We start from the raw sequence: 72,089 nt of genomic DNA on the forward strand, positions 1-72,089 counted from the left end.
GGTGTCAGATCCTTCGCAGTTGAGACAGCTCGTAATTATAAAGGCTGTGCTATCAAACCATCTTTGCCAGGTGATGCTGATTTCAAGAGCTCCTGTTTCCTGATCCTCACTCTTCACTTCCAGCCTTTAGGTGGGCCACTGCCCCCTTAATTGTTTCTCAAAACTCACTGACTTGGGGGGGGCGAAGCAAAGAATGTTTGAAACTCCAAAGTTTTTGATCCAGGTCAGGTGGAAGTCCCACAAATGACTTGTGGCAACAGAAAGAGCAGGCAACTAGCGCATAGAGGGGAAAAGGCAGCCACCAGTATCATAGCTGACTGAACGTAGAATTACATGTCACAGCCCAACAGAAAACACGTATCCCTAAGGAGTGGGGTCAGGGAGGGGCTGGGAAGAGGCAACTTGGAGGGGGAGAAAAATAGTCCAGACCAAATACCAGTTTGAGTGAACAGAGATTCCTATTTAGACTTTAGCATCAGTTACCTGACAGACTTCCTTGTTGGTTCCTAGAAATTCACAGTTAATTTTGTTTATGGCTACATGTGGCACGATGAAATTTATCTTTTGAAGCAGCACAAAAATTCAGACCAACAACTCCTAGTATTTCAGACTTAGTAAAGATAAGGAAGCAAATTTTCTCCTGGCAAGAACAAGATATTTGCAAACATCTAAAGTGGTTTTGTAATTTTATTATTATTTACAAAATACTGTAAAATTCATATCTGTCCAGCTTGCACATATCAATGGTACAAAAGCCACCAGTTACATCAGTACTGAATTATAAAAGTTTGTTTCAAAATTACTGAAAAGCACACCTTATCCAGTATTTTTTCCATCCAAGTAAATATACAAATCAAATTAAAAAATATAAGTATTGTATCTTCTTTGTGTTTCAAGACACAAGGGATCACAAAACCATTCAACTTTTTTAGATCCAGGGTAGAATTCTCATAGTGAGCATTTTAATGCAACTACCAACTATTGTTACTCTCAAATTAAGCATTCTCTAGAGTGATTAAAAAGATTTAAAAATATGGGGAAACAGAAACAACTTCTACAGGTTATTAGGGTTAGGAGATGGGAAACATAACGATCACAATTCATGCAGTTGGGTCACTGCTGAAATAAAATATTCCTCGTTGAAGGCGTTCAAGTTAAGACCTGAACAGGACTGGTAGATAATTCTACTAGAAACACTTAATGACTGCTGCCATGATACTGGGAAGGTTATCACTTTTTAATTTTTATAAAATACAAATTTTTTTAGCACATTATTTGTTGTTTTTAAGTCAAGATTCACACACCAGTAGACAATGATCTCCCTCAACAAACAAATCAAAAGCAGGTTTTGGTACATTGCTAACAACATGATGTACTAAATAGTTTTTTGTTGTTGTTGTTGCTTAATCCAGCATATTTGATAATACTATACAGGAATCCTCACAGAAAAAGAGGACAAAATTGAGGTTTTTGCCATAGACAAAAACTTTATAAAAACATAATACAATTAAAATACAAAATATATATAGTACATGTCAGATCAGTTAGTAGTGGCATTTGAGGTTTCTGGAGACTGAAGAAATTCATAGGGATCATGAACCATGTCTTGCTGTTCTCCAACACTCAGATGAGAGGGGCTTCCTGTAGAATACAGGAAAAAAAAAATTCAAAACCTTTAAAAGTACAGAAAAATAATGGAGAGATATTTATATATAGAAACAGCATGATTATTTCACATGTTCCTTTCAGACTTTTAAAGCAAAAGAGACATTTAAATGATATTTAAACAGGAGATTTTGGAAAAGAAGTTACGAGGTTCTTCAGTAATTTAGATACTTTTTAAAAAAGCAGTCATTATTCTATTACTCTGAGTTGAAAAATTATACAAAATGTAATTGAGTATCATCCAGCCAACATCTCCTACCCTCTCAGAAATAGCACCAAATTGTTAAGGGGTATGTTACCCTATCATCCTGTCTTAGCACTGAATTTTACAGCTGGAAGACTATTGTAGACTCCCACCTGTTAGGTGCTGCATATGCCAAAGTAAAATAAACGTTACCTACTCATCAGTATTTCTAACAGCATAAAATTCAAGTGCACATAGGGATTTGCCACTCAGTATCAATTTACTTCGCAATTACTTCAATCATGCCTCGTCAAAAAATAAGTAACTACAATTAGTGTTCTTAATTCCGCAGGTCAAAAGTATGCCTTCTTAGTTGCCTTTGCCATGCATATTTAAAAATTAAAACATGATCCTGTAGTCAGCACACTGTTTTATCAGAGTAGTTTCATACAAAGATTTACATAAATCAAAATGTAAGTTTTAACCAGTTTCAATTAGAGCAGAAGTATTGCAACTTCTGCGACACAAGTAACTTTACCAAGATGATGTTGGTCTCTTTCAGAGGTATTGGAAAGGGAACTCAAATTGGATGATGGCCGGGATCCCACTCTGTCAGCCTGAGCTTCATGAAGGTCCTGCAGCAACTTCGTTGTTTCATCCAGATGTAAATGGTTATCATCATGATCAAGCTCCTTCTTCACTTTCCCTAAGGGCCACCAGTTACCAACCAAACCCCATAATTAGCACATGCAGATTGACTCATGAATTACAAAGTCACTATAAAAAAATTCTAAAATAAGTTAACACAAGTGTTGTCTATTACACAAATGATGTCAGCTTTGCACTGTCCTTTGCACTTCCAAAAGGCAACAGCTGCAGAGCTGTTTTCAGTTTCAAGAAATACATGTTGAAATGTATTTGGCGATACTGGACAGTGAAGGAGAGTGCCACAAGAAATGGCTGAAACTGAACTGACTCCCAGTATTTAAACAGCTATAAGAGCTTAATTTGTCTTCCTCATCTGTTAAACTTCAGACATGAAATAATGCATTTAGTTTGCAGCAAAGGAGAGTAAGTCAGTAGAAAGATTACTTAAATATCTAACTTAAAATACAGTTAAAATAGAAGATGTAATTTATGGAGGTGAAGAAATCCCCATCACAGAAAGTTTTTAGAACAGTATCTTCTCCAGCAACACTGATTTTATAGTAAGCCAAATAAAATTGGAAAGAACTGCCAGTATCTGCCAACATACGCTGTTCTTTCATCTGAAGACTTAAAAAAATTTCCCTCAACTTCAAGCTGGAAAATAAACTCTTTCCCTTCTCTTTGGGCTGTCTTCAATGCAGACCTTGCTAACTTTGCAAGAATTATAAGAAATAATGCCATAAACTCTCTCCAGAAGCTACATTATCTAGAATTAGAATTATCTATGATTATTTACAGAAAGATCAAAGAAGAAAAATATAAGCAGCTTTCAGTGGAGCAAGAAATTCGTAGTAAGATTGATATGGCTAAACATTATCTATAAAAATGGATATTTACTAATTTTTTACTGAACTGCAATAAAATTAGTGTGTAACAGCATAATCAGAGCTTACAACTGCTTTTCAAAGAATACTGCACCTATGGGAGAAATCTATAGAAATGTTTTTTTTCTTTAAGCTTTCAATAACCTTGGTTATGTTTTATAATAGACAGTTTGGCATCTTTCACATTTTGAATTACAAGTATCTTAAACCATAAGCACTATTTTTTTTTTTTGTGATGACATTTTTTAAGACATTTGACCAGCTCAGCAGCTGGCAGAAATGGGAACATTACTTTCTGTACTATTTAAAGGAGGATACCTATCAAAGATGTGTATTTGAAAGTATCCTAATACTTCTATGCATCTGCTTTATTTGAAGGTAAAGTCTTTCCAACACCTATAGTTTCTTCTGCTTTTTGTTTTGGGACATTCCAAGTGGTGATATGATTGAGCCTCACATACTTAACTACTTCCCAAGTTATTTCAAAAGACAGCATATGAAGCAGTAACATTTCTGAGACAAAGCTCCACAATGAATCTTAAAATTTGCATTACTATGAACACATAAAAAACAAGCAAAGCTATCAAAATTGTGAAGTACAAATACTTTGGTTTCTTCAGTGGTACAGGAAAAGTTAGCTTGGCTAGCACATGGATGTCTCAAAGGAAAAACAGACCAAGGTTTCATTTATCTTGTACCAGCCCTAGACTTTAACCCATGTCAAATGTAGACTTATTACTACTTTTTGAACACGTTTTTATTCTTAGCAAATCCAGCTGTTACTTTGCCTAAATGGTACAACTAAACCATAATTGATGTCTTGTATATTTAATTACTTACCTAATGAACTTAACATAGAAATATCAAGAGATACATCAGAATATGGTTTCATAGACAGAAAGTCCAAGTCAGAAGTGTTACTGTCTCCAGCAGATTCTCCAACCTATTAAAATACAAGAAACAAAGACTAGCAATAGTGACAAGCTGTCATAATAACTTTTTAATGTTTAAGGTAAACGCATGAATCCACACTCTCAGAAGTGTGTATCACAACACTTGAGACTGGAGCATCCATAACCATCTCGGCTAACCTGCGGCTCACAGGCAGCTCAAACATGGTTCCAGGACAGACCGGTCACATGAATAGCAAGGGATCTGCACAGCAGTCTAAGTATCTTTCATCTCATCATCCGGGACTGTTGAAACCAACATTACTGAATCCTCTGGGACTCAATTACATGCTCAACTCATCCCTGTCCCATGGCAGAACCCTGGTGGGGGGAAGCATTATCAGTATTCCCCATCATGAACCACTCCCAGATCCTCTTTTCCCTCACCTTCTTAATGCAACACTGGATTTATTGGAATTTTTAGTATGTGACTAATAAAACCAGTTAGGTAGGCCTCCCCCTACACAGCATCAGCTGGAGCTGGTCTCTCCAGTATTTTTTCTGTAAATTTGGATAATGAAATACAGCCTGCACTACAACAATTTCATTTCTTCCATACCTGTTGCAATGCTGCTATGTAATGGCAAAAAATAAGAGATCAAAGTAAAAGTCATTAAGCTTCAAAACGCATTCTAACAGAATTCTCTAAGGTTGCCTATTCCAGCAGGAAAAATAAGACATGCAGGTAAATACACAACCAGGTATTATCTTTTAGAAATATGAAAATGAAATTTAGCACTTTCATGAATTAACTTAACCAGTCACCTTCTAGAGAGATACAAACCTTTCCACAAAATATAAGGAATATTTATAAAACTATAAATTTTATTAGTTGCTATAATGTAATCTATATAATTTTTATGTGAATTGCCATGGAATACAGTGCATATCTTCTGTTGTCACATATAATTTGCAAGATAAAACCTGTACCACTTAAAGAAAGATTTGATTACTAACCGTGAAAGCGTAACATGTGCATTATTTACCCCTACTTTCTAAAAGACATTTTCAATGGATGTGGTAAAACTGATAAATAGCACTGGTTTTTTTCCACTTTTACAGCAGACTGAACCTCAAATATTCATCAGCAGATCAAGTATCTTTCAGATTCCTAAGTGGTCTTCCTGTCTCTGAGATTTTAGTTATGCATGCTGAATTAGAAATACAGAACAACAGGACAAACAAAGCCACTAACTAAAATAGACTGAGTGTCAGAGAATCCGTTTTAAGTACTGAAAGCTTATTCTAGATACTTGAATCTTAATAATTTTAATCTTCTACCTCAGAACCTCAGAGCATGCAGCATGCACATCCTTGCACTGAAACAAAATGAATGTCTCAAGGCATTTTTTTTTTTTAAACACAAATCACCTTACCATAATCTGTTTGGAAGAATCTGGACAGGTATTACGCAACTTGTGTTCTTCTTTTATGAGAACTGGCAGAACCTAAAGAACAAAATCATATTTTAGATCTTAGCATTTCATAGCTTATACTTGTTTCCTAAGAATACTCTTAAGTCTGTGTAATTTACTGGTTTACCGTGATCAGATCCTAGGCCACCACAGAACACTATCATGTTTTATGATGCTTGCATAGAACCTTTACACAAAAAATAAAGACTAGCTCTTCCCTAAAGGGTGACCATATACATTTCTATAAACAATTTAGAACTAACCAGGACAGCCTCTTAGGACAGCGTCTTTAGGACTAACTAACAGTCTCTTCTTTATCATATACTCCACTTACCAATCTTTTCTGTAGTATTATATAGAACAGATGCACATTAAATAAAATTAGGGATTTGAATGTTGGAAGCCCAGAGGACATAACTTTCTCTACTTTAAATGACAAGACACTTTTTCCCATGGAAAAAACCCAGACAGACTGAGTATCAGCATAACTTACTTTAACTTCATCCAGGGGTTTTACTGGGATGTTTCGCCTCTAGAAAGAAAGAATACTAACAATTAGTTTTATTCAACATAAGGGAGAGACCTCTCTCTTCTATAATTTCAAGTATATTCAAACACAAAATGAGAGACAGCTAACCTTTTCACATATCTGTAATGCAATTACAATGTAACAGTTGCTGTTTTGAAATATTTCAGTATTATGCATTTTAACTAATCTCTGAATCCCCTTACACTATTTCTTCTGCCTATGAATTTTATATTCAAGTGTGGTACCTTAGTCATTACTTCAGTAACTTCTGATTCCAAGTCATTTAAGTTGCACTTTTAGAGCTATTCATTCTTACTCAAATGTAGCAGCCCAAAATACTCAAGCATAAAACACCATGGCACATCATCACTGAAACACATTTAACTGTACAAAATCTGTACATATCCACATATGTCACAACTGAACAGCATTTCTAAGTGCAAATAGCCATTAACCATTTGAAAGGTATTCAGAAATTCTCATTTGGAACAGTATCCATAGAACAGGGTGGCAAAAAGGGAAAGGCACGTTTTATTTTAAAGCTAAGTTCAATATGTTGTATACACACATTTCTAAATGTAGAAGAATATTCAAAATACTGTTTTTGAACTTTTTGAACTTTCCAATTTTTTTTAACTAACCTTTACATTTCTTCCTGCTTCAATCTTTTTCCAGTAGGGACTGGAAAAAAATACCCAGAAAATTCTGAAGGGTCCTCTGTATTTTTCATTCTATTGTCTCCTTTTCCCCAAACATCACTTAGCCTTTTCTACTTCTAAGTCTGCAGAGATTATGCTAAATCTCATTCTTCCATGTCAGGAAGTCCGAGTACTTTCCATCCTCCCCCCCGCATCCCTTTCTTTATTCTTGAATCATTCAGAATGTCATGATTTTAAACAGCAGACAATTATTTCAAACTAAGAGAGGTTTTCAGAGTGAAGATAATATGAAACAAGATTTTGCAGTTTCTGGTAGTCTATTTTGTCTTGGGAATACAAAGATTCCTACTGGAATTATACACACTTCTGAGAAAAATCTCTTCTCCAGTCTTAGTATGAATCTCCTCGGTAAAGTGCTTTTGGAAATAAGTTAAAAGTTTTTCCTTCAGACATACTACATGAATTTAGAAGTTAGCACTGTTGGGTAACAGATACCTGTACAGTGGTATTAATCTATTCTCCAACATTATTTCAATGTTCCAAATAATTAAACCTTCCACAAGGAATATATTTTGCACTTAAATTGAAAGCATTGCAATATAACTCAGAAGCAGATACATATCATGACATTGAGTGACAGGGCTCCCCAAACACCATTCAGTTGGTTGGCCTTTTCTCCCCACTGCTGTCTTGCACCCCCCTGCCTCTTCCTTTCTGCAGTCACATAGTGAACCACATTGGAGAATTGATCTTGCTGAAGAAAAGAAAAAGATTACTTGTCTGCTGATTAATTCAGTTTCTAATTTGGCTCACCGCATGGCTGCATGAACAGCTAAGCCTGCACTGCTTAAACTGACAGTGAAACAAAGCATCTCATACTACATTAAAAAACAGAAACAGGCCCGTTCTTGTTTTGATGAACTTGTGACATTTCTGTGCATCAAGGACACACCTGCTTTAGCTGATAAATAGTTTTGGAATGATCTCCACTAGTGATCTGGTCCAGAAGATCATCTACTATTTTCTTGCTGTAATTTCCAGCGTCCTTCACAAATTCTTGTAAGCTAATAGGAATGGAGATATAAGCATTACAGAAAATGTTTACTTTCGTAAAAAATATTTCAACTTGTAATATGGTTTTCCCCAACTATGCTGCATTACACCTACATTTTCCTTGTTCTTTTACTTTTTTATGCTTCTTCAGAAAAGTAATAAAGGCCTTCAAGAAGGGTTGGTTGTTGTTTTGTTTTTTAAATGGAAGTAAGTGTATGTGCAAACCTGTTTTTCACAACTACCAGCAAATTTTCACTTGAACTATCATTGGTACTGGGTTTAAAAAAAAAAAGCACAGAGAAGCAAAAAGCTTGTGATTAATTCTTTCCCTCCAAAATTAACAATTTAATGAAAAGTGGCATTTTCCTTTTCAAGTACTTCTGTTTTGAACCTCCTTGAAAAATATCACTGTGTTAAAGTCACTGAAATCTATTACTTGCATATCTAAACCTACTTACTGCTGGGTTTAAAGCAAAATGCTAAATCTTTAGCAGCCTACAATATCCTGTGGTCAAAGGCCCTAATAGCAAGATCCATAACAGCCTTGCAATAAAACAGGGTAACTTAAAAGTGCAAATGGGAAAAAACCAAAACCAATAAACCAACCCCCCAAAAAACCCAACCAACCAGGATGAAAGCTAGCTTCAAGTTTTATAGTGAGTTATTTTAAATTTAAGTTTTAGAAAAAAATATCAGGATTTGGAGGCTCCTAGTTGACATTTGGTCCAAACTGCTTTTCATAAAATTGCGATGAGAAGTTAGGCCTCCTAATAAGGAAGCGCTTACCTTAAGGCACACTGTATCCCAGTTTCATCACCATATGCTGAGTACAAGAGTTCCACTTCATCTGATTTCAAATCATGAAATATAGAATTGTTTTGCATGGAAGGTGCTGTACTAGCACTTGTAAGAAAGGTTACTAGACAGGTAGAAGAAAGACATGGCAAATGATTAACACAAGTGTAGAAGATGACTTGGGGGGAAAAAGAAAAACAAAAAAGATTTTGTTTTCTGAAACAGATACAGAAAGTGCAGTGTATTTTTTCCTCCAACTGAAATCAAGAGCAATTATCTCAAGGACACTTCCAGACTCTAGAATCAGTGCAACTATTTTAACCATATAAATAAGCGTACTTACACTACTGGAAAATAAAGAACTAGTTAACCACCCCACTCCCACAAAAAAAAGATTCATCCCCCCACCTGCTTTTATATTTCTGCTTTTTGCAGATGTCTACTTCACTGTTGTTTGCCAGTCAGTTTCTGGCGAGCAGATTAAAAACAATGAAAAATGTAAATAATACTAGAAAAAAAAATCCACAGTTTGTGAAATCCTTGTCATATGATACAAAAATGCAAATGACCAAAAGGGTCTTTTCTCAACTTTTAAGCGCAGTTGCTCAGGAAAAATTATTTCCTCCAGAGAAAGGGGAGTACCACTATTGGAAAGCTTCTAGTGTGGCTATAGCACTAAGGCCAAACATTAATCCATAAACTCCTAAATAAGTTATGTTTAATAAGCAAAAAAATCAATTTAATTAAAACTGCATTCTGCTGTAAATGGAATAATTGTATATTACAGAAATAACCAAGTGAACTTTCTTTTGGAGACAGGTATAATCTGAAATTATTTTATATCAAGAAATGGCTCAAACATCTAATAACACAAAGTTAAAACATATTCTTTGGCATTTACCTTTATTTCTTCGTTCATCTTTAAAGCCCAGTGTAGTGAAGCCAGGTAATAATTTGCTTGACAGTGAACTCAGATCCACTGGGTGAGTTTCTTCCTCTAATAATTTGATTTAAAAGAAGGTAATAATTTTTAGAAAAACTTTTAATGTTTAAAATTTATTTATGGTGAATATTTAGATTTTGCCATTTTAAAACATTGCAGTTACCATAAAGGCTAAATGTCTTTTAATCTGTACTTTAAGGATAGGTAGTGTAATTCAGGTTCTCCATTTAAATTTCAAATAGATGCTGTAAATATGTTTCCATCTCTTATTCACAAGATCTATGGCTTGCTTAGTTATTTCACTTTTAAAGTGTACAGCAGCATCTGAAATTCTTCTACTAGCTGATTCACAAACATTCAAGATCCAGATATTATGAAGTGATAAAAGCAATTTCTTCTGTTGACTAAGTGGTAGTTTGTCTATAGAAACCCAGATACCATGTAAAGAACCTTGTTAAGATAATTACCATTATGGCTATAGCAATATTTTTTTCTTCTAAAGTTCTGAGAATTGCTTAATTAAAATGGCTCAAATAATTTGGAATATGCTTTTAAACTAAAAAAAAAAAAAAATAATAAAAAAAAAATCCCAACAACATGTGGGACACTTCCAGTTATTTGAAATCTCTCTGGCTGTTCTGGATCCTAATAGTAATTATGCTCAATTACTGAACAACAGAAAGCAAGTTTATCCCTAGAACCTTACTAGGATTAAAAATCCCAAAACAACAAAAAACAAACTACAACAAAAATTCAGATTATACTATTAGCTGTAAATTCAGTGTAACTAGTATTAACTACACAATCAAAAAATGATTCTGGAGCACAGAAACGTCAGGAAGCAGTACAGTACTTTATAGCACGCAGCAGAAGCTTGTTCTGCTCCCATTATCATCACTGTCTAAATTTTCAGTGGCATGATTTCAGATGTATTAAATCACATTAATTTTACTACTTTTTTCAGAAATAGGTAAGGGCATGATGGCAGCTGAGCTGCTCAATTTAATTCCAGAAAAATTCCAAATGAAAATTTAGACAGTAATAGAGTTACAGGCTTGTATCTCCGAATCAAAAAAATCAACAGAAATGTGACTAGTCAAAAGGGTTCATGCATTCATCAGAGCAACAATAGGTAAGCTGTGAATGAATTCCAATCTCAAAAGGTGCAGAGAAGGAAGTGCTAAATCAATGTGACATACAGCAGCATAAAGACTATGACATTTCATTCATTACAAACTTTCCAAACTTCTGCATTTTGAGCTCAAAACTAAAACAAGTGGAAAGCATAAGACAATATAAATATTGTATAGGACTAACACAAACAAAAACCCACAGAAAAGATCAAGGAACTAAAGAAAAACAATTAAGCAAAATCTAATTAACTTACAACTGAAATTGTAGCTAATAATTTAAATTAGGAAATTAAGACAGACAATTCTGAATTTACATCTGTGCACTGCACATTTACATAGGATTAAAGCACTTTCCTTCACCTTTTGTTTATTAGATTTTAACACTACAGGGTACTTGGAGCAAAAGCCTGTCTTCCAAGTTCTCTATAAAGTTGCAGCAATGTATAAGTGCCTATAAACAGATACTGTTTTACCTTCTTACTGTTAGCATCAGTAGAAGAAGAGTGAAAATTTGAAAGGCAAAGAGAAACATCTTATACTGGAGATACTAAATATAGCTGTTGGGGAAAATGGTTTGGGGAATAATTAAACAAAAAACAAACAAAAAAACCCTCATCTATACTACCCAGCATCTGTATGTACTTCTGTACATACTGTACATATCTGTACATATCTGTACATACTACTGTATGTAAGACTTCAAAATCTGCTAGAACATTGAACATTACAAACGTTTTCTTGAAAGATTATGGCATTTACCTTCTGCTTCTGGATCAGATGAATTTACTACACTAAATAATAAAGTTCCATCTCCATTTTTTTTCAGATAACCAATCTGTAAATAGAACCACAAAGATACAGAAGCAATCACTCAAAACAGTCCAAATTCAAGGAGTTGCTCACTTACACAGAAAACTATAAAAAGCATTTTTAGCTGTATTCAGATCCCACACTCTGGTATTCCCTTTTTAATACAGGAATCTTGGGTCACAGCTATTTATCACCACCTAGCAAATGCTTCAGAACAGAAGACTTAGGAGTAGAAGTTCGTATGTCATATATACAACACCTTATTCATCTTCCTAAATCAGATCCAAAGTATTCATCCAAAACAAAAACAATTCCATTATAATTAGTATGGAGCCAGGGATTCTGACTGCCAAGCCTAGAACACACTTTCTTTTTAGAAAAGAAGCAGAACTGCAACTCCTACCCACAATCTACCTCACTGTGTATTTTCAAATCTAGACTGAACTGCTTGTTTTCATATCTCACCCACAACTTTATCTAATTACTTTTATGAACATGCTATCAAAATCTTAAAGAGGAGGAAGTGCTGTTACAGACCTAGCAGAGCACACAAACACAATGCTAAAAAGACAGCCAGAGATGTGAAAGACAATAGAACACACTAAGGTCTGTAAAGATAGAGCCAGAACTGATGCAACAAACTAAGCTGATGTCAGAAACTGACTACACATGAATCGTGCAAAAAAGACTGTAACTTCTCAGGAAAGATGGAAAATGAAAACTATGTTCTCCCTAAAGAAATACTAGTAAATACTTTCAAGTAAATTGAACAATAAACCTCTCCCCTATTTTGTTTTCTTTCCCTCCCTCTTAAAAAGTTTAAAACTCTCAATACATAAGGCCAAAGCTAATGTTGGCATATAATAAAAATAGAGGTGACAAATGCTGGAAAAGGAATAAACAGGATCGATACATTCAACTGATGGCAAAAGCTAACAACGGCTGAACTCTTAAGAACGTGTCAGTGTTACCTAGATTCAGTGGGATCTGCAGCGGGTTGTCTAGCTGATTAACAGCCTAGACAATTAAGAACTGCATACCTAGAACAACTGTTTCTTGAACACTGCAAAACTGACTGCATCAGCACGAAAGGCCTTTTCAGTAAAGCTAGCACATAGCAAAAGATTGGTATTGCTTTAAAGGGTTTTTAAAAAGCCACCCTTACTTTGGAGGTCTCAAATAGCCTTCAATCCTAGCAAGTCTTCTAATTATCTAAAGAAACAGAAATATACTGAAGAAGCCAAACCTTCTCCCACTGGTCTTTGAGGCTCTACTTCCTAACCCAGTTGAGCCTAAGGTGACTGCATAACAAGGGCCATTGTCCAAGAAATAGATATAGAAGTTTGAAGACACAACTGCTACCACTAATGCTTCAAAGAAAGAGTTTCTTCTGCAACAGTTGTTAAAAAATAGGTGGAAAATGCAGGATGTAGCAACATCCTCATTTTTTTTTTTTGATTGCAGTGGTCACTAGAGTATGTGACAATGAGGAATGATGACAAAGGTGGTCATAAGACTCTACATGATGCAAGCAAAACAGAATAAACGTATGTCAACACAGGCCTGTAGCAAATGCCTGTAGCATTCAGTCCAACCCTAGCATGAAGTAATGAAGGAATCCAGTATTATCTCATACCTAAGAAAAACACAGCCCATAAACAGATCATGCTGAGGAAACTGCACTAACAGTATCACTGAGCTTTTCCTTCCAACTCTTGGAACAGCACAAAACCCAAACACATGGAACAGCATCAGAATCACGATCAAGATGATCAAACCTGTGGTTAGCACTGTCCAAAATTCCAACATGGACAAACTACTGCTATCTTCTCCTAGTCACTGAAAGACGTCTGTATTTTGTACACAAGCAACAACGTACTATAGCGGAACAGCTCCTACTTGTAGGCACAAGACTACAAGAGGTTCTGGACTTCTCATTGAAAACAGTAATTTAACACTTAAAAAATTCCTGAATTCCTTAGGTTGGGGGCAGAAATCCTAATAACCCTTCAACCTATGCCAAAGTTTGCTTTTTCTGAGGTTGCAACAATAAAAATAGCATGATGCTATTTTAATCACTTTCAATGCTAAGCGTTGCAATTAAGGAAGCCAGATTCAAGACTGAGCAACATTTCACTGTTTTCTGCAAGTGAATTTCTAAAGAAGTTCAACACACCATACAACTTGAGATCCATTTAGGACACCCTACAATGGGCTTCAGTGGGAACTAAATGATAGACAACTGTCACATTGGTATTCCACACAAAACATACATCCTAAATGTTAGTCTCAGAAAATATTAATACTGAAGCCTATTTCCTAAGATGAGACAAAGCATTCAATAGTCAGACACAAAATGGAATTGTGAACTTTGTTGTGCAGTAGACCTTGCTGTTGGGTAGATATCGATTGATCCTATCCCGAGCTTCATCTGCTGCATGTTCCACTAGTGCCAGGACATGTTCTTCAGCGGTGCTATCTGTCAGGCTGCACGCATTTCCCTCAGGTTCAAATATGCAACTAAGAAAGAGAAGAGGAGTAGCTGTAGAAATTAAAAGCTAAAACAAAACAAAGGGCTGATTCTGGGTTTGCTAAATAAAACCACCAGTCCCGCTCCTCTCCCAGTGTCAGTCTACTTTAGCATTTAAGTGGAATTATAATCATATTATGAAACTGAAGTTTTGCAGCAGAAGCTGAAAACTACCAAACTTCAAAAATTTAATTGTTTCTGTACCTTGATGAAAATAAAGGAAGTATTACAAAACGGAGATTGGGAGTAAAATTGCATTAATACAAGGTGAATGCTGTATGTGTCCTTAGTCTCCCACATGCGTGAATATGCTATTTTCACAAATTCCAAATAGAAAAATGCAGAAAATAAATTACATGATGAAGGAATGGAGACTGTGTAACTGTGATCTGAGAAAAAAAAACCCAACAGGCTGCATTTATGAGTATTATGTCATTTAGTTGCTTGTAGAAGTAGGACACTGCTCCCAGTCTAACAGGGAGTCCTTTAATTCCTATGTTTGTTAATATTGGCAATTAGTATTTGTAATCAGTATCAATCAGGCCATTCCTCCTTATTTAAATTACAGAATTTAACATTTATCTTTCAATACATCCCTTTTCATTAAAGCACCAAAACAGTAAAAACATAACAAACAAGCATACCTAAGATGGAACAGGACATATCTTAGCTATTACAGAAAATCAGAGAAAGGTAGTATTATAAGGGGAAGTGCGAAGATATCATAGGACATGGCAGTCTTCATTATATTATATATTTAAAATAAACTTTGTACATCGAAATCTTTCAGGGCATTATATGGACATTAGACACTAGGGCCAAACACCTTAGGTACTGGGTAGAGCATCTCCTCACACCAAATCCATTTCTCTCTCGTGGGTTATCTTCTTCCATTTGCTTAGCTAAGAATTTCTCTCTGTATAGAGATTCAGATCCGATACACAAGAAAGTTTTGCTATTAAAGACAATAAAAAGATCACAGGATCATACTATTATGAGACAAATGTGTTATACGATTTTTGTTTCATTGAAACTTTAAGAAAGGGTGTACACAGCAGGAAACTCCTCAACAACTGACACTTTCTATCACACTCTACAGAATACTTCATGGACAAGAATTTTGCAAGAATGTTCAGAAGGTTGCGACATCCTGGACAAAATTTTCAAAAACTACTTAGATATTAGGATGTCCAACTGATCAAGTCACTTTTTAAACTACAGTATAGAGGTCTAAACTGCTTTAATACTTTGCAAACATTGACTTCAGCTCCTTCTCTGTTTTTAACTGTGAAATACAAAGGCAAAAGTATCTGCTGTTAGGTTTGATTCTCCCCCCAAAGCTCTTACTGTACATCAAAAAGAATAATATCTATCCTACTGACGCCAAAATACAAGTGTTTAAAAGGTCAAGTTAATTAGAAAAAACAAATTCCAACTACTACAGTTACATGAACACTGAAAAGAACAGGAAAGTAAATTTATACCACAACTGATTATAAGGAAACTGGTATCAGGATAAAATTAAAGGTCAGTTATTTTTAACTATCTGAATTGTATGTTAAGGTAGATATTAAAGACAGAGCAGTACTATATTGCTTGGCAGTCTCAATTTCTTGCCCTGTTAGCTATCTGTATTTGAAGATGAGCACAGAAAAAGTGGCCAAGTACAAAGTTACTCCTGTAATGGAGTTTATGTAAAAATTAATTAGAAGAGAAAATCTATTATTCTGGGCACCATACAAACCAAATCATCATCTTTTAAAAAAACCAACCAAACAAAACCCAAACCACCTCCCCCCCAATCAAGTCTTGTTTACAGAAAGGTACCTTCAGTTAATTCCTATACACAATCCATTAAACAAAGAACAAATTGCACCTTGATAACTCTCCATGATACAGCAACAGATATGTTTCTGCATGCTGACATTAGAATAGTTCCAGCCAAAAAAATTACTCAGTTTAAAATTGCTTTTGAAGATACATGTTGCAGTCTCCTATTTCCATAAAACAACTACATTAAAATACTACTACTTCCATCAGACATTAAGCAGGATCATAAAAATGCTTAAAGTGTAACAAAAAAAAAAATGTGGCTGATTATAACTCTAAAGTTCACTTTTAACAAAAATGAGAGAGCATGAACTTGGAATAACAAGTTACATTTCACTTTTTTACTTTGGATGTTTAAGAAAGAAGCCTGCGGAACATATCTACATGATCAGATTATTTAAGACTTGCCTAGTAATGCTCTTAGTTTTATTTTCATAAAATTCCACTTGATATAATGCCTTAGAATTTAAATTCACCATCTATCCTAGGATGTCTATGTAAGTACACTGAACAACACACTTTGCTTGTAAATCACAGTATCCGCTAAAATCTCCTCATAAAATAGAAAATAAAACCCTTTAGTTAGACTAAAATTAGATTTTAACTATAAAAACATGACTTTGCGACACAGGGGTGCCTATTAGCTGGAAGACAGCTATTGCACTAGCAGTGTATTTTATGAAGAAGCTTAGTAAGATTTCATTGGGAAGATGTTATCATCTGCTCCAGAAATAATCTCCTGCATCTCTACAACCTGCCAGATAAGACTAAAGTTAAATAAAATAATTTACTGATCTGGGGCCACTTTGCCTCCCAGAAAGATCCTGTTAGGTTTTGATATAGTCAATCACTTTACAAAAAAGGACAAGATGCAGAAGGTATTTGTGGCTATGTTAAAAATGAAAGTACATTTCAAAGCATCATGAGAAGAAACTCTCATTATTTAACATAGATATAAATAAGGATAAAAATAGCTATATATACTTTAACTGTAAGTGTTTAAAAGAATATGCAGTGATTCTTTGAACTGTTTGTTTCAAGTTGGGAATCACTGGGTTATTAAACTAGTTCTATAAATAAACAAACAAATAAAATACAATAAAATTGCCCATTTACCCTATTGACCACAAGGAGAAAGGCTGAAAGGAGATTTTTTGCTCAATTCTTTGCTGCTGTCTAATATTACAAAAGCTGCAACAAACCAGTAAGCATGCCCATTAAAACCTTTACCTAATAACTTCTTTATTTTGCTTTTTGGATTTCTTGGTAGTCTCTGCTTGTACAGGAACAACTTCAGGGACAGGTTCCTCAACTGCTGTGTCTTCATCACCCAAAAGAGCTGCCTGCTGAGAAAAATCCATGTCCTGCATAAACGACATGCTGCGCTTCAAAGCTAACAGCCGTTCCTAGAATCAGAAAGGACAGAGCGGCAGGGACTTAACCTTTCCCTCATAGCCAAGATGCTATGATAATGGGATGGGATGGGAATGGCCATGGCCTTATTTTGTTCTTAATGCCTCGTTTCCAATGGCGATGCAACATGATTTGGTCATGGTAGCATGGCATCAGAATTTCTGCAGCCCAACTATCAAGAGAGAAACAAACAAACAAACAAAACTGCATATGCAAAGACAACTGCCTATTTTACACAAAACTTACCATAACTGCAACACATGCATACGCGCACACACACGCATGCACACACACAGAGCAGCTCACCAAAATAACTTCATTTTACAAGCCAACAACTGTATGAGTAAAAAGTGTTTGCATGCACGCATCTGTGAAACCCCTGAAACCTCCCCTACACCCACCAACTTAAAAAAAAAAAAAAAAAAAAAATTCTTGTTTATGCAGAAATAAAACTTAAAAGAGATCTTGTTTTCAAAGTTTCAACCAGAAGCAGTATTTTACAGTTGGGTTTTATAAACACAGATCTTAGTTGCTTCCACTGAGGCCGGTGGAAAAAGTTCCTACAGACTTCAGTGGTGCAGATAAAGCTGAGAAATAAGGGTATGGTTAAAACAAGAATGCTATCAAGCCCTTAAATACAGCAGCACTAACAGGCACTGCTATAATTAATCACAGATGGATGAAATAACACTTATCATTGTTATTAATTATGTTCCTTTTAAGTATGACAACACACCACCCCACACCACCCCCAACCCCCCTGAAGAGTTTCTGCTTTTTGTTTTTAATAGTTCTCTTACTTTGCTCATCATCTTAAAGCCCGTGTGCAGTATCTTCTTGGCTAGCTTGTAGTAAACAGTATCTGGTCTGTTGTAAGTCATTGCATTATCACACATCAGTTTAAAATCTGCCTGTAAAATACAAAACAAAAGAACTGTTAAAATTTTCATTTCCTTTGTTAAATGACTGGAAGATACCAATCCATCACAGCAGCTCTGTGAAGAACACAGCAATATTTTAGCAGTAGGTTCATGGAGTAAATGCAAGCCAAAAGGTCACACAGAATTGCAAAGGTTTGAGCCCTTTTTGCTTCAAGATGCTCACTTTTGTTTGGAATTGGCTTTTTGGTTACAAAAAAACCCAAACCGCACAACTTTTCCCTGAATGCCAGATGTAACATTTCCTCCTTATGCAAATGGACCAAAGAGAAGAAATGGAGAAATTAATAGGACTGAGGTACCAAGGTAAGTACTTTTTAGTGTTTTTCCCACCTTCTAAATCAGAACGGACTCGAGAAATACAATGACATCAGAAAGATACAAAGTGTCTTACATATAATTTTAATTCTAGTAATTTGACCGCTTCCTCAGTCGCTTGCATTAAAACAAAAACAAAAAAAGAAAACTGCAAAGCATAAGAAACAGTCTTCTGGATGCTCATTGCATGCAACAAAAAACAGAACAGCCAAGCCTGATTTTGTCTTCTCCTTTGAATGGTTATGTGTCACACATAATTTCAAGTAATTTTTACTGATGCAAGTTGTATTGGGTTTGTGTGGCAAGGTTCTAGTAGCCAGGGGGTTACAGGGGTGGCTTCTGTGAGAAACTGCTAGAAGATTCCCCTATGCCTGACAGAGCCAATACCAGCTGGCTCTGAGACAGACCCGCTGCTGGCCATGGCTGAGCCCATCAGTGACAGTGGTAGCGCCTCTGGGAGAACATATTTAAGAAGGAAAAAAAAGTTGCTGGGGCACAGAAACGGCAGCCGGAGAGAGGAATGAGGACATGTAAGAGAGACAACCCTGCAGACCCCCAGGTCAGTGCAGAAGGAGGGGAGGAGATGCTCCAGATGCCAGAGCAGAGATTCCCCTGCAGCCTATGGGGAAGACCACGGTGAGGCAGGCTGTCCCCCTGCAGCCCAGGGAGGTCCATGGGGGAGCAGATCTCCACCTGCAGCCCGGGGAGGACCCCACGCCGGAGCAGGTGGGTGCCTGAAGGAGGCTGTGACCCCACGGGAAGCCCACGCTGGAGCAGGCTCCTGGCAGGACCTGCGGATCTGTGGAGAGAGGAGCCCACGCTGGAGCAGGTTTTCTGGCAGGACTTGTGACCCCGTTGGGGGCCCACAGCAGAGCAGGGTGCTCCTGAAGGACTGCAGCCCGTGGAAGGGACCCATGCTGGAGCAGTTAATGAAGAACTGCAGCTTGTAGGAAGGACCCATGCTGGAGAAGTTTGTGGAGGACTGTCTCCCGTGGGAGGACCCCACGCTGGAGCAGGGGAAAAGAGTGATGAGTCCTGCCCCTGAAGAGGATGAAGCGGCAGAGACGTGTGATGAACTGACCATAACCCCCATTCCCCGTCCCCCTGCAACACTGTGTGGGGTAGGTAGAGAATCCAGGAGTGAAGTTGTGCCCAGGAAGAAGGGAGGGGTGGAGGGAAGGTGGTTTGAGCTTTGTTTTTATTTCTCATTATCCTACTCTGGTTGATTGGCAATAAATTGAGTTAATTTTCCCCAAGTTGAGTCTGTTTTGCCTGTGACAGTAATTGGTTGAGTGATCTCTCCCTGTCCTTATCTCAACCCACAAGCCCTCTGTTATATTTTCTCTCCCCTGTCCAGCTGAGGCAGAGGAGTCATAGAATGGCTTTGGTGGGCAGCTGGTGTCCCAAAACAAAGGTGCAACAGAGTCCACTGTAAACAGAACCAAAAAAATTTTGTTGCAGATTGTAAAAGCTTTTTCTAGGGTGCCTTTTTTCTAGTCACGTGCTACTGATCTGTAGAGTAAAGCATTATTAGAAGCTCTACAAAACACTGAATTAAGATGACATTATTGTATGCCTCTGAAAATTTCTGAAGTTAGCAAATCAATAATCAAGATTCATGCAGTAGTCTTTCCGGGCACTTCAGAAATTCGACCCTAACAAATTAAAGTGGCACCTGGTTTAAGAATGTATTTTTATCTCTTAGTAACTTTTCAATATTTAAACAACGATTGTTCAAGCAATTAGGTTTCACTTATTCTGTAGACACAAATGCAGATTTTTTTGTGCATGAGTCCACTATATTTGATGACAACTTGACCATGTGCAAAAGTGTATGCAAACAGAATGGTATGCTTTTTGAAAAGTTAACCCATTGAGTTTACAGACCAGTGAACAGATTTCCTGAGACAAAGATTTTTGAAGGTTACTATTGTGGATGGACATAAAAGTCTTTCTAAAACTTTCTCTGGCACCCAACAATTACAAAAAATAACCTTGCCCTACTGCAATCCTGATCAGATTCTGTAACAACAAAAAATTGTTTTATTTCCTGTTTCCATATAGGGGTGTCAGAGCAGTGCTCTCCTAATCATTTAGTAGTTGTCATCAAGCCCATATAAGCAAGTAGGTGAATAGAGTCTGTGACTTTCTACAGCATTTAAGCCATCTGACTTCACTTAACGACACCATCACAAAAATAGAAATTGAGAAGGTGACATGGAGGAGCAAACTATGAGCCAAAAAGCAGATGAAGACCATGTGAGCTATACATCTAGCGATGACCTTTGAAGTGCTGCAGAAAAGGACAGAGAAGAGTCTTTTGCTTGCCCAACTTTGAAGTAGACCCTTTTTTCAGCAGCAAAACTGATGAGTCTCCTGCAGCAATTTCCCCTCTTATAAATGCAGAAAATGGTTCTTGTGGATTCTAGTCTTAGATTATTTATTGGCTTGTGACTAGCCTCAGCTGATTATAATAGGTATATCAGAAATGAAGGATAATTGTTTGAGCAGGCCTTGTTTCAGAGGTCAAAAACCTATAGACTTCATTTCTGTATTACATAGAATTACAAAGGCATAAGCATAACTAGGTACACTCATATATCTAGAAAGTGAGTCCAACCTCTATGTCACTGTAAGCTGGAGACTTCTAGCAACTATTTATTGCTCCTCAGAGTATCAGCAGAAACTAAGTCCTTCATAAAAAAAAGAATCTGTCAGCCTAAACAGTACTGCAATTTTCTTTCCTTTTTTTTTTTAGGTTGCTATTCCACCAGCTTCAATATTGCAACCTTGCCTGTAACTAGAGGCACAGAGCTCCCATTCAAACTTCCTTTTTAAGTTGCTGAATAAGACAATCCAGCAAGCCAACAGAATTTAGAGACCTGAAGGCATTGCTGATGGCAATGCTATTATGAATCCTGCTTTACTATTTCCTGTAAATCTCTATACCTTTTTCAAAAAATAAAGCATACATAACAAAACAGTAATCTTTGCCAGAGCACCTATAAAAAATAAAAGCCATTCTTTCTCACCTTGCTGGACCTTTCAAAAGAAGAAATTAACCCTGAGAAGCAAGCCAATCCTCTCTGCCAAGTCTGTTGTTATATCAACACCACTCTAGAAAACAATAACACTGAAGGCAGCTAATAGAACTTCATGAATCAGTTAAAGAAAACTCCTTTCCTTCCAGGAGCTGGCAATACCATGAAAAGATTTCTTACTGCACTGTCTGTAAAACGACAATGCATCCAGTAAAGTATTACAGCAGTAGCAATACACAAAATAGCCAAGTCAAGTTGCCAATAAACTTGCCAAGTAAGTTTCTGCCAAAAGACCATTCCAAATGAAGTTATATGGAAAACAGGATAATTAAAGATAAAAAAATAAGTGGTTGAAGAACCTGGAATTCTACCTAAGCCTTTGTGATAGTCTTACTCCTGTTTATGTCTAGCAGCATGAATTCCATAGAACTTTAGAGCATGTTCTTGGTTTCCACAGTAATTTGTAGTAGATCGTAGTAGAATCTGACAAATACAGAGCTTCCACAGTGAAAAACAAAGCAAGATACCCATTCTACCACACAGAACATACAAAAGTGCTCAGTTCTGAAAAAATGCACATTAAAATAATTAATGTAAGAAAGGCTTCTATAGTTAAAAGGAATCTTCAGTTTCTTACTAAACAGTTTTGAAATAACTAAATATCTATTAATTCACCTTGAATTCAGTGACTGATTTGTATTCATTTGCTGCAATTTTTTCCTTCATCGTACCAAAATCCATAGGGTGCTTTATTATCATGGAATATCCTGGAGCAATGGCATCCGTGACTGGAAAAGCAAAAAACCCATGAGGATCTTTCCTAAAAATAAAAACAATACATTTAGATTTATATCAGCAAACAAAATTATCATTGTTTATATACCACATTCATAGTATAAAAAGAATAGCACTACTTAAAAAGAAAAAACACTAAGCGCACTCTCATAAAACAGAAGCATATTTGAAAAATTTCCTCATATAGGAGAGAATTTTGATTATGCATATGTAGACTTTCTGAAAGAGACTCAGCTAGTTCTTGAATTACTTAATTATTTCTTGTATGCTTTCTGTGTCTCTATCTACATTTCAAATGGGTCTTTTGGCTTCACTGAGTAATAACCTCTTCAATTCTTCTTGTTCATGAGGTCCTCTAGCAATAACTACAGTGTTTAATATTTTCAAATTAGTTCCAAATTCAGCTTATTGCCATGTAATAAAAAAGGAAAATTACTTTTTTTTTTAAAAAACATGAGGTACAGCATTAACAATCTTATGGAAAACAATAAAATAAAAAGCCTCTCCAAATTAAGAGGATTATCAAGTAAGCAGGTATAAACTTGCTTTGGTATCTGACAGATGACACAGAATAAAACAAAATTTCATGAGAACAGTCCAATCTTTTAAACTATTAAAATTCAGAACTGTTTTTTAATTCACAAATTAAGTCATTAGTATTTAATAAATTTATAATGGCAACGTACCCCTTGCCCAAAACACTTCCCCACCAAAAGCTAGAACTGCATAGTTGGTAATAACTTTCCTCAACTAATCTTTAAAAACCACCAGGTCTGACAAGGTTACGAAGATTACCAAACATACTACAGCCAGTCTTTAGGCACTATTTTCAAACAGAAAACCAGAATAAGAAGTTGTAAAGTAACACATACAAATACACATTAGAATCTGTTGACACAGCTGTAGACACAAGATGCTCAATACCTCTGAAGCTGGCGAAGGAAGTGTTCTAGTAATTGCTGGATCGGTGTGCTCTCATTTTCAGCTGCAGTTTGAGATGGAAACACAGGTAAGTGCAATGAAACAGAATATAGGTATATTTATTCATTTTAACGATAAATACCAGACAGAAAAAGCTTAACTACAAGTACAGCTTGTACTGACCTGAAGGTCAGTGAGACATGGATTTCAAAGCAGAAGCACATCAGATTTCTAAGCATACAGTAACTATTTCTTCTCCTTTACTACTTACTGAGTTTTAATCACATTAGAAACTAGTAGGTGTTAAGTCAGATGTAATGCTAAGTCTAGTAGTTGTAAGAAAATGTATTAACAAGGTGCAAGTAAGGTGTTATGTATTTTTATAGGAAAAGAAAAGTGCAACTTGGTTCCTCATATACTGCAGTTGGGAAATCCATGTTCTTGCAACATGTTATCCATTCAATTCTAATGGTTTCTTTACCATAACACCCATGCAATTAGCTTCTCTGAATCTTTTCCATCAAAAAGAAGAGTGACAAATAGATGCAGATTTGTACCAAGAGAGGTACTGATTACGATTTCACTTCCTGTACAGATTAAGCAATAAACACTACATATTTATTACCTGTTCCATGCACATATGTCAGAGAGACTAGCTTTAATGCGAAGTTTGGAAAACTAAAGCAGCAGCATGCTGAAATCTAGAATTAAAACTCCAACTCTTCAACATGATAATGCAGAGACATTTCCTTTCTTAACCAGAAGAGGTAAGGTAATTTGTATGCTTTTGAACGACATTTCCCAAGCAGATGACAATATAAGCCTTGTCAATATAGAGAGCAGGTTTTAGCTTGTCAGTTTTTCAAGGCTCCGGAGACATGTAGCTTTGACCAGAAAATTTCAGTTACCCCTATCAGGTCACCTTGACAGTTGATGGACACCATTCCTCAATTTAATGTGCAGTCATAATTAGAAAATTCCTCAATACATTACTTGACCAGTCAATGGGCAGTGTTCCAAAGACCCAACTTTTTGCTACTAAGTTCCTTTTCCAGGCATATGTGTAGCAAGATCATGATGTATTTGAAAATTCTTGTAAGTAAAAGTTTCCACTGGATAATGTTGAGATTTAACTATCAAGCAATGGCTACAGGCAGAGAAAGCATGACAAAATCTGAAGGGATTAAACATGCAGAAGTTACCACACGCAACTGATAAGTATTTTGGCTAGTGATGAGAATTAAAGATTGGTAAATGAAAACTGGGGGGACTATGGTCTTTAGAATCATCCTATCACAACTTACTGCCATACTTTTGATGAAAATAGAGATACTAAAATTAAAATTCCACATAGGTTATAAAAAAAGACCATAACAACAGCTAAGCAGTCTCTGCAAGATTCTTTTCTCTTGAACCGAGCAAAACTTTGTTTCAGACATTCTGACCATTGTTCTGTAAATGCTAAGGAAAAGGAATTAGGTCAACACTACGCACAGTAATACTTTTATACTAGCTTTATTCTGCCAATTAACAGAAGCCAGAGACAGATGTCCTTGGCAAGTTCAGTCACATGAAAACAAACATACTAAAACCCAAAAGCACCAAGAGGAATATTGACTTTTCAGATAGCAGAAAGTTCTGAATGTTGGAAAAAATAAGGTCTCTAGATTTCAGCAAATCCTCATGGAAATTGTACATTTTGGTACCTTTGACAAAAGCTTTGTTGTGTGTGCTTTTAGAAACACCCAAGGTGATTTAATTTTTCATATTGCTCACCTGGCTGAGTTCTGCATGCTCTGACAGGACGATCTGGAGGAGGTTCAACCTCCACTTTTTTCCCAGGATCAAAGTCATCAGTTTCTCCTTCAGTGTCACACTGTTCCTTCTCCCTTTTCCTCTTTTTCTCTTCCTAGCACAGCAGGAAGAAGACAGATTTCTGAAGAACGTACTTGAAATATGCAATCCCACATACCAAAAGGTAAGAGACAGTGATTTTTTGTTTGGAATACTCTGAGCCGTAATATGGTTTAAGCAATAGTGCATCCATTTGCACTGTCACATTTTCAATTTTCTTCTCCAATTAAAGCTAATACAGTTCAGCTTTTGCTTCTTTGTATTCAATATACTATCGTTCTATCATTAGTTACTGTACTTTTACTGAAAAGAATGTTAAACACTGAAGCTATTTATATACATATATATATTTATATTGCATGATAATAAGCTACACCAGAGACCGAAGAAAGTTAATTTACTATTCAGTAAAAATCAATCTGTAGCTCTGCTTTGATCAATGTGTTTTTGTTGTTTGGTGCATTAAATAGGAGTCAATAAAGTAAGCCATCTACAAAAGAACCGTAAGAAATGCTTTGTAACAGTGGTGGCAATTAATGATCTCTTCCTGAGCTTCAAAGCAAAGGCATGCCTGAGTCACTCCTATAATCTCACAGTCATTATTCATGTTTGCACAGAAAAGCATACTTTCATTAACTTTGTTCAGACTACAGTTTTGTTACTTATCTTTTCGTTAGCTTCTCTTGCAGGCACTAATAATGAAGTTCTGGGGGAAAAAAAAAATCCACCCCACCCCCAATTTAGCAAAGGCAAAACAAATAATTTGATTTGATGCTGCAAGATCTTCTATTAAAGACAGTTGTTTTGCTACATTTCAAGTCACAGCCATACTCTTAACTGAAACATTTAAAATGTTTGTACAAAGAAAATTTTCCTTGTATTCAAGAGCTTCTGAAAAATCCTACAAGATATATCACTTTCATGTAGTACAAGCCTAACAAATAAATCAATTCAAAATGACAGATGTTAGCCATACACACATATAAAGTAGTACCAAAAAACTGTCATAGGAGAATAGTAAACCTACATGACAGAAGAGAATTAAAAAGCAGAGAGGTCAGAGAATCATTAGTACATAAAAGAAATACCATTAAAATGAAACTATACAGGTAACTGTACCGTCTTCTTCTTGCTGATTTCAATCTAACTCCTAAAGGTTCAGCACAGACAACTAAGGTGATCATACCATTTGCTACTAACAGAGCTGCAAAGCCTAGCCTGCAGGTTATTCTAAACAAGAGACAGCAAGACTATTGTACCACAGTACTCAACAGATCAGATTTCAGAAAGCTGTTTTGAGTAAACATATCAATTTCAATGTCCAATAACTTGGCATATCTCAGGAAAAGAAATGCAATCTAGATTTATTTGAAAAGCTGAAAATACCCTCCTCAAAAGGGTAGAAAAACATGTTTCTAACCCCGCTGAAATACAAAACATCCAACTTAAAACCAGAACTATTCATACTTACAGACAAAGCAAATGAATATGACAAACAAGCAGTTACAAGAAACGAGCTTTTACTTTGTTAAAAAAAAATAATCACAGGGATATCTCTTTTAAATGGGAGAAATACACCAAAACACACAGAGGGGTTTTCCACATTTGGTGAAGGGCTGTCTCCAAACAATACGCTTCTTGCGACAGTGATTACAAAAAAAAAAAAAAAAAAAAGGTTCTGATACTCCACACCAGATTTTATATCTGATAAGCAAGCATGAAGAAGACCGGTATGTTTGAATTCTAAAAATCACAGTTTACCTTTCTCTTTCTTCTTTCCTCATCATCTAGATGCTTTTCTTTTTCCTTCTCAGACTTTTTTTTCTTTTTTTTCTTCTTTTCTTTATGTCGTTCTCGCTCATGATCTGATCTGTCATCATAGTAACTAGAATCATGCCCTGACCCAGAAAGTTCAGTCACTTCACTTCCTCCGACTTTAAGCACCAGCTTTAGAGGTTTTTCCAAAGGCTTATCCACATAATCTAAAATAAAAAAGTAAAACATCTCACGAACGCACATGGAAGCGATAACAAACAGCAATTATTGCTGCGCCTTCTAGAAGTACTAGAACTTGCTGCGGGTTGAAAATATGCGCAATACGTTTGGAGAGAAAAATAGCAGCCAGGGCTAACAAATCCCTGTTAAGAAACAGTCGTTCAGCACATTCTGCATCATGCTTTTCCACAGACCCGCAGGTCTGGAGTAAGGTACTGCAGTATGGAACTAACTCCTCGGCTCTCCCAGAAAACGCTCCCGAAATCCTTGTCAGAGGAAGGTGAAACCCAAGCGCCGCCCGACCAAGGGCACAGACCGGCATCCCTCGCCGACAGCCGCAGGAACCACCAAGACCGCTCGGTCTCAAGGCCCACCAACACCACCGCCCGCCCCAGGCCCCTCCGGAGCCGCCTTCGCCCGGCCCCGGCCGCCGCCCGCCTCCCGCCTCCCTCAGGCCGCCGCCCGCTTCGCCTCCCCCGCTGACAGGAGCTTCGCTTCCCTCCGCGCCGCCTCCGTCCGCCTCTATCGTCTCCCCCCGCCCCCGAGGTCTTACCGCTGTAGGCGGTGGCGGAGGCCGAGCGCCATTCCGCCTTCTCCGCTTTGTGTTTCTTGTGCTTCTTCCCCATGGCGGAGCCGGCCCCCACCGGCCGCCGCCTCCTTCCCCTCGGCGGAAGCGCTCGGGGCGGACGCGGCTCCTTCCGCCCCGCCGCGGAGGAAGATCCAGGTCAAGGCGGGAGGGCGGCGCGGCGCGGCCCTCCCCTCCGCCGGCCCTCCCTCCGCCAGCCCGCCTTTTACGAAAAGGCTGCAGCCGCGTCCCGCTGCCTCCCGTCTCTGCGCCCTCCGTGGCGGGCGCCTTTTCCCCGCTCTGTGCCGGCGGAGGGGCAGCCCCCGCAGCAGCCTGAGGTGGACGGAGGAGCTCCCCGGGCGGACCTGCGTGTGTGTGTGTCCCGAGCGCAGCGCGCCGTTCTGGGGGCCCTGTCTGGCCTGAGGTGATTTTCCCGTCCCCACCGTGGAGGCCCGCGGAGCGCGGGGTGCGTGAGGGAAGGAGCGGGCCGCCCCGTCGCGCCGTGTCCCGTGGGTGCCGTCGCTGTCTCCCGGGGGAGCGGGAAGGGGGGACACGGCGTGTCGCGTTGTGCCGTTGGCGTGTAACGGTCGCTGGGAGCTGCTTCTCCTCAGGATCGCTTTTCTCCCCGCTTAGGAACGAGAGAGGATGGACGAAGCCGCTGGGGATTTGAAGCAAGCGCTCCCCAACGTGTGTGACAGCGTCCAAGTACACGTGGAAGTTCACCAGAAACCAAGCAGGTCTCTCCGATCGGAACGTTGCTCGCTGCAGCTTGTGTCTTGCTGCCGTGGGTCCTCGTGCCCTGCGCCTACAAGGGGGCACAGCGCTCTGCTCTGCCTTCGCTGTGCTCTCCCATGAGTTCCCATGCAGGTGTCTTTTCCTAAGCTTGAACAAACCCGTTCCTCTCAGCTTCTCCTTGTGCTCCTTCTCCATTATGTGATCCGCTCTCATAATCAAGCTAGTGGCCATATTCTGGACTTGCCCTGGTGTGTCATTGTCTCTTCTACAGCAGACCCCAAAACTGCACGCAGTACTCCAGATGCGGTCTCACAAACAGCCAGTAGATGGAAAGAACCGCTTTCCCTAACGTTTACGCTCTTGCTAGCACAGCCTAAAATAAGGTTGGCCTTATTCGTAGCAGCAGCACGCTGCTGACTCGTTGCCAACTTGTATCCCCGGGTCCTTTTCTGCAAAGCTGCTTTTCATCCAGTTAGCCTCTGGTCTGCACTGTTGTCCGGGCAGTAGATGGAGAGAGGATTTCATGTTTACTTTTGTTGACCTTTGAGAGGTTCCTGTCAAACCATATCTCCAACCTGTGGAGGTCCCTGAGTGGCAGCCCTGCTCTCTAGTATACTGGCAGCTCTCCCTGCTTTGGTGTTATCCACAAACTTGCTGCAGTTGCTCTCCATCCCATAGTCCGGGGTGTAGATGCGAGTGTAAAAACAGTGTTGGTCCCAATATTGATAGCACCACCCCGCCTTTCTCCGCCCGACATACTGGCAGCTCTGCTTAGTCTTTGTACTGCTAATCACAACCCTTTGAGCTGGACAGTCTAGCCACTTCATTGTCCATTTATCTAGTCCTTAGCTTACCAATATGACTATCTGGATACTATGGGAAAGTGTGTCCAAGGTGTTGTTAAAATCAAGGTGTAAAATATCCACTGCTCTCTTTTTGTCAGGAACTGGGAATGCATCACTGAAATTGCAAAATTATGTTAAAGCCTTTCTGAAATCTTAAAATGGTATTCCTTTTCCTGTAGTTTTGTCTCTTCTACTGGAATTCTCCTTATAGCATGTCCCCATCCTGAGGTATCAGCTGTCCTCAGACACAAAAGCATAATAGAGCTTCCAAGCTAAGTGTACCAAATTCAATCTAGTAGCTTGGCTATGAGTTTTTCTGGTTTTCCTAGTGAAACGCAGTCAGATAACATAACTGATTTCCATTCTTGAAATCTTCTAGCTGTGTCATTCCATGTCCCCTGATATGACTGTGAACAGAGCAAATAGTATTCTTTGGCTCGTGTCTTTTAAAGCACAAATTAAAAACAAGTATCAAACTTGTTGCTTTTGCAAGCAAACTGAATTTGATAGGGGTTTTTTTCTGCAGAATGTTATGGGGAGGGTTGAGTGGTGTTTGTTTTTTTGTTTTTTTTGTGTGGGTTGGTTTTTTGGGGGTGGTTTGTTTTGGGGATTTTGAGGGGGTTTCTTGGGGTTTTTCCTGGGGTTTTTTTTTGAGTTCTTTATTTTTGTGAGATGGAAGCTGTTTTCCATGTAGGCTTAGTGTACGAAATAAAGCACTCAGATAGTAGTTCATACTTCCTTATAAATGTCAATGCCATAAATAATGCTGTTTCTTTCTTGTTAGTGTGGCCAGGAAAGAAGATATCAGGATGAGTGTCTTAAAGCTGTTGAACAGACATAACATCGTGTTTGGTGATTACAAGTGGACAGAGTTTGATGATGGTTTCCTTAACAGCAACGTGCAGTCTGTGTCGATTGTGGATACGGAGCTGAAACTGAAAGACAGACAGGTATTCAGAGTCAAGAATGTACAGCTCTGTTCATGTGCCAGTGAACTAGTTGAAGGTGAACAAGTGATAGCCTAAAGACATAAGCAAGACAAGGTCTGTAGGACTATGTAGTATCTTTTATTAGGCTGACTGGTATAACCAGGAAAAGGTGGCTAAGTTTTTGGGCCTACACCCCTTAGTAAGGTCTGAAACAGAAATAGTAGGCTTTGAAGCTGAATGCCAGCTGAGGACTGTAACTTTCTTATGTTATAATTAGCTTTGAATGAGAAATACGATGCATTAGAAGTCTTTTTATGTCCATTCTAGCCTATCGACTTGAGCAAAAGCAGTCTTTCTCTTCATATTTTTCATCTGAATGAAGAAGGACCAAGCTCTGAAAACCTGGAGCAAGAGAATGAGGATATCATTGCAGCTAACCACTGGGTGCTACCAGCAGGTACCCATGTGATATTTCTGGAAAGTGTAGAGCAATAACAATGAAAGAAAATCTTGGAAAGGCTAGAAGTTTTTATAGGGTTACTTTTTAAAGGTATTGTTTGTATATATATTGTTTAACTTTGTCCTGTGTCAATGGAACCAATATATCTGGACTTTCTTCTTTATGGTTTTGACTGAACTACTATAGGTGATTCCACAACACGTCATTTATTTCTGTAATACTTGTGGGTGGGTGGAAGTAACTGGTCTTCTGGAATAAAAAGTATAGTCATAACTGGAAGCATGCAAATTTTTAACCCTACAAGCTGCATTCCAAATTTTTATTTGGAGACCCGCTAGAAACTCATCAGTTTAAACATTCATTTTCCAGAGCCCACTGCTGGTTTCCAGCCCCCAAGACAGTGCTGCTCTTATATTTGGAACAAACAAACAAACTAAAGAGATTTAGAGTCCTCAGAGTGTCTTCTGAAAAGAAGAATAAAGCTTTGCTCTGTAGTAGAGCGTGGCCTGCCTGTTACTATCTTGTGCTTGGGGAAGTTGGATTCTGTGCCTGGAAGGAGAAGTAGAGGTGTGAGCTTAAGCTCAAAGAGACAGTGATTCTGAGATGTTTCTTGCTCTTTCCATGTTGTGAAAAGCCCAACTATCCATTACACTTCTCTTTGGGAAGAATTCAATCTGATACTTTGATGTTATTCCCATATTATTGTGGTTTATAATTGTTTAGTCGTCTTTGGTTTTCGTTGCTGAAAGCTAGAAACTAACTGCTAGGAATGATTGATACACAAATCACAACTTTATTTTTTTGTGCATTATTCAGCTACATGCTTTTTATTGTCCTCTACATGTTGATGTTAAAAAAAAAAAAAAAAAAGCTGAATGATAAAATTGGGCTTAGAACCCTCCTCCCACTCCAACTTTTCATAGCTCTCTATCTTGAGGAAATGTAGGTCCATCCTCTATTGAGGGTGGAAAGAATGATATTTTTCCTTTCATGTTAAGAAATTAGGAAGATTAATTTCTCCTCAGAATTATTTGAGGAAACAGAAGTTGTGAAACTGCTGAATTTGTCTGTTAGAAAGTAGTGTTTGCATTTTGAGAAAATTAACGCATAATTTTTTTCCATATATTTTAATTGCTCTCGTATATCTGTTCTTAATCCTTAATTTTAGTTGAGAATAATTTGAAAACTGCTTTGTGCTACAGTGGTAGATTACAAGTTCCGAGACTGATTTTTCCTAAACAGGTATATAATATGTTGCTTTTACAGCTGAATTCCATGGCCTTTGGGAAAGTCTTATATATGACACTGAAGTAAAATCACACGTAAGTTGAAAATGAATAACAATTGAAATTGCTCGAGGAGAAGTAAGAGTTGAAATGTAGCCTGTTTGATGTTTGCTGCATCCCATGGAGAAGTTATTTGGAAATCAGCTCAAAAAACCTCTAGATAATTTTTGATAGTTACATACTTCTCTGATGTACACTTCACAAAAGAAGGCAGAACTGACATTTTGAGATTAAAATCATATCTCAGATGTATATCAATATGTACTACTGTGAAGTCAGCTTTGCAAAATATCTCAGTTTCCCTGTGAAACAGGATTCAGTGATGCTCATGCCACAAATTATAAAGAATTTCTTCATATGCAGTGGCTTATTTTACAGAAATCAGAAGTTTAACAGCTGGAGTTGTTTTGGTAGCAACTTAAAACTTCTCAGAAGATATTCACTGTTGCTTTAGACATACTCATCAGCCTGCATGAAGAAAACAATGGGTGTTCTGTAGAAGAGGGTACAAATTCACTTTTTTAAAATACTTTATTAAAATTTAGGGCTCATTAGTTGCTTGTTTTTCTAGAAGGGAAGAAGAAAATTGGTGGAAAAAAATAACTTCAGAGATGCATGTTGCTCTCAGCTGTACTTGCAGTGCTTCCCTTCTATTGGCACTCTTGTTAACCTTGCAGTAAACTAACTGAGGAAACTACATTAATGAAAGTCTTCAACTTATTGTGTGATAGGCTAATTTCCACCTGGTTTTGTGCCATTAATTGGTCCACTGTGACCATAGCTAATGGTCATGTAACAGAAGTGGTGGGTGGAGGCTAGGTGGAAGGGAGTGGGAGTTTAACTGTATGTTTCAGGCAGCAGCTAGACAACTCATTGGTTTAGCAGTAATGTCAGCCAGCACTGTTACTGTTCATACAAGTGCACATTGAATGATTTGACTAGAGTGAGTGCGCTCCCACTTGGAAGCTGGTTAGACATTTGGAAGACACAAAACAGTTCCATGGGGTCATTTTCTATGAAGATTCTGTGCGTTCATCGAAGGTTGCGATGATAACTGCCAGAGCTTGTAGAACTGTAATACTGTAATCTGAAATTTAGTAATTGTGACGCGAGTAAAAACCACAAGTGATTCAATTCAGTTGCTCTTATGACAGCACTCATTAAGATGTTTATTGTGCTTGTTAAAAAAAAATATGCTTCTATCTGAAGTTTTTGGACACAAATAACTAATTCATTAGTTTGTTTATAATACCATAGATAGAGTATTCCCACTTAAGTCTTTATAACGATCTATAGTAAAGCAAAACATTCCAGTGATTGTACTTCTTCATTTATAAGGTAAACATCAATTAACACATCAACATTTTTCTAATTTATGGAACTGCTTTCCAAATCATCTGTGAAATGACAAGACTATTTAATTAGACTTACTGATGTACTAAATAACAGCAAGTTGATCACTGTTGACTGTAAGTGTGTGTTGGTAGAAAGAAGTGGTGGCTTTTAATGACTAAAACTAGAACTACTGTAAAAGTAACTGTGATGAATGTTCATTCTTTAAACCATGGAACTAGCAGGGTACAGTTGAGTTCTACAGACTCTGAATTGGCTGCTGTGAATTTTCAAAATAATACAGACAGTGTCGATATAATATTGAAAGACATGCTGGACGAAGTTCAGGTGTTTTGCTGTTGTGTAATTGCTCCATCTTGGGCATGAGATATTGCAGGAATACTATTGTATTGTCCTATTAACACATGGATCAAAAGCACATTACAGGTAACAGCAACAGAAAGTAATATGGTATCAGGTGTTATTATAGGTAAAAATCAGTATTGATTCACACCTGAGGTTCATATTCATTTTGTTGAAAGCGTTATCTACTTCCTAATTCTAGATAATTCTAAAATGAAGCATTATTTTTAGAAGCAAGCATTCAGGGAAGTACGTGCGACTTCCCTTATTTGGAAGGATAACCAATCTACAAATTCCCTACAGTAGCTGATACAAATGCTTCAGTAGAAAGGAGGTAAAATATGACAGAAAATACTTTGTTTAGTGGGTTGACTACAACAAACTGAACAAATGTATAGTTGTACAACATCTAAACAGGACCTGGAGTTTGAGTCTTTGACTCTCTGTGCTTGGTCAGCTTGTGTTTTAAAGACACGCTGTAAGTGGGATGATGGAAAATGAAAATAATTTCACTTCCTTAAAGCATTTCATTTATTCATGTAAAGTTCTGGAACTGCATTTGTGCCCAGTACATGCTATTCTTTCTCCTGAGGGCAGGAAGGAAATGAATTTCCAACATTTGCAGAAAGAAAATTTGCCTATGACTAAAAGATGAGCCCATTTTTTTTTATTTTGTTAAGAGTACATAATACACATAATTAGGAGATTGCTTCTGTTTGTTTTTGCTAATATGTCTCCAATTTTTGTGTCTTTTTCTCTTCTTCAATTAGTTACTTGATTATGTGACGACAACATTACTATTTTCTGACAAAAATGTTGACAGCAACCTGATATCGTGGAACCGAGTTGTTTTGCTACATGGTAAAAATGATCTGTCTTAAATCAAGTAGATTCTTTGGCTATCTGTTTGTACTTTCCTTCTGGAAAAACTTGTATTGCACTTCTGTGTAGTGAAATTAGATGATCCAAAAGCAGCAGGGAAGTATTCTCTCTATAATACAAATTTAGATGAAATGTAATGTCAGAATCAAATCAATGTTCACATGTACTATGTTTTGCAGGAATTTAAATTTTAAAATTTATAATGCAGTGACAGTAGTTGTTTTTTTAATTTTCATTTTAAAGTGATATTATTGCTTTTTTGTATAAAGTGCAAAAATAATGCAGATGCTGAGAACTTTCGGAGCCATATACTAGTCACAGTTCTATTGCAGTATTAAAAAATTTGTTAGTTACAGCTTTATAAAAACTTTTGAGGAAACTGGGAAATCAATGTGTGTTGTGTTACTGTGTGTTCTATTGCCGAGTATGAAGGCAGTACTCTCGCTAATTTAGTTATTACTATTTCAGTGAAGCTGTGATCTTCAGTCAGTCCTAGTTTACTGTGGAGGTTATACCATAAACGAGATTAACATCAGCTGAATCCATTTTCTTGCAAAATGCAGCTTGCTATTGATTAATTACAATTTTGTCATCAAGACTGGTATTAAAAAAGAAAAGGTCATAGTGGAAATGATTGTTATGAGTGCTGATTATACGTAAGTTATAGCTATCAGTTTAGAAGCTGCAGAATGTTTTTGTTTGGAAAACTTTATTTCAGACTGTTAATAAATTTATGATAGATATATTTAATTTTAGTAGTGAGCTCATTATTGTGATCACAAAGAAGTTTATGCTGGGAAATCTACAACTGTTGTAGTGCAAAATACATTTATGCTATAATGGCAGTACTGGCTTTGAGTGAAAGTACTGTCATCTGGTTGATGTTACCAGTTTGTTTAGCACCCGCACATCATCTTCCATACATTTGTACTCTGTTTAACTATACTTGTAACTTTTCTGTTTGGAGAAAGTCTGTGTGGCTCTTCCATGGGGTGTCAAGCCAGATCCAAAAGGTTTGTCCCAGAGCATACTTCCTAAGATGCTCTGGGTTGCCCCAAGGTAGATATTTCTGGGAAAGCAGACAGCTGATCAAACTGGGCATGATGTGTTTCTGTTTTGCATGTTAGAAGAGTATGTTTCAGAAAGATACAAGTTTAAGCGTAGCACTGACTTTTGAGAATGCTGATAAGCATAAGCCCTGCTAGGGTGATAGACTTTGCTTCTGTGGCCGTTGAGTATTTTAACTTTATGGTGTCTGCATACAAACTATTACACTAACTGTACTAATAATTGAAAATTATATAAATTCAAAGCGCTGCTCTAGGACTGTAGCAGAGTAAGCAATCTTCTGAAAATACCCCAGTGTTCACAATCATTGTCTGCTGTGTTTTCATTCTACAATTAGTACTGTAATGAAATGTAGTTAAAGAGACGTTGCATGTCATTAACAATCTGATGCAGATTCTGTGTAATGTATGGATTTGATTTCAAACCAGGCCCTCCTGGAACTGGGAAGACTTCTCTGTGTAAAGCATTGGCTCAGAAACTGACAATTCGACTGTCGTACAGGTGATTGTTTTTGGAAGCATTTCACTTACATTTACTATTGTTAATTGTTCTTTTTCAGTAGCACAAAGATATTTAGTATTTGATTTCAAGTAATTGGTGCCAAGTGCTAATGTTCATAGCTCTTTTGTAGTGTGCCTGGCTAGCAACAAAATTGATCTGATAGAGAGACTGGTTAGGATATTCTAATGCCTTTTAAAATGTGTCATTATTTGTGCCCAGATATATAAAACAAATTCCAGTGGCAATATAGTCATTTGTTTGTGCTTATGCTGCACATCAATGAATATTAAAGGACAACAGATCACAGAGTATTGAGCCTGCTATTTATATTTTCATGCTCACAAAAGCCTGTTTTTAATAGGTAGTGATTTTGTAACCAATTTGTTTTGTACTTGGATTGTCTGAATGCAACTGTCTGCAGTGGTCAGTCTGTATATCAGATAAGTAAGAAGAGTTAGCCTTAAACTTTATAGCAACTTAAAAAATGTATATAAAAAATAGTTGTTATATAAAATATTAGGTGTAACATAAATAATGTGTAATTATTGGAGTGGTCTGACTCTAGCCCAAGCTGAATTTATGATAAACATGGGCTATATAATGTGTGGTTGAGGTATTTTGTCCTAAGGATATCCATGCAGAGCTCAGTAAATAAACTTCATGCTCTTGTATGTGTTCTTGCTATACTGAACAAAATCTTATGGGAACAGAAGAATGAGGCCATTAGCATGGTAACCATTACTTAAACTATATGTAAATAGCACCTGTTCTTATGAAGAAATTCTGACAGCAATTTAATATAAGGAATTCTAGTGAGACATGTTTCTGAAAATGACAAACTCAGAACAGGTGTTATATTTTGAAAAGTAAGTAATTTAAAGTGCTAATTCACAGAATTCCAGGGTTGAAATGGAGGGAATGAGACTTATGGAAATCAATGATATACCTGACTTTTATTTACAATAGAGTTGATACTTCTTTTCCCTTCTTACTTTAGGTATAGGTATGGACAGTTAATTGAGATAAACAGCCATAGCCTTTTCTCTAAATGGTTTTCTGAGGTATGTATTGATGTAGCTAATTAAGTAGACTTTGTGTTTTAGAAATTAGACTTTCTGTTGAGCTTGTTTCATAAAATAAGTGTGTGCACCTAAGATTACTCAGAATAATTGATGTGTTTGAGAACGCTTAAATAGAACCTATATTAGCAAGTTACCTTAAAAAAACAGGTATTTCCGTCTTTAAATATGGTAGAGCTTGGAAAGTTGTGTAATAAGGAAATAGTTAAACATATGCATATGGTGTCTTTCTAGAGTGGCAAGCTTGTAACCAAGATGTTCCAGAAGATTCAAGAGTTAATTGATGACAAAGATGCTCTTGTATTTGTACTGATTGATGAGGTATGATTCTAATAGCATTGATGTACATAAAATTTAGCAGAAAGTAAATTGATGGGAGGGAACTGTGATAATGCTCATTTGTAAAGAACAATAAAAGTGTATTTATGCTTTTTTGTAAGTTACATAACTTGGTGCAGAAGAGTGAATTTTAATCTTGACTGCTGCAGATTTGAGAGATTTGGGAGGAGCACAGTATGATTTAGCAGGCAAATTCCAGCTGAAAATGAAGCGAAACCTTTCTTGGTGAACTTGCCTTTCTGCTGTGTGTTTACAAATGGAGTATTGTTTTAAACTTCAGAGTAGCCTAGATTTGTATTAATTGTGCTCTTATGTATGTTGTAAAGCTCTAAAAAGCATTATTATGGTTCAGTTCATTGTCGAGATTCTCTTCACACTTGCATACCTAAGCAGCTTAGTAAGCATGTACCTTATTAGCTTTGTTATGTTGGAGTTCCTATGGGGAAGTTCATTCTAAATTCAGTGTATTCATTCTTCTGTTGTGTGTATCCCCACACCTACCCCCAGGCCCTGAAATTTAGTTAAAATGAAAAACAGCCTCCGTTCTGCTGTCTAAATAGGAATTTCGCTCACTACAATTTGCTTCCTTGACATTCCTTTCCCTTTCCCTGTAAATTCCTACTTAACAAAAGATTTTGAAGATGAAGCTTTAGATACCAGACACAAGGATCTGAAGGTGTATTGTCTGGGTTATTTGCTTGCTGCCAGCGCTCCAAATGTGCAATCTTTTATGGGGTTTTGGTGATTTTTTTTTTGTTGTTGTTTGTTTGTTTGTTTGTTTCATTTGATTTTTTGTAGGTGGAAAGCCTCACAGCAGCCCGCAGTGCCTTCAAGGCAGGCACAGAGCCTTCAGATGCTATTCGTGTGGTGAATGCTGTACTGACACAAATAGATCAGATTAAAAGGTAAACTCATGTTATTGCAACAGCAAAAGGTAATTGACAATTTCAGTATTCCTGCTAAATCTTAATTCGTACTTGGAATACTAAACCAAATTGGTTAGTGAATTTTTCTTTGTTAAAGGTGCTAATTGTGAAAAGAAATAGGAGTAATCCAACAGAATATTTTGCCTGTAACTAAGTGAACAATCAAATCTACAGATGGTATACTTCCTTTAAAGCTAGGGAGAGATACAGGATAGATGGTCATGATATCAGCTTGGAGAGACAAGAATAAGATTAATGAAGAATTCATTCATTATTTACAGCTTCTGGATGTCAATTGAAAGCAGACTTGCACAACACGTGGTTTAGAAGCAATCATTAATGATGCTTGGTCCGCTTTGTGTGCTGGAGTTAATGCAGCATACTATCTTTTGTTTTATTCCTGCCACTTGCCTCCCCTTTTTGCGCATACTTGGCTCTGTTCACAGCAAGAAAGGTGCTCTAGTATTTGGCCCTTTCTTTAAAAGGTAAGTGGCTTATTCATACATAAAAGGGCACAGGCTTCATCTAAAAATAGCTGTGGTTAAGAATGTTCTTTCAGTATTTCTTAGAGCAAGGAGATGTTACTTCTCTTTTAAGCTCACTCTAATGTCATCTGCGGTTAGAATGTGTCACATTGCCAGTGAAACTATATACTTTCTACTGAATTGAATTGGAAAATGTGTAGACTAAATGTTTACATTTACAAGTCGTCTTTTTTTTTTGTGTGTGTGTGGCAGAAACTATGCCAGTAGGCTCTTGATAGTTAATGTATATCACTTCTAAAATAGGGGTGGAGAAACTATGGACACTTGACAAACAGCTGAAAGAAAGAGACTATGCATTGAACTAGATTGGTAATAACTGGTCAGGAGCTTCAGATTATTTAATGTAATTGCTGACAAGAGTGATGCAACTGCTTATTGCATGAAATCGTTTGAGTCATAAGAAGGAAGGTATCAATTTGCCAGTCACAAAAGGAGATAATTCTTGTACATATGACCTAAAAATCTGATTTTATCTTGAAGGTATCCCAATGTAGTTATCCTGACTACTTCAAATATTACGGAGAAAATTGACATGGCCTTTGTAGACAGGGCTGACATAAAGCAATACATTGGACCTCCATCCACTGCAGCAATATTTAGAATATATCTTTCTTGCTTGGAAGAACTGATGAAGGTAATATTTTGAAAGCAAGACTAAAATGTCCTATTTTAATAAATCTGACATCTTAATCATACTTCCTAAATAACAAAAATACACAAATTTCATTCCTTCTGTGTATTTCCACTTTTACTGTAGAATTTAATTGTGAATGTATTAAAGTTTTTCATACAACAGTGTATAACTCTTCTTTCTAGTGTCAAATAATATATCCTCGACAGCAGCTCCTGACACTCAGAGAGCTAGAGATGATAGGCTTTGTAGAAAATAACGTGTCAAGGTTAAGCCTTGTACTAAAAGAAATCTCAAGGTAAGATTCTGAAATTCTGCATATAGATATATATATAATGAGTTGTGGAATGATGTATAAAAGTAATTGAATTTTATAATGGCTGGAGTTCTGAAACATCTCAATTTTTTTCTGTTAGGGTTAGTGCAAAACCTTTCAGGGGACAAGAAGTGGAAGCAATCAGGTTTTGCCAACATTTCTTAGTCTCCCATCTGGCTTGGCTTAGTACTGGTTCTGGTTTCTCCTCTGCCCTTTGAAGTCCTCTTGACAAATTGCCAGCTAGATTAGTGAGATGCCTGAGGTTTCAGTGGGCATTGTGAATTGTAATGCAGTTTAGCGGAAATATCATTGGCCTTAGTTCCCACTAAGAAAGCATCTTGGAACGCCTTGCAATCTACTAAGTTAGTTTTTAGCATCGAGATCTAACTGGACAAAAGCAAAGGGGAAAGGAGTGAAGTGTAAATGCAGAGTGTTATGATTTGCTGAGTATGCTAGTAGAGCAAATAGTCTTTCACTGCAGCATAACAATTCTTGAAACAATAAAAATTATATTCACAATATTAAGCAATATTTATTTCCAAAGTTCTGCGCCCTGTGGAACAAAATAAAATAACGTTCATAAAGTCAGAGAAGTGTGTTTTCCTTCTGTTCCTGAAGTATACAATCTTAACCAGTGAGGAGTGGAGTAAAAGCAAGAAAGCAAGTAAATGTTTCCAGGTGTAGAGATTTGGGTTCTACATACACAGAGTGGTGCTTGGAGGAGACAGAAACATGTATCAAGTAGGTGAGGTAAAAGAAGCTGTGTGTAAATGGTGGGAAGGTGGAGATAAGCGGTAGCCGTGAGGTCCAGCCTTGAAAACAAATTTTTCAAGTCCTTCCAAGAGTGTATGGAAGGTTATGTCTGTACCATACCCTTCCAGTGTAGACATTCCCACCATATTCATGAGATATGACACAGTGCTGTGAAGGGCGTGATGTAAGCGTTGGCAGGCAAACGTGACTGCTATTTCTGTACCCTTGCTTCAGCCTCCCATAGGCTGAAGTTGTCTGTTCACTTGCTGCTTCTGCTAAAAATGCTGCAAGTGACCTGCTGAATTGTGATTTGAGACTTTCTTAGAACAACTTATGAGAGAAACTCAGAAAAAGGAAAGGTGGTCTTTTAAGAGTGGCTATTTAGCATTTAAGCAGCACTTGTCTCTGTTTTACTGTAGAAAAAGTGAAGGTCTTAGTGGCCGGGCCCTGAGAAAACTTCCTTTCCTAGCACATGCACTTTATATTCAAGTAAGTTTATTCTATTAATTATATTTTGGTTTGGTTTTAAGACAGGTGGGAAGACATTTGGACACTTCCCAAAGTAAAAGATTGGGCCTAAATCCCCCTTTTAATCTAAATTGCACTGTTTCTGCAGCTTTGTAGACTGAAACAATTTTGTGCTGCCCGTAATTTAAAATGTGATTGAAGACAGGTGGAATTAACCTGTCCAACAGCATTCTACTTTTAATTAAATGTTGTGGCAGAACATCGATATTGGTTCTCTGATAATTTCCTGCTGAAAAAAAACCACTCTGCCACTTTATAAATAATATTAATTCATTAAAAACCTTTTTGAAGCAAATCCACAGTGATAGTTGTTGACTCAATACTTTGCATAGCTTGATTTTGACTTTAATATGCTAGCTGGTTTAAAATAAACCTTCAGTTTTTTGTTTTGTAGCATTTTGAAAACTTTGTAACATGGAAGTCAAATATTTCCCTTAAACACTGTGATTTGTATGTAAAATATTATGTATGCCTGTTGCTGTAGTGTGTCTAACAAAATGTTCTCTTATTTTCAGTCTCCCAGTGTTACAATGACAACGTTTCTTCAGGCTCTTTCACTTGCAGTAGACAAACAATTTGAAGAAAGAAAGAAACTTGCAGACTGTGTGTGATACTCTATTGTTTTATAGTTGTCTGTATTGTAAACACTGAAAGCTACATATTTTTCATACAAACTGTGCAACTTCCGTGCATCTGTAAAATAGATTTTCAACACCTTAAAAATCCTGGAATGCCTAATCTAGTTTTTCAAAACATTCTTTAATAAACAATTAAGAAACTTCACAGCATATTTTTTAAAAGCCTTATTTCAAATACCAGTAAGAGGATTGTAAAAAATTCTTGCTAAAAGTCAGTTTTCATCTTTTGCAGTTATTAAAAGTGGGCAGACTTCTGTTCCTTGTTTCTTAGTCACTAACTTTCTATCTATGCATCAGTTTTTATGCTTCTGATTTATTTCATATTCTTCATAGCAATAGAAATTCAGTCTTTGGATCTGATACTTCTGCCATAAATGCACTACTTGTTATTGCTTCTGAAATAACAAGCGTGAACTGGGAAGGATTTGAAGTGCTCACTGATGACCCAGACCCTTTATACTGACGTCTCTTTATCTTGAAATTTAATATCAAGTATTACTTCTTTTAATTACACCAGATTCAAAAGTTTAAAATAAGAGACCACTTAGCTGTGTTTTGTAGTACTACTATTTTGTGTTGTAGCAAGGACCTGAACCAGAGTGGACTGTGTTTTTTCACTAAAGAGAAGCTACAATGTATAAGAAAGGTTCTTTAAAATGCATGGAGTTTGATTTGGTTTTGTTTTATAAACATGACATAAAAGTTACAAATCATCTGTGGAGAAAAATATTTTGTAGTGCAAAAGCCAGGAAAAGTATGCATCCAGTTCCTAAAGGAACAGAGTCAACTTTTTTGTGGTAAATACATATCCTATATAATAGTGGTTACGAAACTGTCAACTCTTCTTTTATTTTTATATTGACAAGTATTTTATCTACAGTCAGCTGAAGGAATGAAATGTTAGGGGAGTTTCCAGATCAGAAGTTTAATTTTTCTTAAATGAAGATGAAATAGTGAGGCTTAAGTTGATGATATCCAGTTAATGCATGCCGCCTAGCTGTTGGTATTGGAAATACTTTAATGATAGTGCATTTTGTTACTTCCTTGTTTATATCTTTTAAATCAATGTTATACTATACATTCATGAGATGAATTATTTTGTCCTGAGCTATTTTTATTGATGAATGCTATAAACTGTGCATTAAAAAATTGCACAGAACTTGTCAAGTGCTAGTAAATTTTTATTATAGCATCTATACTTACGCAAAGAGAGTCTCTTTTGTTAAGCCTTACTATATACTATATATATTTTATATACAGTATATAAGCCTCATTATATTACTTTTGAAAATAACTTTTTAAATATTCTTCCCTATCCACCCCCCAAAAAAGAAGGGGGTGGTCAGGAGAAGATTGTCCCAAATTCAGTCAATTGCAATTGTGTACTCTATTTTTCCCACAATCATTGTTTTGGAAATATTGGTGCATGCAAGAAACTTCTATAAAAGCCAGGTATAGGAAGACTACTGAAAGGTAAAATTTTATAGAGACTCTAGTCCATAGTGGATTTGTGGCTTCTGAAGTAAAGAGATTTAGACTTAAAATGAGTATTCATTCAATACAGGTGTATATTGTTGTGTGTGCCTGTCTTGATGATCCATGTATAGATACTGGAGTACTTCCATGGTAATGCAAAAGCACGGAATTATCTGCTGGTCTGGATTTGAGATTTCTTTAAGAACTGTAGAAACTCCACACGTTGCAAGTTCATGTGTGTATGTTTCATTGAGGGTATATACATTTCCTCTGCTTTGAAAGCAGACCTCACTAGCATTGCTTGCTTGGTCTTTCTGTAGACTCACTGATCTTATCAAGGCTTATAAAAACTGTGAAGACCAGCTGTTCCTGCAGTTTACTCCTTCTCTCCTCCTCATTCCTTGATCTGAGGTGATGTCATTTTCCCCAGCCATGTAGTTTACCTTTTTCTTAGAATTTCATAGATATTCTAAGTATTTCTACTCAAACTAAGACACGCTAGTATTCTGAGAGTTGAGCAGAATTTAGAGACTGTTTTTAGTATGTGCAATTTTGCTAATACATGGATTTGTGCTATGGCTGGCCATAGTTTAATCTGTTATTAAAATCCTAGTTAACTAATTCTGATGAGTGATTTATTTTAGGTGGTAGTGCCAGCAAGAAAACTCACGCAATGAGGGAGGCTTACTTCTCCTTGTTTTCCAGTTCTGTGGAAAGCACTACCCTGCATAGAACAGACATTTGGGATTTATTTTTTTCTTGAGAATTTTAGTTCAACACAATTTTAAATTCTAAAGACTTTGAATCTGTATCTTTGAAGAGAATCACCTTGAACAGGTTGTATTTGGTTTGGAGGGAAGTATTTTCCGTTCCTTTTGTTGAAGATACATTCCTTTATATCCAAGAGTGCAAAATAAATGAAATTAGACAAAGAACATAAAATGCGGAGCCTTATGACAACCATGGGATTAGGCCATTCTGCTGGAAGAGGGTGCTTGGGAGGTTCTAGACTGAACAGTTTCCATCTTGTATTTAATGACCATCTATTCTGAAGTACGCACATTTTCTGTGCAACAAACCACATGGTTGTATCAGGCCCCATGGAATCTTGTTTAGCCTTTTTTTGCAAACAGGTAACAATTTTGTTTTAGTGAAGGCAGTCAAAGAATGTTTGTGCTCTGCTTGGATTGTCTTATAGATTTGCAGGACTGCTATAAGGAAGGACACATTGGATATGGAGAGTCCTCAGAGGAACCTTCTCCCCCAGGCAGGGCACGTCTATCCCATGCTCAAATGCAGTAACCATGGCTGTTCTTTTCACAGGAGACCCAGTGGCCACACATGAATTCTCTGTTTTCTTGCTGTGTTCAGTTAACGGTTATATGGAGGGAATAATCCTCTTTTCCAGGTACAATTCCAGAACAATTTTTTTAATTTTCAAACATAACCATAAATTAGAAAAAACATCTTATAGCACACACACAAAAAATTCTGCTTTGTTATTAACAGATTGCTTCTAATTCTGCTCAAAGCCACTAGATGGCAAGCACGGATCCTTGAGTTTTAGCAAGTCATGGGAGAATGGGAATGCTGACTGAAAGTTTCGAAAGTCCTAACGAACAAGACTTACTTTGCTGCAGTGAAAATCCCTCTTCAAAATGTAATGTTAGCTGTAATGTAACACCACAGAATTTCTCTGAAATTCTTACAGAAAGAGAGATTCTGGGATATAAAATCTTTTGCCAAATAAAAAGAAGCTGTTGCAGAATTTGATCCAAAGATGAAAAACAGTGAGTTTTCCATGCTATGGTGGAAGTTATTTTGCACTGTAGTTTAACCGTCTCATCCACTGGGTGGTGGGTTTAGAAGAATATCTGGGATCTAGGTCACTATAAGCGTAGATGATGAAATTTTGAGCCTGGTGAAGGCAAAGACTTTCAGCCTAGCACATTAAAGTGCGTGGAATGTGGGTTTTTATAACATTTAAGTAATCCTGGAATAGTGACTTAAAATTTTTTTTCTTTGCTTGCAAAAAGCAAACGTAGACCCTTTGCCAAGCTGAGCACTGCTTATTTTATGAGACGTTACTGTGACTAACATTTTTCCAAGCAGCTAGAAGTGTTCATTTCTGATCCAGATCCTATGACATGATTTTCAAAACTGGGGGAGAGGAGGTTGAAGAGGGATGGCTTTTATTACCCAGTTTATCCACTGGAAATTATACAAAGGCCGTGGTTTTTCTAAAATTAATCTTAAAGGTTAAATAACTGTCTAAAACTTTGGACCTGTGGAAATACAAAATTCATTTCAAATGATCCTACTCTCATGGCTCACTGTCAGTGCAGTGTTGCACTTCATAATTTTCAGTTTAGCAAGGGATGAGAACCCAGGGTAGGAGAGCCAAGGCCAGACACTGAGAACAATATGATGATTTTAAGGCAAGTTTCTAGAAACCAACAGAAGATTTGTTATATATGTGTGTGTAAGAATTGAAGAGAATGTAGTTGATGTGGTCTGCTGAAAAGTAAGTGTCAGGTAATTTGATAAAAGAATGAAGATGTAGATGCACGCATTTTAAATCAGGCGTGTGGGGTTGTATGTCAAAACTGCTGGGTCTGAGACAAAATAGCTTTGTCTCCAAATTTTAATGATGGTACATTGAATTCTCTAAGGATCATCTCTGAGTTTAAAGGAAAGATAATTAAGGTCATTAAAGAAGTGAATTAAAGAAGCATTTCTTTGCTCAACTTCACGCCAGATGAAGTTATATTTCATGCATAATGAGCCTTTATTGGAACGACTATTGAAGGTCCGGTGAAGTCTTCTGGGTAGACTTGAGTAAATAAAAGCATTGTATATAAAGCTGTGGTGTTCTGACCATTAAGTAGTACGAATTTGAAATAATTGTCTCCTTTTACTTAGCAAAAATTATATTTAAATCATAATCCTTCCTTTTCTTTTTATCGTTTGTTCTGTGCCATGTAAAGAAATCCGCTGCTTGCATCTTTGCTCTGACAGCCTCTGAATGCTTTTCTGGACAAGTTGCTTATCTTTTAGTTGCCCCAGTTTTCTTACCTGTGATTTTAAATTCATCTGCCCTCCTAAAGTGTGTTCAAAGGATAGACTAGTCAATATTTGCTTATATTTCTTTTGTCTGCTAAGTCGTTCAGGGAGCAGGAGTGGTCTGTGCCACTCTCATCCCCTTCCACAGAAAGACAGGAATTAGGATGCTTGGCGATATGATTTCTCTACGGAATTTCTAGCACTGATTGTCACTACCCTGCATTGTCTTTTACTAGCCAGGCTGCCGTATAGTGTCTCCTCTCTGCTGCTGCCCAGATAAACTCTCTGGGAAGAAGTTTCCAACTTTTTACCATCTCTATATGAGTTGGGAGGGGAATTCCATTTCAGTGGAATGCCCCAGTTTGAGTACAATGCTAGCAGTTATAGGGAAACACCTTCTGTACTTCACATTGCTGCAGATCAACTTAAACCAAAAAGCAGGGTGCAATCTGTTTTCGTCCCTTCTAATTCTGCATAGATTCTTGAGGTGCTAATGCAGTAAGTAGAGGTTGGATAGGGCATGTTTCCTCATAACCAGTTGCTGGTTTGACTTACCATGCTTCTGAACAACGGCACGATTCAGGCAGGGACCACAGACAGTGCCAGAGGAGAGAACATCTTTTTTCTTGCTGCTGATCTCAAAGTAGCCAAGTAGTTTATAGAAGTTCAATTTATAATGAAAGGCTGAAAACGAGAAAACGATAGCACCCGAAAAGGGATCAAATCCAAAACTCAGAATTTTCTAAATGCTGTAAAATGCCAGAAAGTAATTTCAAATTCCAGCCCATAAACAACAAAACCCTCCACAGAATAGTGGTGAGAGTGACCCGAAGTAAGGTAGATGATTCCAGTATGCTTCTTAACCTTTTTTTTTTTTTTTTTTTTTTCTGTTTTATATCTTGAGGCCATTTACATCTTGCCTGGGTGAATTGGTATTAGCCAGAAAACAAAACAAAAGAAACCCTCCTGACTGAAGTCTTTTTTCTACTTAAGAGCTGCCGTTCATAAAGAGCTGCTGTTTGCTGGCATTCGTGGGCAGCTGCAGTTTGCAAAGGGCTGCCCTTTGCAAAGAGCTGCTGTTTGGAAAGAACTGCCATTTGTGAAGTGCAGCCAAATATAAGCTCCTGTCTCAGTTATGTCACAGCTCATGTCATCGTCGTGTCACAATCTGTGTCACAGTTACAGATGGAAACTTAGATGGTAACTTTTTGAATCAGATCATGTATACTTCTTAATATCAAGCCAGGAGCTGTTTCTTCTCTTACAGGTTCCTTGAGCAGCCTTTCCAGCATACTTTGTTCTGATGTTACTTCCTCCTGCTGTTTTTTTTCTCATTTAAAAGTAGGCATTCCAGTTACTCTATATTATTCCCTAGATTTCCTAAATTTGTGTAGGAAAACTTGGGAGGGGGGGTGTATCCTTTTTAAGTGACATTAGGGTGGTTTTGACTTTTTCTTTGTTTTCTATTGGACTATTGCCATCTTCTGCACTATCTTTCTTTAGAGGCTAGATCAAAATGTGCTCAGCAATATGCTGCAAGCTAGACTGGGGAGGATGCTGTTTTCCAAGCAGCTTTCCTTCCCCCTGGATTTCTTTTGTTATGGTATAGAAATAAGCTGTAGTCATCAGAACTGTAGAAATATTTGTACAGTAATTTGCTCTGGAATTCCATTTTACATAGTCTCAAGCAATAGCATGATGCTGCATATTCTCTGATTGCAAATATGCTTTAAGTTTCCATCCCCAGGCGACCATTCTTAGTTCTTGCAGCAGTTTGTTATCTCTTCATTTTGCTGGTGCACTGCTTGTAGAACTCTGTGGAAGCAGCAGCAAAGAGGTGTCATGGAAATGTCTTTAAGGATTTTTGCTGCTAGAGCAAATGATCATCAAATTAATCTGTCTGAGGTAATCATTAATCATTGAATAGGGTTGTTGCCTTACTCCAGCTGGTAATCTCCTAGGAATAACACTAGGCTGGTACTCAGCCTCCTTAGCAATCCAGGGGTGAAGCAGCCAAAAAATCGCTCTGCTCCGAGGGAACGCCCTCATCCTAAAACTACACACTTGTGCTCTCATTCAAGAGGGCTTGGAGGAACACGCTGCTATTTTCTCTCCGGCACAGCAAGTTCTGCTTGAGGGACTGTGGGCTGGCAATTTCTTGCTTGAAGAGAGCTCAGCATCATCTTAAACCCACCTGCAAACGTGTGGGCCTTGTGTCAAACTGTGATGTGAGCACCACAGCTTGGGGGCCATGCATAAAGCAGAGCAAAACACAAACCTAGGTCACTCAGTTATGGGCCTGCCTGATTTTAACCGTCTGCTATCAACAAAACTGCAGAATCCCATTTTTTCTAATGTCTTGACATTACATGTAGACAGGAGCTTGCTATGTTTCAGTGTAAAAATGAGCTTATAATTACAGATAGATACAAATAAACCAGTTACAGTAGCTCTCACCTTTATGTGTATTTCAGACTGTTAGAGACTTTCAGACTACAATAGATACTAATCCATTTCCCTACATACTTCAAAGAGTAGGATGTTTGTCTTTTTTTAAATTGTTCATGGGTGGCGAGAAGCGCCAACTAATGTTGTCTGGAATAACAAATACCTCTTCTTCAGTCTGATTGAAAGACCCTTAATGTCACTGCAAGGCTCAGGTCTTTTTTTTGATTTAAGAAGGCTGTGGGATCAGGCTTGGTCCGTGGAAAGGATGTAAGAAAGAGCCAGAGGTAGCCTGACGTTTCCCTGCGCTTGTCCACTTGCAGCTCTTCAATCAGAATTACTAAGAAAGGAGAATGACGAAGAGGAAGGAAGAGCCGTTAAGAGCTCATTTATGCCACGTGTACCGGCCTTTCTCAGCAGGGCTACCAAAAGAGGTGGCCGCTTGAAGGTGTTTAGGCTTTTCTCAGTTTTGCTGGAGGAGCACCTGAGTAGGTTGTTCATTGGCAACCTCCTGCGCTGGCAGTCTCTGGAGCTGTCCGGTGAGAGATTCTGCTTCCAAAACATTTGTTTCAGAGTGAAAACTAACCCTGGAAGAACAGCCTTTCTTTTGAGGACTGGGAAGTCATCAAATTAATTTGGTAAACATTTTAATTAAACTCACTCTAAAGGTCAATATTTTCAACACATTTACTGCAGAAATACAATTGCTGGCACCTACCGCAAGTAGAAGTGCACCTAAAGGGGAGCAATGTCCCAGCTAATGTTTCCCACTCAGAAAAAAGCTGTCTAGGGACAACTAGTTTGTCTAAGAAAGCAGGTCCTGGATCTGATGGCTCTAAGATTATCCTGTCACCTCTACTAGCTGAATGAAATACAGAACAGACTTTGAAACTGAACTCAAGTATTTAGCTGCTTATTAAGGTGTATTATCACTTAGCTTTTTCTGACTGTTTCCAGGTCTAGCAGTTATTTTCCTAATGATGTTTTATTGGTATGAAGCTGGGTTTTTTAAATAATCTTGCCTTTAAACTCTGTCTAGTCTGTTAATATACATAAAATACTCCTAAAAACTACATGTTGCTTTGGCAAATACTCACACATCTCCTGCACTAATGAAGATATTAGTGTATGCCAGTTTATCCTTCAGCTGACATATTCTACTCAGATAGAGCTGTAGACTCGTCTTCCTCAGATTGCAAAGAGCTGGCTATAGGGTGCTATTAGCAGCAACCAGATCTGGCAAAATAAACATCTGTGCGTGGATTATAGAGTGTTGGCAAGCAGCTTCAAAGTCAAAAGGGTTGATGACTTGGGAACACTCCAAAAACTCTGACAGGTTCTAATTCAGAAAAGCATTTACCTGGAATATTTCAGTATAGTCCTTTGCCTGAGTTCCTCAGGGGTGCAGGAGACTACTTCTGTGCTTAAAGTTTGGTGTCAAAGTTAGGTTTTTAAAGGACATAGATCCAAAGACCATGACTGTCTAGAAAAGTTTTCTTGTAGTAGACTTCTTTTAAGCTGCTCTTTTGTCTAATTAACACATCTGCTGTAAAGCATCTCATCTGAGCTGCTCTGCCTGCTCCTCTTCCACATAGTCCAGGTAAGGCTTGGGTTTCTGATGGAATCTAAATAAATGACAACAGAAGAATTGTCATGTGTGCACAGAAGAGCTAAGTGTTTCCAACTGTTGACCTAATTGTATTGCTTTTGTGGCTTTCTGTTTCTCGGATTACCTCACTGTACATCCATTCTGACATTACCAGATAAGTTGTATGGCCTTATTTCAGTGTTTAAGCACCTGTGTACCACCACTTAGGTGCCAAGTTAAAATATAGTTTCTAGGAATTCCAAGGTCTGCAGCCTTTAAAACATTTACAAATAAAATATGATAAAAAGAACTTTTATAACATTTCCTCTCCCCAAAGGCATGTAAGCATGACTGAACTGAAATCTTAAAAAAAACCAACAAACAAACAAAAAATTTCTGGAACATTCTAGGAAGGTTCTTGCTAAGCCCAAGGAATTATGCGAAGCTGACACCAGGACTGAAAAAAAAAGGGTATGGCAGTACATCAGAAGCTGTACAACATCACTGGAAAGTGCAGAACAAAAAATCTGCATAAGCGAATATTTCTTTGTAGAAATAAATATTGAGATCATTTGTATGAATAAATACTGAGATTGCTGATACAAACCAGGAATTTTCCCATAAAGGTGATGATTAGGCAAACAACCCATTTACACAAGCATATATATGAGTCTCTCTGTGGTAATCATACTGTGCAAATTAGATGAATGACTGTACAAGATTTTTCAATGACAGAGTGTGCAGCTAATCTATTTGAGTAAAAACTCACTGACTTAAACTTTGGATAATTATAATTATTATCCTTTCTCAATAAAAGCATTTGGAAACTTGACAGAAAAAGCAGTCTGACAGCAAGGCTGGAGTCTTAGGGGGAATAATAATATTACTTTGAGATTTTTGTGTGGGAGGTTTAACATTTGTTCTGCTTTCCTCTCTTCTCTCAGGAATATAAAACAAATACTGGGATGGTGCCATGGGAACTAGAGCAGCATTTGCTTTTCTGGAAGCCCTCTTTTCTGCATTAACCTGCTGCCAATTATTGTTCTAACATTCAATTCTTATTTGTAGATTAAACATAACGTAGAGCAACACTTCTGTAACTGAACAGTAAGTTATGTCAAGTTTTCATATAGCTGAATCACAGAACCTTTGGGGAGTGTGATCTAGCTCTAAATGGAATACAAGATTCGTGCAAACTGATGGTTCCTTTGACAAGGAAACCAAGAGTCAGGTGCAGTTATTCTGAAGTTTTTAAACCAGAAATCTGAATTTCATTACCTGCGTCAGGGGTTACTCCTTTCTGAAGAAACTAAGTATGAACAGGTTTCTCACAAAAAAAACCCATGAGTAATCAGAAACAGAATTGGTAAACTTGTCCTAGAAGCATTAACTTTCTGCTAATGCTTTATTCAAAGACATGAGAAGACAAGAGCAACAATTTCTGACTTGGGAGGAAAAAGAAAAATCACACACAAAACAAAAAAAAACCACTGCCCCACCACCCCCAAGCTAGTTTTCTTACCTTTTTCTGAGGAGGATGCTAGAAGGTAGCTAACTTTGGCAGTTCTTAGAACCCGGGGAGATACCTGCTGCCCCAGCCTGCCAGACACAAACCAGCTGCAGCTCCATGTCCCCAAGTCCAGCCAGCAGCGAGACAGGGCATGTACGCCCAATAGGACCATTAACACAGCTGACCCCACAGATCACAACAGATGGAAACAGTGGCTGGCTGGGAACAGGATTTAGTAAGTCAGGACAGAGGACAGTGATGGCTCAGTCAGACAAGGATACTGAACAGCCACCTGTTTGCACACAGCTGACCTCTTATCCACTTTTCTCTCTATTTTGCCGCACTTGTTCCTCCCCGATCCATCTTGATCCCTGCCTTTCCTCACCTTTGACTCTTCCCTTTAAACATCCCGTAATGATTTTCACATGATCCTAAAATTCTCTTCCCCCTGTATCCAATAACCGCTATACCCTTTGGGCAACAACCTCCACAAGACATTCTGGGGGAAGAGTTTCTTTCCTCCATCGTAGCGGGTTTCACTCAAGGGTGAAGGTACCTGGGGGAAGTATTGGTCCTAAATCCAATTTGTGTGGACCAGAAAATTGTGCCCCTAGCTACCTCCATCTCACTATGGAGGCATCAGCACCCATCTTGGCAGCGTTTGGAAAGACCTGCCTACGCGGAGGCGTCACTGCATGCGGTGTAGAAGAGCAAGAACGCAAGCAGGCAGAACCACAGCTGTGCTCATCCTGGAGGTTGCTCCCGTGGCACAGGTTGGGAACTCAGGAGCGCTCCTGATTTAGTGAGTTCTCTTCCTTGTGAGATGCAACCAGGTTTCAGCTCATCGTGCCAAGAAATCGCTTGGTCCCTGGGTACATCAGTTTCTGCATCAGAAGCGAAGATTCTGCACGACCTTGTGCAGTCCCAGACACTTCATGAAATCAAAAAGGCACATTTGTGCTTGCATATGAACCCAGAGAGAGCCAACAGAGAGCAAGGGAAGAGCCAGAGGCAAAGAGTTAGGCAGTTAGGCAGACTTCTATCAAGAAAACCTTTCCCTTCAAAAAAATTATACCCATCTCAGAGCAGTCATACTGAGAAACGGCTCATCCTCCCTTGTTACTGAATACAGACCTACATGCTATATTACATTGGCAATTTTCAGCCTATTGGCTTTGGGGAAAACCAGAGAATAGAATATAGTTCTTCCTTCTGGGACAAACACTGCCTGCTAGTGCATGGAGGAGCTCAGGGACCTCAGTTCCATTTCGGTGGTAGTTCCAGCCCAGACCGCTTTGCAATGGACCGAAGTTCCTGAAATCCCTGGGTGCTGGCAGCAACCAGAGCAGGACAACTCAGTGAAGGGGCTTGAGCCGGGGGTGGGAGGGAATCACAGCATGGGCACCGATACCAAGGCGGGTGCAATCCCACAGGCTTTGAACACAGCGGGCAGCGCAGCGTGCTGAGAACAGGGTCTGCCGGAGGTCCCCAACAGGGCAAAGTAACCCGTCAGATCTACAACCAGCAGGGGATGGGGCCAGAAGCAGGACTGGGGACAAGGGTACAACGCGCAGACAAGCTACGTAGAACATCAGTCCAAAGCTCAGAGCCCCGACACTTGGCTGATGGCATGTGCCCCTTAAAGCTAAATGGGGTAACGCCACCTCCAATGTACTTTGTAGTGTTGTTTCTGCATTTTGAAACAAAATGGGAGTTGGATGAGCATAGGATTGCCTGCAAACCTGCTTTGCAGCTGTTGCAATAGTTTAAATACTTGGACTCTTGTCTAATGTAAAACCTTCTCCACATGCTTGGCTGGATTTGGGAACCTTCTGAAGGCAATTAGTCAGATTCATAAATGGGAGGTGAGCCAGGTTTCACTTCTCTGAAGGTGCCTGTGGGATTATTTCTTTAGGCTGTAAATACTGGTTTTTTTCTTCCCTTTGTTAGCTTTGTTCTTCTTCTACCACTTCAGTCAATGTTGTTCTTTAGTTTGCATTCAATACTTGTAACAGCATAATATGTAGTGTGTATGGGTGCTCTCTTACTTTTCCTCTTTTTAATCATCCGCATCCATTAACTGAGAGTCTGGAGTGCTCAGTAAGCATTTACTGAAGTGATTAACAAAGTTCCATTTTATAATATTTGAAAATTTTTTTTGAGTTACTGAAATAAAACGTGGACACTTAGTGTGGATATTTGCACACCGCTTATTACATTATTTTTTTCCCAGCTTTGTTCAACATAATACTAAGGATTTTCACAAAAAGAAAATCAGAAAATGTGACTGACGTGCTTGAGCCAGATCATTCCCAGTTTTAGAATAGCCTATTCCTGGCCTTGCTACTGACTTAGATAGTTTTGAGCAACTTATTAAAGCTTTATCTAAAGTGTATTGAGGCAGCATTCGTGTGGGTGCCCTTGAGATCAACCTTCCTATCTCTGTAAAGCCCATGCTTTCAAACACGTCTGGGGTTTTACAAAACCAGCTCTGGGGAACAGGGACACGACAGTAGAGAGGAGATCTTGGCCGGGCCACTCTAGTAGCTGCATTAGGCTCAAATCTGCCCAGCAACCAGTGATGTCATGGTCAGGATGACACTAATTAATCACAGCACAATTTCTTGGCCAGGTCCTATTCACACAGCTGCCTGATGGTAGTGTGTTCCCTGGGAGTTTTTATTCGTGCCTATGGGTGAAGCCTGTGGGGACGTGCCCCTGCCGCCCTCTCTCAGGCCAAGCAGTGGAAGACAGCCTCGGCTGCTTGGGGTCTGTCAACAAGGGTACCACTATTATGAATGCACGGGCACACAAGTATAAAAAAACCCAGTGTTGTCTTTAGGTGGATACAGAGGAGCTGTCCTGGGCCAGTGTCTTGCAGCTAACACCAACATATGCTGGTCCTGCCAAAGCTGAGACTGGCAAGGTTTCATGCAGCAGAAACACTGGCAATGGGGCTCAAGGTTCTACCACGGTCAGATTTTGTGACCATGAGGGAAATTAGGAGATGCATTCTGTAGCCACCTGCCTGCAGGAAAAACATTTTTATTTCACTTTTCTGTGGAACACAGATGGAGGAAAGGCTTCTTCCTCAGCATGTTGTCTCTGTGCTACCTGAGCTGCAGGCTGCGAGGCAGACTCTGACTACTGTGCCCTTTTCTGAATGCATTTCTTAACGAAAAGACCTTGTCTCAAAGAAATCTTGTCCATTTTGATCTTTATTTTTGCACTCATCTGCTTTTTTGGAACTTCTTTTTCGCAGTCATGGAAAGAGAACAGTTTTTCTCCATGGCAAGCCTGGACAGAGGAAGGAGGCAGACCTAATGTCTTCAAACGCTGTTTAAAATCTCCTCCCTGACTCTATCCAAAGAAAATCCATAGTTGGCTATTGCTTATTTCAAGATGAAATCTGACTCTAACATTGAGTTAGATACATTTTTTGCTTACATTGAATCTCTGTCTGACTGCAGTATGACAGCAGTAAGGTGCAGGTATATTGTTATCAGTTTGATTGACATATTTATTGATAATAATGAGTATATTCAGCAGCATCAATCTGTTTATGAGGATTTTCTCACTTCTTGCAAAAAATTACAAGCAGATTTGTGTCGACATTCCTTTAGAATGTAAAGACTGCTACTGTGTTAAGAAACAATATCTGGTTTTCCTGTTGAGGTTTGTCTTAGAAGTTCAGATCCTGAAAATATATCAAGCCAGTGAGAAGTGACAGAATAACTGGATGTTCTGTCAGAACTTCAGCTATAGGATATTGCTTCTATAGATCCACAGGAAGAGCTAATCTATAAGAATCACTTTTCTTTTAGCCCACATGCCTGTGATTTTATCACTGCATTTCTTGACTGGATGACCCAGACTCATAGGCCTGGATTTTTCTGGTCGCAAACACCTCTATGAATAAATCTTTAATTCATATGCAATATACACAGGTGTGAGTGCATATGTATAATTATTTAACATGATCAGCTTATCTTAATTATTGATTACATAATATATGTTTATTGTCATAAAGAATGCATTATATAGGACGTAGATATATTCACTGTATGTAATTTATACACGGGTAACACATCTTACTGAGCAAGGAAATAAAACTGCTCTACTCTGTGCACTGTTGCCATATTTAGTACAGTTGCACATGTTTATGCAAAGGAGCCAGTACTTACGTCTGCCTTATGGTAAGTAAATTCCTACACCCTTAATATTCATATCAAGGAACTGCGAGGCATTAGCTCTAGTGAAAGAAACCTTCTGTTTGTCTGCAGGCAAGCAACCCTGACGCGCTGCTTTGCTCCTGTCCCTCGGTGTGAGCTTGGGGAGAACAGCTTTTAACAGGAGCACGTCCATCTGCTGTAAAAACTATTTGATTTCTTAAAGATCTTTCCTCTCTCTGGCACAGACTACACACTGTGACAGTGAGCTGTGACGGTGTGACCGGTCAGATTAATCTCTTTCGAAATCACCAAAGCACATCATTAATTGGGAACAACTTGTTACTTGGACTAAAACAAAGTGGGATTTATACCAAGGTTTAAAAGATAAAAAGGGCTGGGGAAAACTGATAATTTTCTTAAGCATTTGGCTTGAATAAGGGTGCTCATTCCCTTTTTGAGAAGAAGGCCTGTCTTCTGGGGAGGTGAAGTCCGACCTTTAGAAAACTTCCTCAGGCTTCCCATGTCTGTTGTCCTCTGTGCAGATAGACACATTCCTGAGACAGATACTGCTTTTATTCAGGCAACCTTTATTGTTATCACCAAGTACTGCTGGTCAGAGCTATTTCAGCTAAATATTTTCTGTTAAAAAATCAATCACTTTGTCAAATCATCACTTTGCAAAAATACTTTTTTAAAAGTTGGTTGTTTTTTTTAAAATACAGAAAAGTGGTTTTACCTGAAGCTTTTCAGTTCCAGCATGGTTCTGGCCAAGATGTAGCTGAAAAACGTCAAAGAACAGCCAAACGTCGTGGGCTGGGACGTCTGCGGTTTAAGTCCCTGATTTCAGGGCGTACTCTAAACACCAGGGTATTGGGCATAAAGCCATCTGCGGTGGTGGGCTGGAAGAGAAGAAAAGGCCAAGACCTCGCTACCTGCTTTGTCTCTGGCAGTCGGGGTGCTGCTGTTGGGGGAAGGTTTGGGTGAAGGAGCTGTGTTTCTACTGAGAGAGGAAAGAAGGAATGGCCAGAAGCAGCAATTGTTGGACAACGCCTCCCACCCCTCACCTGGCACCATTATGGGGAAGATGAGAAAGCTGATGAAAGAGCGTGGACAGAATCGTACTGCTGGAAAACCTCATTTCAACAGCAGTTGAAGCCAAACCAAGTGCTGACTGTCATGAGCTTGCCCATCTGCCGGCCCTGGCTGTGAATGCCTGTCCTTACCTTCCACCAGACTCTGATCCTGCTCTGCGTCTTCAGTTGCCAAAGTCTTTGGGAAACTGCACGTTTTTGGTTGGATCAGTTTTCCTGCCGGCTTAGTGCAACCCCTGACCCCAAATCTCAGTGAGGCTGCCAGCGTTGCTGGTGGTAGTGGGCAGGAGATGTTTTGGGGCAACGGGGAGACACAACGGGACAGCTTGGTTTTTCCCAGGATACTGAGATGTGTGATCATTAAACTGTACGCACATTTTTGCTATTATTTTCCTTAATCAAAACCAAAAAGTGTACTGAAGTCACGCAACCACTTTGAGTGGAAAGTACATGAATCCCCTGCAAGCGATTCCTTTGCCAGCACAGGATTTATTTCCTGCAGAAGGCTTCGTAAGGTTAATTTAGCTTCTTCTCTTATTTTAATGAAACAAGTTTAGCAGGATTCTGAATATCTGCTTCTGAGATATGAACCCAATGTTTTATACACTTGTGCTATTCTTGTTTAACAGCCAGAAAAAAATTAAGAGCCACTGGAGCTGTGTTCTCTCTCAGAGCCACCCAGTACAGAAGACAGAAGAAATCAGGAGGGTTCCCTGTATCTCTCGCTGTCAAGGCCTCGTCTGCAATGGTCCCAGTTCTGACAGTGCCCTTGCTCTTTCGTGGGGCTCCCACACTGCCCACTGGAGTAACAAGGCAACAGTATGCGGAGATCTTAATTTCTCTAGAAAATTTTTGCTCACTAGTTTTAGACCAAGTATAATGGTTTTGGTTATTTGAATCAAGACTTCCAATAATGAAGAGGCAGGAGGCACAGCCAATGTGTATCAGACTGTGGAACAAGCAATACAAAGCTTATTTTTGGTACAGTCAGCGCTGCCAAAAAAGCCTGTCTTGCAAATATGTTTTGGGGAATACTCTTCCACTGACAGGAAACCAGATCAAAGAGTTCTCCTACTTTGGCTGATACTTTAAGCATCAGATACATGTCCAAAAGATAAATATTCATCCAGATTTAGTATTCAGGAGAGAATAGTAAAAATTCCCCAGGTAAGAGTGAATATAGATTTTGATTCCAACAATTAATTACTTGTACATTCTCTATGATTAAAATGACTAATTTGCTTGCAGGTTCTGTATTTGAAATGTGACATGGGATTTTGGGTGGAGAAGATTAAAGTTTTTATTTTATATATGACAAAATTTTCCAAGTTTTTCCTGTCACCCTTTGCTTTTCAGCAAGTGCTCTCAGACACGGTGAATTTTCAAGATCTAAAATTCCACTTACAAGGATGGCTTTCTACATGCTGCGGCACAACAGTTTCATAAAATGTAAGGAATTGCTTAGGAATCTGAATTCTTCTTAACTGCAGAAGCAAAGAAAAAAAAAAAAAAAGTAAGTACTGACAGTAATTTCTGTATCCTGGAGAGCACCATGCATCCCTCTCAGGTCCTGTTAGTTTTGAAGGCCAAAGAATGTAGGAACGTATAAATATTGGAATGATAAATGAGTCTTACTCTAGACAAACATTCACATTAGTTCCACACAAGATGTTTGTAAAAAATATTTTTACTAAAATGCTAAACATCATTATGTAGGCATTCCTGAGCCTGTTTAAGTCTGGTTTATATTCAACAGTGGAATGAACTTGCAACTGAGACAGCCACAACTACTCTTGTCAAATATTTTCATTTGAGTGACTGCAGGCATTGCTTGTATTAGAACCAAACTCTGTGTTGGTTGCGTGAATCCTGGATCAGACGTTGTCTGCAGAGGAAGCTGTATTTCTAACGCAGCCATGTAATGCCACGCACTGTCAGCGCTGATCTCATGCTTTTGGCCTTTGTCTCCTGCTCCACGGGCACTGCTCTACCATGGTCTGCATTCAAGGTGTTTTTCTGCTCCACCTGTTTTCCTGCTTCATGCAGATATGTCAGATAGGAATTCCTACTCTGTAGGAACAGCCTAATTTTAATAAAGAAGTCAGTGAAAATCAGTGAAGTGTCAGAGAGCAGACAGAAGAATCAGACCTATAGGAGTGCAAAAAATGGAGGGAGCTAACAGCTGCAGGAATCTCTGAAGCAGTTTCCTCACTCTGCTTGTAGAAGCCCTAGATCTTGTGGGAACATTTGGGATCTTCAAAGAACTTCTAGGAGCTCTTCTTCTTCAGGGTGCCTGCTAGACCCTAGAGCTATTTGCCAGTAACAAACTCTAGTATTTCTAATCACTTCTGTCAACCATTCTTTATGAAATGTGCTTTGGTCTGACTGCAAGGTCTAGACGGCAGCTCGTGCAGAAAAGGGCTCTCCAATGAAGACAGTGGATAAACGTTCAGCCGTGGTGGAGATGTGCCACAGGGCATGGTACCCAGCACCAAATGGAGTTTATGTCCAGGCTTGCGTCCTCGTACATCAGCAGCCTCAACCCAGACGGAGCTCCAGAGAAAGGATGCAAACCCTCCACATCTGAGGCTGCAGGGACTGTGTCTGTGTGTTGGTTGAGAAGCTGTGATACCAAGTTAAAGGAGGTTCACATATTGTGCTGCATCAGGGAGGACGAAAAGGAGATTGGCTCCTTTTTGATTTTTCTGTTGATTGATGGCAAAGGGTGCAGGGTGAGAGACACAAGAGACATCTTGAGATGTACCCTCTTCCACTCTGTTTTCTTGTTCTCGAGTGTCTGTACACAAATGCACACGGGCTGGGAAACAAGCAGGAGGAACTAGAGCTCCATGTGTGGTCACAGAACTGCAAGTATCATTGGAACGACTGAGACACGGTGGGATGCTCACAAGGCTGAACTGCTGCAGTGATCAACACAAGCTGATTGCGAAAGACAGCCAGGAAAGACAGAGAGGGCGGTCATCTCTGTGAAGGAGCTCAGATAAACGGAGTGCTTCTGTGAGACAGGTGACAGTCTGGTTGAGAGCTTGTGAGTCAGGACCAGAGGAGAGGGCCACTAAGGGTGACATTATGGTGGGAGTTTGTTTCACAGCAAATGATCAGGGTGAGAAAGTGGTTGAAGCCTTCTTTAAACTTGAGGAAGTCTCTGAATCACAGACCCTCATTCTTAGGCGGTAATTTAATCTCGCTGACACCTGCTGGAAGTGCAACGTGATGGGAAGCAAGCAGTGAAGATTTCTGGAGGGTGTCAGTGATAATTTCTTGATGAGGAATGAGCCAACTAGAACATTATGAAACTAAGGGGTCCTGCTGGGCAGCAAGCTGAACGTGAGCCAGCAGTGTGCCCTAGCAGCAGACAGACAATGGTATCCTGGGCTGTTCTTGTATTAACAGGAATGCTGGCTACAGGCTGGAAGGACTAGGGAAGTGATTATCCCCTTCTATTCAGCACTGGTTAGACCAGATCTAGAATACTGCATCCACTTTGGGGCTCTACATTACAAGAAAGATATCAATAAATTGGAGTGAATTCATCAGATGGCCAACAGGACAGAGAAGGGCTGGAGTACTTGCCCTACAAGGAGAGGCTGAAAGAACGGGTCATCTTCATCCTGGAGAAGAGAAGACTTCTAGGACACCTAATAGCAGCCTTCCAATACTTAGGCAGTGATCAGCATGAATGTGCAGCTAGGCTCTTCATAGCGGTGCATGGTTGGAAGATGAGTGACAATGGGCATTAAGTTGAAACAAGAGAGGCTTCCACTGGATATAAGGAGAAATATTTTCACCATGAAGACAGTCAAGCATTGGAACAAGTTGCACAGCAGCTATGCATTCTCCGTCCATGGTAGTTTCATGACTAGAATGAATATAGCCCTGAATACTGTGGTCTAGCTGGTGCTTCTTTGAGCAGGAAGTTGGATTAGATGATCCCCTGAGGTCTCTTCCAACCTGAATTATCCTGTGATCCTATGATTCAGAGGGATATGGGAATTTTTCCCCTCAGCAGTCCAAGTTTCCTCGTAGCCACAATAATTTCCATCTGTTTTCTCTGAGTCCACTACCAGTGCTTTTGGTCCTATTTCCAGGAGAGCGATCTGTTACTGCTCTTCTGGGCCACCACTTCAAGTAGCCTCAGGAACTTCTGATTTCTTTCAGGAAGCTATTGGCGACATACACAATCCACATGGAACCTTAGCCCAAAAAATATGTTGACAGACTTTTCTCGAGTCTTCCTTTCCCCTGATTCCTTCCTCTATGGCTGCCAATTGTTATAAGTAGTCGGGATCCACCTTGATCAAGCAATGGCAATGGTTCTGAGGCTCAAAGACGAATGTTCCAGCCATTTGGTTTACCCCTTCTTTTCCCAAGAAGAATGTAATGGTTGTATTCACTCTAACTGTCAGCTTAGCTGTTTTTAGGAGAAATGCCCCCAAAAGTCGCATACATACCAATCAAGACTGGCCCATACTAGTCAGCTTCCTTCTCTGAAAGTGCTCACGGAGCCAAAGGGAACCTGTGGCTGTCACCTGAAGTTCTCAGAGAAAGGAAAAATGCTACGCTCTCTGTGGCAGCATGGTATTAGAGTACAAGGCCACCAGTTTTACACTAGCATAAAGATAATATGTTAAAAAAAGCAGGATGAAATGTTAATAGATTTTACCTGAAAAGAGCATATTTCCCTTATCTCAAAAGTACTGATGAAACTGTAGTTCCTGACAGGTATTACATCTCTGGTTGTTTCATAAGACTTGCTTGGCAGAATAATATTAAAAGCAAGATACTTATTATTATCCAACATTAAATAAGCCTTTTGCAAAAGTGAGGTAGAACATTCTATGAGTTAATGGTGTTTATGTGCATTTATGATTTCATAATCTGTTTGGAAAGCAATGGCTGAAAAAAATAGAGTCTGTTTATACAAAAAAGGATTACCTTTCCCTCCCTCATGAGTTTTACCAGGCACTGCTGACGCTAACTGTTCAGGAAGCATTTCATATCCACTCGTGTAATTTCTCCCATGTTCTGTCATGGTTGCTTCCTCACTAAAGTTGTAGAGGATGGCAGGCAAAGTATCTTTTAGCAAGTTTTCCATCTTAAGCAGCATGGCATTTTCAACAGAAATGTTGAAAGTGTGAATTACAAATATGTCACACTTCTGCAGAGTGTTTCAAAGTTTTTGCAAAGGCACAGTACCCGAGTCTCCTGAAATAACCAGAAAGGCCAGTTTGTAAGATACTTCAGGCCTCATAAGCAAGTCAACATTTGATTCTTCATTTTGTTACTCGTTTAAAAAGAGAAATAATTTGAATGACTAAGTTTAAAATTCAGATATTAATTTCTTCTGCAAAATCCATTTGAATAATCCAGACACTTCAGTTGATCAACTATTAGCAACTGGTTTCTGAGAAAAGGGCTATTTGAGTGCATTTTGTAGTTTTCAAATGGTTTTTGTGCTTGCAATAAGCATAGATCTGGACACTTACATGTCTCATCACCTTTTAAGAAAAAGCTCCAGTTATATTTTATATACTTTCAACCAATGGCTCTTAGCTTGGTGGCATATGCTGACATCAAATGATATGTGAAAGATAACCAAGAAAAAACCCACATCTTCTGTGGAAATTGTTATGGCTCAGATCTTTTAAAGAAACAGTGCATTTTATAGGCAAAAAGATAAATTCCCTGTATATATCTCTTCAGAAGTCTATAAAAACCCTCCAGAATTTGCAGTATGAGTGCACCAGAGTCACATTAAATAGTCACATTTGACTTCTTCTTGGATGATGCCAGGTGAGTCAAGATATCTCTAACTAAGGAATGTAGAGTGCAAAGGTATCTTATTCTCCAAGAACAAAGAAAACTTTCTTTTTCCAAGCTACCATCCAAGTCCATGCCTGTCAGACCCATGGTCCCTGCATATGGGGAGATACTTTTGTCATCCTTTGTTTTTGAGTTAGTTTGTATTGTCAGCTACAATTTGTAGTTCTTGCAATACTTACGCTATTTATACATGTATTTCTTCATGTCACAATTCGTGAAGTCATACCATTTTAAAAATAGTAACTGACAATATTTTGGGAGAAATGCTTTAAGAAAATATCTAATTTCTCATTTATTTCAGACTCATTTGAGGAGAAAAAATGCAGAAGAAAAAAAAAGTATTCCTAATTAATTATTTTCAAAAATCTTGTGGTTTTAGGCTTGGGTTATGATACTAACAGTATTGGTAATTTTTTGGAAAGTTATGTGACTAATATTTAGCCGTCTGTGTTTTATCCATAGTCAGACTAAAATGTTCCAGTTCCTTTTGCCTTAGCGGTCCTGCAAAGATCCTTTCTTTCCAGAAATGAGGTGACAATGGAGACACCAGCACTTGTGACAGTGAAACAATTCAGTCCCACAAAGGAACCAGGAAATATCTCTTGATGTCCTTTCCAGATGAACCTCGTTTTTTTTTCTCCTTTTGCTTCTAGCCATTATCAGGAAAATATTACCTATTATAGCTGCTGTACATAAAACAGAATAATAACTAAGCTTCAAAATTGTCTTTATGGCTTGTTTGGTTATGATCCTGAAACCTGCATGGAATAAACTCAGAATGAATCCCGAGCTGACCCCTTTGACTTCTCAGAGACACAGTGATAGTACAGAGCGGAGAAGACAGTCACCCGAATTTTGCTCAGGCTGCTGAAACTCAGCTGCTCTACAAAGCAGTTTAGCTGGCCATGTGTCCAACACAACAGGAGACACCAAACTGGGGACAATATGGCCTTCGAGAGCATTCTCTTCTATCTAAATGCTTCAAGGAAGGAAGGTGATGCTCAGTGAGTCATGTTGGGAAGATGGGACAAAAATCAGAACTATCAAAAGTCAGATTTCTCATACAGTTAACGTATGTGGGGAAGAAATGGATTGAGATACGGTCAAGAGAGGGGAAAATGTCGCCCAGGATAGGGAGTTTGAGGATAAATGTGTGTCTTTTAATTACCGAAGAATCAAGGTGAAGCACTGCCCAGTGCCTTTACAGAGACGATGGCAACTACTCATGGAGTCATTAAAAAAATCAGTGTTTCTTTTGCTTACCTGTACTTTGATAGCTCTGGTATCAAAAGTCCTCGCAACTGTAACAGCTATAGCTGTGGCATAATCAAAAACTTTGAGATGGTGAAGAAAGTCTAGAAATACTGGTGTGCTGGGCCGCGGTCTGGCATTTCAGATAGTCATGTTTGTTAATTAGAAGATACTGAGGAATGGGTATATAAATCCTGATTTCTCCCTTTCTGTACTCCTGATCTTTCAAAGACACAGAACACTGTATTCTAGCAGAGTGGCAAGGAACCAAATGTGTTGCTGGTTGTTATTTCGTGAAATAATGTTGCAATTAAGAGTTTTTTTAAGATCAGGTTCAAATCCTTTAATACGTTCCAAAACTATCCCAGAACCTCCAAAGGAAATGGGGCTTATGCAATCCTCCTGCCTTTGTGTGTGTGTCATGTTATGTGTGTCTCCATGTCCACATCCTTCCTGTATTTTTTAGCTCGTTTGTTGGCTTGTTTCAACCATTTGGTACCAGTAGGGCTTCCAGCAGATTAGTTTCCTACTCTTTTCACAGACAGGCAGCAAGAGATAAAAGACCTGATTTATTTAATGGCAAAGGGCTAGGAGGGAGCAGCGTGGGTCCCTGCAGTCTTGGTTTTCCTTTACTTTTGGTCACTGTACCACTCAGGCAAATCCTTATTACTGCTGTTCTGTCCTTACCAGTGTCCCAGGCAATAATTCTTAGCTGCATTCACTCCCTCTCTGCTTGTCAGCTGCTGGCTAATGATTCTACATACAGATCTGAAGTAGCTGGATGCCTTGTGCTCTTAACCAGTTTTTTCTAAGAAGATGGAGCTTACACATCGTACTTCCTCTTTGCCCAACTATCTGATTTCTCTCTTCTCCGCTCCACACCTTCCTTCTATCCTCTGATAGAAGAAATACTTCTTCCATCCACACCTTTTCTTCCATCCATGTGCCAACGTCTTATGGCTTACTTAGGCAATTTCAACCAGGCTTGATGGAGAAGCATAGACTTGCAAAGGTGTTGCTCCGAGTTTTGTGAGAATTGGATGAAAGAATCCTAAATTCATGCCTACAGTGAGGGAAAGGCAGCGAGAGTTTCCACCTTTCAGGCAATCCAACGTGCAGAGATCATAGAAAGATAGAATCATAGAATCATTTAGGTTGGAAAAGACCTTCAAGATCATCTGGGCAAATAACACATGCTGGTACGTCAGCGTGCCTGTAGCTCAGAACCGAGTTTAGCACAAGTGATCACTTCTCCAAGAACATGACCTGGTAAGGTCAAAGCAACCTGGGGGTCTGCTAGAATACCACGTCCTGACAGGCAGAGGAATTCCAACAACTAAATCAGGGGGAACAGACCACCTCGACCTAAGCTGCTCCCACGGCATCCCACGGGATAGTGTGCAGCCACTGTCGGGACATGAAACCCACCAACGTGAGTCAACGAGAGAGGCTCTCGGGACCGCCTGGCAGGCAGGGGAGGAGGTCGCTGCCTATGGCAGTGTGGGACTCACGGTGGGATGCTGGGCAGAAGCATCTTGCTTGAGGGAAGAACTAAGGGTGGAGGAAGGTGGAGGGATCGCAATAGTTTGGGGAGGAACGAGCATGGGAAAATAGATGGGTAAGGGTCAAAAAGGGACTGGTCATGTGTAAACAGGTGGCTGGTCAGTATGTTTTTCTGGCCGTGCCTTGTTCCTGGTCAGTGCAGTCTGTTGTGTCTTCTAATTAAACTCAATTTCTGACCATCCCCTGGGTTAAGGGACTCTCTTCTGCGTGGATGTGTGTGTATGGAGGTTTGAGTGGCAGCACCCGGAGTGGGGACCGTAAGTCTGAGCTGGATACTGGAGACACTAGAGGGGGTGTGAGCGGCTACTGGAGTGAGCAGGAGGTTCAGGCCAGCTACTGGACTCACCATAGGGTCTGGGGGTTGTTTTTTGGGAGGGCCATAGGTCTGGACCAGCTATCAGAGAGAACGGTTCACATGTGTGTGTCTCTAGGTGGGAGGCAACTGGAAGACCAGGGGATCAACGGGACAGCACGGGGGTAGGCTGCGTGTTTAAGGCCAGTTAAAGGATGGACTGATAGCGAGTGTGCAAATGTGTGTGTAAGTCTGCGTACCAGCACCTAGAGTGCCAGCGACTGGAGAGACAAGGGAATCCAGGGGCCAGCTACTGGGTAGACCCAAGTGTCTAAAGAGGGGAACACAGTATGGATGTATCTCTACATATTATCCACTAACGGGCTTCCATCCTAACCAGTCACGGAGGGGAACAAGGTGGTGCTGCTTGTGTTTGTGCAAGTGCTGTGTTTTCTTTCTGTGTTGATCCATGTGGCCAGCCACGTGTACTTATATATTACATATGTTTGTGTGCCTATTGGGAATACATGCTTAGGCTTGCTACAGGCAGGACCTGGGGAAATGGCGCTTCCGCAGCCTCACCTCTCCCAGGCTACTGGATTTGGCAACCCCTGACAGGTACAGATATTCATGTTATTAAACCCCTAGAATAGTCACCATGCAAAGTAATTTTTTTTCAGTCACTTAAAAGGGATAGGAGGGATTCTGGTCTTCAGGACTCAAGTTAGTATTTTCAAGAAAAATCGGTGAGTTAGAGATTATTGTTACTACTTCCTTTACCTAAAATGTTTTCCATTTAGAGTTTCATAAAATCAAAGCTTTTAAAAAGCCCGTGATTTTTTTTTTTTGAAAAAGATGTGATTAAACTAGTTTTAGAGTAAGGAGAATTAATGATTCCTAACTGTATATTTCTCCAACAGAATCTCATCAAAATAGGCATTTTTCCTAAAATACCCTAACAGCTGCATTTTTTTTTTTGTAACACTTTGGCCTTTTTTCAGCTAGCACTAACGGAGAGAGAGCTGTGATGCAATGGCACAAGGTTGTTGGGGTCTGCGTCACGGAGCGGCTAAGACCGACTGCTCCGTAAGGGAAGGTGAGCCAGGAGCCGAGAGCGCCGGCAGCTCAGGTGGAGACCTTGCCCACCCGGGCAGTGTCCCACAGCACCTGAGCTGGGCGAGGAAAGCAGGTGCTAGTAACGGGGTCCCTTACTGTCCCAGGCAAGGGAAAGCAATCACTCAGATCCGGGGTCCGTAGTCAGAAACACATGGAGTCCAGGCTGGAGATAAGGCTACAGCGCAGGTCTTGAGTCCATCCAGGAGACAAGCGAACCGCAGCAGAGGTCCACAGACCACCCAGGAGGTAGTACCAGAGACAGGACCACAGGTAGGCACACCTGCAACACACCTCAGACCGAAACCCCAGACCTCATCTTGGATGGAGTTCCGGCACGACGGGCAGACGGTTTGAGTGGAGGTCCCTGATGAGGCTGATTAGGGCAATTAATATCTATTGGTGCACTCAAGGCCCTGACGAGCTGCTACTTTTTTGCATCAAACTCAAGGGAAGGTTTTAAATGAAAAGAACAACAACTCGAATGCTAAAGAACTAAGAACTTAGCTAATGCTAAGAATGGCAGCACTGGCTTCTCCTTCATATTCACATTACCAGAAGATGCTTCTTAGCAATAGGTCAGGCTTCGATGTTACGCAGGAAATTCAGAGGTGAGCAGACCCTAAGCATCCTACTTTGTCTGGACATACTTGTCTTGGGAATAAAAATAATTTGTCCGAGAGCTTAATGCATTAGGCTATTTTAAAAGAAATTCTGATAAAGCACATTTGTATAAATTTATTACTAAATGTAAACCTTGGCCATGCCATTAGGTTTATTACTACTGCTCCATCTCTCTTATTTTCTTATATAATTATTTGCTTGGTTTTGACTCAATAAATAAGAGCCATTACCACTATCAGAAATGCTAAAACAAAAGCAGAGATCATAGTTTGTGCTTAAATCACCTAAATATTGTATTTACTTCTTCATAGTGTTACTATTGTCTTGTAATTCTTTCATATAGTTAGCTTGATTTCTCACCATTTGGGGTTTTCACTGTCACATGAAAGGAACGAGCAAGTTAAGGGCAGACTAACAAAGGGATAATAAATCCCTGAGAAAATGTTACTGAAGAGAGGAAGTTCATCTAAGCCAGCTGCCAAGAATGAGGCAAATGAACATCTGCATTGGATTATAATGCTGCAGGAAAGCTAAAATGAGTCTGTGCTAAAAGAACCCTCTGTTAATCTTACTTGTTTTTTCCATTTCTCCTTTGTTTACACTTTCTTGGAGCCAAGGAAACACCAGTTTCTTTATTAGGACAACTACCATCCAGATGTGCAAACAAGTGCTTGTGAAATCCCGTTTTTATATATGCTAGCATCAGGGCTAATAACAACAACAAAACAGAATGCAAAACTTCAGGTATGTTTTGAGCAGCCACCTCTGTAAACACAAACTTTAATCAAAACAATCCCTGTGCTCTGCAGCAGCAGCTACTATAGCCAGGAACTGACTTATTCAGTGCCCTCTCTCCTGCTGTTTATTAGCACTTCTAAAGGAAAGAAGAGAAAATTCCTGAGTAACAGAGCAGAAGCCCTGTGATCAGCATGCATCCTTGATCTGTGCAAGGACTTTGTCAATCTACATAGGCTCTCTATCAATTGCATATTGGTCACACCTTACCAAATGCACTCAGTTTTAAATTAAAAATGTAGCACTTTTCTGCTTTTTGCAAGTTCACCTGTGTGCCAAAAATCCAGCCAAGTTTTTCTTCTTTGCTGGTGTATTACCAGCCATCAAAATGGTCTCAGAGTAAATCCTTAACTACTCTTGGAAGATCCCACTTCTCGTCTGGGCACTTCCCGTACTGCTGTCACTGCCATCGCAGGTGTGACTGGTTGATACGTACTGCTCAGGTTTTTTGGCAATACTCAGGAAAACGTAGAAGCTGGGCGTGCAGGACTGAAAAGCTTAGAAGTCTGGAAGACTAGCATTTCGTTGCTTTAGTTAGCAAATGTGATTGTTAAGTGAGTCTTCTGGTTTGTGTTGTTTTGTTTTGTTTTGTTTTCTTCCAAGAAGCAGAACTGTTCTAGGCAGTCTGACTCAAAAAGTCTGACAGAGAAGATGAAAGAAGCTACAAATAACTACCACGCTTTATTTTTGGAAAGTCCAAAATCTAAGAGCTGCTTCTCCTCCTTTCTCTTAAGAACTAACATGCAGAAACTTAGCTTTAGCTTTTCTTGAAAATACATCCTGCTGGTTTTGTTTGATTATTTGTTACATATATCACTTTAAACTGCTGTTTAATTTTTAAAAAGGTTGAGATCACCTTCAATCTTGGAAGACAGAAAGAAATATCTCTTCTCTCTTCCTCTGTTGCTCTACAGTGCGTACCCCTCATACATGATCCTGACTGATGTAAAAGTAACATGTACAAAAATATGTTTTCCCCTCTTTGACTTCCTCTTTGACTTCCTCTTTGCAAAGCATGTCATTTGAAGGTTTTTTCTTTTCTTTTTGTCGGTGTTTTTGTGTAATCAGTACATCAAAGAAGTGGGTTTTACCCAACTGTTGTGGAAGATCTGAGGTTTGTGGCTGCTCCAGCTGAGCAAGGCAGTTAGAATAGAACCCTGAAACCCAAGTAAAAGGTCTGTACCCATGCTTCAGGGGTGGTAAAAATAGAGGTGTAATCAGCCCGTTTGGCTAGGCAACAATATGAAAAGGTGAGCTTTTCTTGGAATGTGTTATAGGTAAGGAATTAATGTTTGATGTCTTGAGGAGTGACTGACAGCGTTAATATAGCAGCACTGGGTTTATACCACAGCCGCAGGTGCCCCGGTATCTCAGAGGGCACCACGCTGGCGGGGGTGACTCTGTGTCTTGGGCTTACTCCAGGTGTTCTGTTAATTCAGTCCTAGCACATAAACACAAGTGGAAACTTGAAGCATGTTAATTTAAAACCGATAAAAAGAAAACACTGGCGGTGAATGAAAATGGATTTTTTTTTCTGAGAGCTGACTAGATTTCTAGCTGGCTTTAGGGATGTGCTGTGTGTGCCGAGGAGAGCTGCTTGTCAAAGTGCTCAGCATTTGCAGTATTGCTCCTGCCCTTAAATGCTTCATATTTTGCTAAGCTTTGACTAATTAGCTACTACAATTTCCTACCCAGGTTGTCTGCCTTAGGTTGTGTTATATGGAAAGCTTAAAATAATTCCACAAAGTCTGATAAAAAAATCAGGAAAACCTTAATAAGCTATGCAAACTTTAAGCTGTTAGAAACTAAAATTTGCACAGCCTTAGGGGAAGTGAGTGGCTAAACTATTGAAAGTATCTGTCTGTTCTTGGCTCATTACTCCAAGCAGACTTCAGGACTGTGTCGGAACTGAGAGCAGAAGGACTAGTCTCTGTGGCAGTCGGACTGGATAACATAGTGGAGGAAATGGTTGAAAGGCATGAAATGGGGCAGAAACTGGGTTTCCAGTCTGTGAGAACATTGAGACACAGGCAGGGACTGGGAGCTGGGAGAAAAATCTACTTATAATCAGGTGAGGCAGCGATGGAGTGGGTAAGGGGAGTGGGACTCAGGACGGCAGGAGGTTAGTACAGGCTTCTCTTCGCTGTTTAGCTGGTTTCTGAAGCAATGAAATATGATGACAGGGTATTCAGCATAGAGGCTGGTTAGGGTTCAGGTAATACAAGACTGTGTGTCGGACAGGTATAAAACAGATGCGGAGGGAGTCAGCACTGCCTAATACGTGTCTTGAGCAAGGAGGGAAATAATGGTAAAGAATTTTGTAGATAAAGGCCATCATAAATAGACCTAAAAAGCCAGATGGAGGATGTTGGCATGGCATTAATTCATCTACTATCTTTAAGTAATTTTTTGGAGGTTTTTTTTTTAGGAAGCAAGCAATGCATCTGGCAGAAAGAATTTGTAGCATCAAAATGTAAGCTAGGCTTTTACAGTCGTTTGTTTTTAAGCCATGAACAAGGTGAAGCTCATTGCATCTCAGCAGCAAAGGGAGAAAAAGGAGAATGGACACTTAAGCTGATTTACTAACAACAACCACGGCAATTATAGGTCGTGGGAGTCTTGATGGACAGGCAAGACAATTTAGACTCTTTTGGCGAGCATCAGCCAAAATGGACAGAGTAGAGCTGTCAAAGGGAGACATTTCCCACCCCTGTAGTGGTTCCCATGGCTTGTGTAGGAATGAGATTGTCCCTTCCCCTAGCCTAGTGCTGCTACTGAGATGGAGGTAGCAGAACTGAACTCTGTGTCTGTTCTGGACGTACGTAAGTCCGTCAGTGTACGTGTGTTGCTTAGAGCAGCTGCTGCAGCACGGCAAAACCAGCAGAAGGTGTGGGGGAAAGCAGCAACTGCGGGATGTGAGTTGTTCAGTTAGAGGATATATAGGATGCATATCTCTGGGAAATCTGAAAAATACTCTGTCTCTATCTGAAGACAGTAAGAGAAATAGATGCACTCTTACGTATCCAAATTAAAGGACTACATAATTTACCTGGCTAAAGGACAGAACTATTTTGTTCACTGGTAATTTCTTCTTTTCAGCCTGTGATTAAACCTTTGTTGTTTCCAGAGCTAGCAGGTGAACATAACCTTTTAATTTTATGTTTGATGACGACAGCTTACAGTCTGTTTTGACAGAGACCTTTAGCAGTGATGCACGTGCCATTATATGAAGCGCCGC

The 72,089-nt window shown here is 38.9% G+C and overlaps 2 protein-coding genes across 10 annotated transcripts; one reads left to right on the forward strand and one right to left on the reverse strand.

The window, feature by feature from the left end:
* Positions 1 to 643: 643 nt before the first annotated feature.
* On the reverse strand, positions 644 to 28,017 carry BRD9 (bromodomain containing 9). Of its 8 annotated transcripts, none has more exons than XM_075052380.1 (18): positions 27,857 to 28,017; positions 27,070 to 27,290; positions 25,231 to 25,363; positions 23,458 to 23,518; positions 22,414 to 22,558; positions 18,242 to 18,352; positions 17,259 to 17,371; positions 15,025 to 15,153; positions 14,056 to 14,188; positions 11,618 to 11,693; positions 9,684 to 9,779; positions 8,774 to 8,906; positions 7,887 to 7,998; positions 6,240 to 6,278; positions 5,708 to 5,779; positions 4,222 to 4,324; positions 2,388 to 2,555; positions 644 to 1,641 (listed from the first exon to the last, which is right to left on the reverse strand). In XM_075052380.1, exons 1-18 carry the CDS (start codon positions 27,927 to 27,929, stop codon positions 1,541 to 1,543), a joined length of 2,019 nt encoding a protein of 672 aa, XP_074908481.1. In that variant the 5' UTR covers positions 27,930 to 28,017; the 3' UTR covers positions 644 to 1,540. The 8 variants fall into 8 exon arrangements, with proteins under 8 accessions (XP_074908481.1, XP_074908482.1, XP_074908480.1 ...); XM_075052381.1 differs by having other exon boundaries at positions 15,025 to 15,114; positions 17,259 to 17,374; XM_075052379.1 differs by having other exon boundaries at positions 17,259 to 17,374.
* A 66-nt stretch (positions 28,018 to 28,083) lies between these two features.
* Positions 28,084 to 42,169, forward strand: TRIP13 (thyroid hormone receptor interactor 13). Of its 2 annotated transcripts, none has more exons than XM_075052387.1 (14): positions 28,084 to 28,334; positions 28,502 to 28,605; positions 30,233 to 30,398; positions 30,705 to 30,834; positions 32,104 to 32,159; positions 34,589 to 34,679; positions 36,197 to 36,269; positions 37,267 to 37,330; positions 37,583 to 37,669; positions 38,486 to 38,592; positions 39,639 to 39,792; positions 39,975 to 40,087; positions 41,278 to 41,347; positions 41,902 to 42,169. In XM_075052387.1, the coding sequence occupies exons 2-14, from the start codon at positions 28,514 to 28,516 to the stop codon at positions 41,995 to 41,997; spliced, it is 1,299 nt and encodes a 432-aa protein (XP_074908488.1). In that variant the 5' UTR covers positions 28,084 to 28,334; positions 28,502 to 28,513; the 3' UTR covers positions 41,998 to 42,169. The 2 variants fall into 2 exon arrangements, with proteins under 2 accessions (XP_074908488.1, XP_074908487.1); XM_075052386.1 differs by having other exon boundaries at positions 28,085 to 28,292.
* Positions 42,170 to 72,089: the final 29,920 nt, after the last annotated feature.

Source organism: Buteo buteo, chromosome 20 (genome assembly GCF_964188355.1).
Source record: "Buteo buteo chromosome 20, bButBut1.hap1.1, whole genome shotgun sequence".
Lineage (NCBI taxonomy): Eukaryota > Metazoa > Chordata > Aves > Accipitriformes > Accipitridae > Buteo > Buteo buteo.

Coding starts and splice junctions, on each gene's coding strand:
- TRIP13 (XM_075052387.1), top strand. CDS start 28,514: ATGGACGAAGCCGCTGGGGATTTGAAGCAAGCGCTCCCCAACGTGTGT. Junction 30,399..30,704: donor TGAAACTGAAAGACAGACAG/GTATTCAGAGTC, acceptor TGTCCATTCTAG/CCTATCGACTTGAGCAAAAG. Junction 30,835..32,103: donor CCACTGGGTGCTACCAGCAG/GTACCCATGTGA, acceptor TTGCTTTTACAG/CTGAATTCCATGGCCTTTGG.
- BRD9 (XM_075052377.1), bottom strand. CDS start 27,929: ATGGGGAAGAAGCACAAGAAACACAAAGCGGAGAAGGCGGAATGGCGC. Junction 17,435..18,241: donor GCTTTAAGATGATGAGCAAA/GTAAGAGAACTA, acceptor TTCTGATTCTAG/GAACGGCTGTTAGCTTTGAA. Junction 6,279..7,886: donor CTATTTATCAGCTAAAGCAG/GTGTGTCCTTGA, acceptor CTTTCTTTCTAG/AGGCGAAACATCCCAGTAAA.